The sequence below is a fragment of the Notamacropus eugenii genome, chromosome 1 (assembly GCF_028372415.1).
Source record: "Notamacropus eugenii isolate mMacEug1 chromosome 1, mMacEug1.pri_v2, whole genome shotgun sequence".
NCBI lineage: Eukaryota > Metazoa > Chordata > Mammalia > Diprotodontia > Macropodidae > Notamacropus > Notamacropus eugenii.
In genome coordinates this window covers 431,906,661-431,978,749 of record NC_092872.1, presented here as the reverse complement: position 1 = coordinate 431,978,749, position 72,089 = coordinate 431,906,661, and the positions used below count along the sequence as shown (strand labels likewise).

General features: G+C 41.0%; 1 protein-coding gene across 2 annotated transcripts; it reads left to right on the top strand.

The window, feature by feature from the left end:
- Positions 1-15,226: 15,226 nt before the first annotated feature.
- Positions 15,227-39,342, top strand: C1H20orf96 (chromosome 1 C20orf96 homolog). 2 transcript variants are annotated; one of them, XM_072631665.1, is made up of 11 exons: positions 15,227-15,593; positions 16,214-16,259; positions 17,605-17,713; positions 18,837-18,961; positions 20,322-20,480; positions 32,748-32,847; positions 34,703-34,860; positions 34,948-35,049; positions 35,250-35,336; positions 35,979-36,097; positions 36,879-39,342. In XM_072631665.1, the coding sequence occupies exons 1-11, from the start codon at positions 15,577-15,579 to the stop codon at positions 36,937-36,939; spliced, it is 1,083 nt and encodes a 360-aa protein (XP_072487766.1). In that variant the 5' UTR covers positions 15,227-15,576; the 3' UTR covers positions 36,940-39,342. The 2 variants fall into 2 exon arrangements, with proteins under 2 accessions (XP_072487766.1, XP_072487765.1); XM_072631664.1 differs by lacking the exon at positions 36,879-39,342 and having other exon boundaries at positions 35,979-36,869.
- The last annotated feature ends 32,747 nt before the right edge of the window (positions 39,343-72,089 follow it).

Genomic DNA, 72,089 nt, shown 5'->3' with positions numbered 1-72,089 from the left:
TAAAAAAAAAAAGGAAAAACAATAACAACAACAACAAAAAGAAAATGAAGGATGAACAACAACCTCTTTCATGTCATCTCCCAACAATTCTACTCATAGTCCCCCAAACCCTTTCTGGGAAGGAGTTGTCTGAACTAAACTGGGGATCAATGTAGTGATGGGCGTCAATGCTCTTAGGAAGGGAAGCCTTTTCCAGGTCCCTGCCTCCAGACTGTTGTAATATGTGGGAAAATTCAGGTAGTTCAGGGAAGGACAGTGAAAGTAGATTGGACTTATTTCCAGGTGAAATAAATCTGTTCCAGTGTAGTCTTAGCCAAAGGCATAGAGAAGAAAACATTGGCCAGGTTGATAACTTCACACTGCTCACTGTGGGCCTGGGCTACCAGATGTACCATATTGATGAAATCAGAAATGGACAGGCATGATGGCTTTGTTCGGCTCTCTATATTAAGTCACCAGGCACCATCTGTCTTTCTCATGGACCACAGTGGGGTCAATGTTGTAAGGGGAGTTGATTTAGGTTAAGTATTCTATCCTTCACCTTCATTTCTAGGAATGAAATATCTTTCCTGTCCACCCTGTCCTCCTCTCCTCTCCCTTTGCCCCCTCATGATATTGTTTGCTATTAACTTCACTAGATGGATTTGGGCAACTCTAAGGATGTCCATTTCATCCTGCCTACAACAATCATCCTAGAGGTTGCCAAAAGGGTCCTCAAGTAGGGACTGAGTGTTCTCTTGTCAGTTATCTTATAGTGGTGGTTCCTTTTATGAATGGGTTGAATTATGAATGGGCCTTTGAGGGTCTACAAAGAGCAAAAATGATCCTGACTTTCAGAAAGTGAAGACTTTAGAAGGAGGAGGGCAGCTAGGTGGCACAGTCAGTAGAGTGCTGGGCCTGGAGACAGGAAAACCTGAGTTCAAATCCAAACTCAGACACTTACTAGCTATGTGATTCTGGGCAAGTCATTTAACCCTGTTTGCCTCAGTTTCCAAAATGGTAAACCACTCCAGTATCTTTGCCAAGAAAACCCCAAATGGTGTCACAAAGAATTGGGCACAACTCTAAAATGACAATAACAATTACAGAGTAAAGAATCAAAGATGACTGAAATGTTTCTAGCCTAGGTGACTGAGTAACAGAAGAAGAGAACTGAGGCTGAGGGTCAGTTTGGGAGGAGAGTTGAACAGTTTAGCACTGGGCATTTTGAACTTGGGGTCTTTGGACTTCTAGATGTGGAAGAGAGCTTGAGCTAGTGGAAGAAATGTTGGAGCTGGAATTAGAGGACTTGGGTTTGAATCTTGGCTCTCCTACTTGCTGCCTGGGTGACTTTGGGCAAGTCATTTAACTTCTTAAGGCCTCAGTTTCCTCATCTGTAAAATGAGGGAGTCATACTAGGTGACTTTTAAGGTCTCCTCCACCTCTTGTCCTGTGAACAGGTAGAGTGATTCAGCTGGTATCCCAGGTTTAGGAGAAATATTTTGGATTGTAAGAAGGTTCAGTGACTCCCCACTGCCTCTAAGATAAAATGTAAATTCTTCTCTATTTCACGGAAAGCCCTTAGCAGTTTGGCTCTAGCCAAACTTTCTAAGTTGATTATACTGTACAGTACGTTACTTCCCCTCATATATTCTATGTTACAGATAAGCGCTATTTCCCTTACACCACGTTCTATCTCTTGCCTCCAGGCCTTTGAAAAGTTCGGTTCCCATACTTGGAATGCCCTCCCTCCTCACTTCTGCCTCTTGGAATCACACTAGCTTCTTCCAAGTCTCAGTGAAATTGTTGCCTCCTGTTAGAGGGTTCTTTGATTTCTCTGAGTTGTTAGTTTTCCCCAAATTACCTTAAATTTGTTTTGCATATACTTTGTACTTCTGTATCAATCAATATGTTGCAACCCTCACAATAAAATATAAGCTCTTGGAGGGCAAAAACTGTTTCATTTTGGCCTTTGTATCTTCAGCACCTAGCACAGTACCTGACATGTAGCTGTTGTTCCTCCTTTGTTTCAAAGAGCACCAATGACATCATGGTGTGATGACTTGACTTGTGAGTAAATTAAAGTCTGGCAGTGTTGCACAAAGTTATCAGCCTCATTCTCTCTTCTAGTCATTGAAGTCCAGTGGTGAGACAAAAGTCAGGATGACTTTTGATGGTCTGGGATGTAGCGGATGACCTTGGGGTCTTGTCCTCATCCACCCATTTCACCAAGAAAAATCTTCATGTGATTTGGGTAGATATCCCCTTAACTTGCCAATGGGTTTGAGGCCTATTAGTTACCTTCAATCTGGTTTGGTCCATCTGCTGAGATGGTTTACTGAGGAATGGCCACTGTATGTGCTTCAGCTTCTTGGAGCCACAGGTGAGAGCTTGGTGACAGGTAGACATCAAAGGTGGATGAGCAGGCCCTCACCTCAGAGGTTCTAGTCCTCTCTGGATATCTCAAATACCCCACATAGTAGGTGCTTAATGAATGTTTATTGAGTTATAGATCTGAGAGTTATTTGCATAAGAGGGAGTTGGAACCAAAGGAGTAGATGAGATGATCAAGGGAGAAGGGGTAGACCCCACCAAGAAAGGAACTGAAAACAGAGCCTGTAGAAATGCCTTTGTTTAGGGCGTTGGAAGAAAAAGTGAAACCATAGAAGGAAACGAGGAGCAATCAGAGAAACCAGAGGGATAAAAACAAGGGCCATGTCCAACCCGTGTCAGAAGCCAAGAGAGTGCCAAGTAGGAGGGGTTGGTCAGCAGCAGCAGCAGCAGGGTCTATCTTAAGAGAAGCCAAGGTGAATAAGGGCTGAGAAAAGACCACTGGATTTTGCAGTTAATGCTGTCCTTGGTGACCTTTGAGAGAGCAGTTTCAGCAGTGGGGTGGAGGTGGAAACCAGATGCTAGGGGTTGAGAAGTTAAGTGGGTGGTGAGAAAATGGAAACAGGGTGTGTAGACTATTTGAAGTTTGTCATAGAGGGAAGAAGCCTGAGGAGATAACTGTGGGGCGGAGAGAGTATGAGGTTGAAATATTATTTTTAGAAAAGGGTAGATATGAGCATATTCATAGCCTGAGGGGAAAGAGCCAGCTCAGAGGAAGAGATTGAACAGTGCAAAAGCTATTGGGATTAATGGAATGGAACAGGGTTTTGAGGAGGTTAAAGTAACCATCTACTCACGGAGGCAATAGTAGTGCAATTCTTTCAATTCCAGCAGGAAGTAATGGGTCAAAGGGTAGAATGAAAGCAATCGTTACTGTAGTGGAAGGAGCCTGGTTTTCGAACCAGGAGGACTTAGATTTGAATGTTGAATCTTCTACTAGCTGTTTGACCTTGGGCAAGTCTCTTTGCTGGGTCCTAGTTTCCTCATTTATAAAATGAGGGGATTTCTGCTCTAATAGCCTGTGGCTACCAAAGGCAGGCTGAAGGTCCTCTCTTCCCTTCTCCCTGTTGGAGCAAGAGCTTTATATATATATATATATATATATATATATATATATATATATATATATATAACAGTATAGCATGCAAATAATCTCTTAAGGAAGACAGATTGTTTTTTTTAGGTCTCTGAGTTCCCTGAACATATAGCAGATGATTGGATTCTTAGGTTGGCACATGTATGTATGTGTATGAGAAACAGAGACACAGGCACAAATAGTGTGGTAGGGGGTAAAGGACTGACCTTATAATTAAAAAGTCTGCTTTCAAATGTCATCTCTGCAGTTTACTATCTCTATGACCTTGGGTAAGTCACTCTCCTTTCTAGGTCTAGTTTTCTGATTTTCAAAGTGAAGGGGCTGGATTCAATGACTTCTGAGGGCCCTTCTAGCTATAATATTCTTAAGGTTTGGAGAAGGGGAGGTCATTTTACAGAACCCATTTACAAGGAATCCCCTTGAACTCTTCTTGAATCTTCCCACTTGATCTGGTATTCGCCTGAGGCCATAAGCTTTTCATTATTGCTTTGTCCAGTTGCCTCTGGCTGCTTCCCACCCTTGATCCCATCAAAATCCTACTCTCTTTGTTCTGACCTCTAGTCACTCCAGTCCCATCAAGATCTTCCTTAGACTCCTCCTCAAGTCCCTCTGTAGACCCTTCCTTCTAGACTAGTAGACCACCCCTAGATCCCTCCCACAATCTTTGTAGCAGAACAGAGGTCTGTACACAATGTTTGTATATATGACCAAGGCCTTTGACACTGTTAATAATGAGGGCTTATGGAAAATTATGTCAAAATTTGGTTGCTCAAGGAAGTTCATCAGTATTGTACATCAATTTCATGATGGCACATTTGCCCAGGTTCTGGATAATGGACAATGTTCTTATGCCTTCCCAGTCACCAGTGGAGTGAAATAGGGCTGTTGTGCTTGTTCCTATGCTTTTTAGCATGATGTTTTCAGCCATGTTGTCAAACGCTTTCAATGAGGATGAATGCAGCATCAAGGTCAACTACCGTACTAATGGTAAATTCTTCAATTTGAAAAGGCTACAAGCCAAGACCAAAGTGGATGGAGCGTTGGTGCATGATTTTCTGTTTGCAGATGACTGTGCACTCAATACAGCCTCTGAAGCTTAGATGCAACAAAGTATGGATCAATTCTCTGCTGCCTGTGCTAATTTTGGCCTAATAATTAAAACCAGGTGCTCCATCAGCCACCACTATACCATCCATACGTGGAACCATCAGTTACAACAAATGGAGAAGTTTTGAATGCTGTGGATAAGTTCACTTACCTTGGTAGTGTACTTTCCAGGGATGTACACATTGACCATGAGGTTGATGCACGCATTGCCAGAGCTAGCTCAGTGTTTGGGAGGCTTCAAAGAAAAGTTTGGGAGAGAAGAGGTATTAGACTGACTTTCAAACTGAAGGTCTACAGAGTCGTTGTGCTGACCTCATTGTTGCATGCCTGTGAAACATAGACAGTCTGCAAACACCATGCCAGGAAATGGAATTGCTTCCATTTGAACTGTCTTAGGAAGATTCTGAACATCACTTGACAGGATAAGGTACCAGACACTGAAGTCCTTCCTCGAGTTGAACTGCCAAGCATTCAAACTATGCTTCAAAGAGCGCAACTCTGATGGGCTGGCCACATTGTTCGAATGCAAAATATACACTTGTCAAAAAGACTATTTTATGTAGAAGCTATACAAGACACTCTTAAGGTCTCTCTCTCAAGAACTTTGGATTTGACTGTGCAACATGGGAGACACTGGCATAGGACTACTCAGCATAGCGTGCCCACATCAGAAAAGGTGCTGTGCTCTATGAGCAAAGCAGAATTGAGACAGCATGAAGTAAATGTAGGATGTGCAAATTTGGAGTATCCACCCCAAAAATTCATATGGACTATCTGTGCCCAACCTGTGGTACAGCATTCCAAGCTCATATTGGTCTGATCAGCCACAGTTGGACACACTGAAACTTCACTTTATCATAGTGATGTCATTTTAGTCCTCTTCCAAAATGAAGGACAACAACCAACCAACCAGATAAAACCCATCTCATCTCCTTGAAAGTATTTACATTCAGTCTGGCTGAGATTCAGTACAAGCATCACAAATTCTTAGGCTCCTTAAGAATCTACTGAATATGGGAAATCTTTAATAAACTTATTTTCTCTTTGGCTGGAAGAAGACTTGAGTTGAATTCATTTGGGCAGGATCTGGCGTGTTGGTATTTCGTAGTTCCGAGCACACCTAAACCTCAACTTTAGAGCCAGTTTGGGGAGTAGAAAGGAACCTCTTTCATATGGGGTGGGGAAGTGATGGAGGATAGGATGTCATCACTACCCAATTGCTGGAGACTGAAACTCCACATGGAGAGAAGGGTATGGCCTGTGGAAGGAGCTTTTCTTTCTTTTTTCCCTCTTGGTTTCTTCTTTTCCTTTTGATCAGTTAGGTAACAATGATTTATAGAGCTCCTGTGGTGTGCTTAGCTCTGGCTTGGTAATCTGAGGGACAGAGAAGCAGCATAGTGTAAATTCCTGCACTCTAGAAGCTGACATGCAACAGTTGTGACAAGTCTAAGATTAAAAGGTAAATTACAGATTATAGACTGTGGTAGAAGTTCAAAGGAGAGAGAAGTCTGGAGGGATCTGGGAGAAGGAGGGGCTTGAAGATGGGATTAGGATAGGCAGAGACCAGAGGACATTTTAAAGGGTTGTGTAGCAAACTTCTTTTCCTTCTTCCTCTTTCCTTAATTTTTTAGGTTCTCCCAATGTTCTCCTTTCATTGGTCAGTCCTAGCACTGTAGGGACAGGTTCAAGTGTCTGAAGGCTAGGTCAAATGGCAAAGAATTGAACTAGTTCTAGTTTCACTTAGAGGGTACCTCCAGTCCAGGGGATCTTTGATGGGTAAACTGAAGAGAGGTAATGTCAGCTCAATGAAAAGGAAATGGGATGTTTCATTTTTCTTTGTCTCTTCAGCACTCAGCACAAAACCTGACACATATTAGGCATTTTGTATATACTCATAGATCAATCACTGCGGAGGTAGTAAGCTCTAATAAAAATATCTCACAGATCTATAGTGTTTTAAAATGTACAATCCAATATGCCAAGTACCTACTGACTGGCAATGTGGCAGAGAGGAATGACCTTGGAGTCAGATAGGTCTAGGTTCAAGGTCTATTGCCTCTGGTAGGCTTATGAGAGACATCAGTGGTGCAGCTTCCACATTCCTGATATGTATGAAATCACTGCATCTGCCCTCTCCCTTTCTTTTTGCTATGTGCAAAGAGCTTTGATAACATTATGGGGTAGGCAGTATAAGTATTATTATCCCAATGTTATGGATGAGGAAATTTAGACTCATAGAGGTAAAGTAACTTGTCAAAGATCATCTAGCTAGTAAGAGCTGAGACTTGATCCTAGAGTTCCAATTCTTCTGTAGTGTTCTTACAACTCTCCCATACTGGCTCTCCCTCCCTGGAGGTCTTCAAGCTGAAGCAAGGAGATTCCTTCTCAGATTGGATTTTGATGCCTTCTAAAATATCTTCCAACTCTGAGATTTTGTGATTCTATGGTTTGGCTCATCACTATACCCCTAGCCAGTCACAATGATTTCTGAGGGCTTCTTTTGTGTCCCTAGGATCAATCATTCTTCAACACTGTGATGATGTCACAGAGTGATGGGCACTTCATCACTGCCAATATAAGTGGCACAGAAATGCAATGGGGAAGCATGAGAGAGAAGTTCTTGGGGTATCTCAGGAAGCTACTGAAGAGCAAAGCTAGTAACTATAACCTATTTACAAAAGAGAAGTATTGCCAACTCATCAAAGAAGTGACAGATATTGAGGCAAAGGCAAAGAAGGAGTCCCTTGATTATAGACACTTGGCTAGATTTGATGTGATTGTCATACAAGGTGATGAGAAACTGATTGAGTCACTAAAAGGAAAGTCCTCCGAAATCCAGTTCTACGTTTCTACGGAAGAGTTATTTGACATTTTGCATGAGACACATCTCAGTATAGGGCATGGTGGGTGTACTTGCATGGAAAGAGAGTTACAATGGAAATACAAGAACATTTCAAGAGAAATCACAAGATTTTTACCTGACTCTGCAGAGTCAGTGGAACACCATGATCAAAAAGGACTTAGGACCAAAAGTTTTTAAGGAACTTAATTTGAGGTGCCAAGCTAATCTCATTGACATGTAGTCATTTTTTCTTGATTTTACAAGACCACCTTACCAAGTTTGGGTTTTTTACATCTACTTACCTCAAAATAGATCCAGGGAGTGACACATGTCCTATTGGATATCTTTACAGTTTTGGGTCACTCAGTGTTTTACAGTCTAACAATAGCAGAGATGTTCCCATCTACATAATCAAAGAACTCATTTAGATGTAGTCAGAGTTGAAAATGATCCATGGCCAAAGGTAGGGCTCTGTGGAAAGAACTAACCGAAATGTCCAGAACATGCTGCCCTGGATGTAGACCAACACCCAGCACTGGACTGAAGGTTTGCATTTCATCTAGGTGATGAAAAATTGAGCCTATCATAAAGGCATCCAAAGAAGTCCCTATAAAGCTGTATTTGTCTGTGAAGACAAGGTTGGCCTGACTGTCTTTAAGTTACCCAAGGAAGTGGTTGTCACTCTAAGAACAGAGGAAGACTTAGAAAGGGCTGAAAGGCAATTGGAGAATAGTCAGCAGGGATCTTGGGGAGTAACTTGAGGCAAATCCTGAAGTGACTGGACAGATTATTCCCACAAAGGGGAACTGAGGTCTTCCAAACTGCACAGTGTGTGAGAAAAAGTGCCTGCATATCTGCTGTTACCTTGAGCGTGACCGACACGTCCATGAAAGCTGTGGTGTGTTGCCTAGTAATGAGAATCAGGACTACGGGGTGAGAGTTGCTTATACATTATGCCACAAGCCAACACAATAAGGAGACGCCTTAGAGAAGCTCACAGCAGCTATCTTGTCCAGGCTTCCAAAATGACCACGGGATCAGAGTCCAGTATACCAATTGTCCATTTGGGTTCAGTAGAGACAAGGTCATACAAACTTGGCCCAGACTGCAGTGTGGTGAAGCAGTGTTTTATGGGGATAAAGTTAATAATTTGCCCCCTAAATCTAATTGCTGTGGGCAGCACTCTCCAGAAAGAGGAAACACTGACCAGTGTGGCATTCAGACAACCTCCAGTGGGAGGGAGAAGAAGATATACAAAGTGCTCTTGCACTCAGAAGTGTGATTCCAAAAGATGCAAATGTAAATGAGAGGCAGTTTTGTGTAGTTCTGGATGCCACAATAATTTAGACTGCTATAACAAATGAGAAACAGATCAGTTTTTCTTTGGGATTGGATCCTAATTAAATATTCATTTAAAAAAACATGCTTTCTTATTTTATTTTGGGGGTTTTTTGGAGGGTAGGAGCAGGAATGGGTGGAGTTAGAGATGCCTACTGTAAACAGAGTTACTGAGAACCTGGGCTATTTCAATAGTTTATCTGTACTCAAGTATCATAGAAAGGGAGGAGAAAGAAGCCAGAAGGATGATCTGGGTCATGGAAGAGTTTATAGCTTTAGCAGGATTTAGAGAAATAGTGGAATATAAAGATAATCCAATCTAATTCCTCTGTGAGCTTCAGCAAGTCAATTATTTAAATCTCCCTGGCCTAAAGTTTCTAAACTTGTAAAATGAGGGCATTGGGTCTACTATGAGAAACTTTCCCACTCTAAATTAATGATATATTACAGAGGAAGCTGAGGCACGTCACCTAGTACAGGGTGGGAGACCCTTCAGCCTTGAGGCCACATGTAGCTTTCTAAATCCTTGGGATTTGTTCTGTGAAATTTGGATTCAATCAAAGGGCCACACTTGAGGACCTAGAGGGTAATATGTGGCTTCAAGATCACAGGTTCCCCTTTGACTTCGTAGGTAGCAGAGCCAGACTCTGTCTTCCAACCCAATGCTCTCTCCATGATATTTTAAATCTATCCCTTGACCTTGTGATGGAAAAAACCTCTATGAAAAAAAGAATTGAACAGTTAAACAAGAAAGTTTTTTTAACCTCAGCCTAAGACAATGCAAATCAATTCAAACAGGCATCAGACACAGATGCTTTTTAAAACCAATGAACAAAAAATAATGTTTTCCTAATAATACCAGCTCCCACTCTTTTGACATTTTAAACCTTACAGAATACTTTCTTCACAACAACCTGATGAAGCAGGTAGTGCATTTTTATTGTGGGATGGGTTGGGGAGGGTATTATGGGCCTGGGATTTCATCTTAGGGAACTCCCACTTTGAAAACTCCCTTTGCTGAGGTAGAGAAACATCCTTTGTAATTTATAGTCTACAATTCAGAGGTTCCCAAAGTGAGTGATACTGCTCCCTGGAGGCGGTGCTGGAATAATCCAGGGAGGAGCAGTAGTAGCCTCAGGTGCAACTGAGAGGCATTGAATAAAAATAAGGGGGCAATGGAAGCATAAGGAAGATAAGAAAATTTTGAAAAACCTTTGCTACATTTCATCTGTTGTATAACAGAGTTAAAGTCATAGTGATTACATTATTTTCCAAATAAACCACAAAATGCAAATTATAATGGATCAGTGGTCAAATCCACCAACAGGTCTTAACAAACAAGTGTTGGCAGGTGAGTGTGTTGCACATTGTCAGGAAGTCCAGCATGAATTGGCAGGAATATGTGCATCTAATTACTTGTTAACAATAGGATACAATATGGTCACGTGATACAATATTGTGTCATCAAAATTTCAAATCAGGAAAACCCCCCACAAATTTACAATAAATTATTAAATTTAAGATGTATCATTTAAAAAGTATCTTCTATTTTTTTGAAATGATGCAAATTTCAAAAAAAATGTTAAAGAAAGTAGATTTCCAGGGGGGCACTGGGTAATTTTGTTTGTGTGTGAGGCAATTGGGGTTACATGACTTGCCCAGGGTCACACAGTTCATGTCAAGTGTCTGGTCTGAGGTCAGATTGTGCCACCTACCTGCCTCTGAGCAATTTTTTTTAAAGGAGGTGGTAGGCCAAATACATTGGGAACCTCTGATCTAGGCTCCACAGAGTTGTTAAATGATCTGCCTAAGGTCATCTCAGAGACATATGTCAAAGGTGGGATTAAAGCCAGCCAGCTCTCTATCTATTATGCCACAAATGCTTCCTGCCATTTGTATTATCTCCATTTTATAGATAAGAAACAGGCAAAGAGAAGTAATAGGATATTGAAGCTGGAAGAGTCCTGAGAGATAATCTAGGTCAGCCCCTTCACTTTGTGGGTAGGAAATCAAAGTCCAGTGAAATGATTTACCCTGGGAACATAACTAGTAAGGGTTGTAGCAAATATAATCTAGGTCAGCGAATCCTTTCCACTGTACCAGGACACCTCCTAATAAAATGGGTATCTCATTCAGTTTAGGTCCCTATTTCCCAAAGAAAAGAATCTCAGTTAAAATCTCCCTCATTCACCCACCTGCACCGAAAGGTATCACCTGGCCTTTATGTCAAGGTCTAATGGTATTTGGTATAAGGCAGGGGAATTGTTTTAGGAACTTAGGTGGGTAAAAGCAGATTTTTTAGTGGGCAGTGGGAAAGAGTCAGAGATGTGCATACCCTGAACTGAGGGATGTATTTGGGGGGAGACACAGAGTTCAGAAATAAGGATACGTATTTGGAAGGTAAAGCTGAAGGAAGGACAGAAGGTGGGGAGTCTGAAAAGAAGAAGCATCTGGAGAGGATGAGAAGTGGAGGGTGTTTTTTTCAGCTGGTACATAAATACAAGCATAATAGCTGAGAGATGGGGCAGATCTATCACCAGGATGGGAAAAGCAGAACTTGGCTACAGGGCATTATTGAATTTAGAGGGCACTTAATTGATCACAATAACATGTGGGTGAGGTGGGAAGAGACATACATACTGAGGAGGATAAAAGTTGTGAAAACTGGACTTCCAGTATTCAGCTCCTCTGGCAAATGTTGTTTGCCACTGAAGGTACCACGGGGTCTTGAATGTTGGAGTTAGCCATTACCTCTTGGTATAGTTCTGATACCTGGGAGCCTCTTCCCCCAAGTCAGTGGGATCTTGAGTATGGGAGTTCATAGGCCTGCAATCTTAAACCTCTCATATGAAGGACAAGCTAGGTAACTGAGTACAGGGGTGGGGGGAGTGGGGTAGGGATGGATAGGGTAAACTTATCATTCTCCTGTCCCTTCAGAAGGGCCTGGGCAGTCAGTCACCCTACCCTGTCTGCCCCCAGCTGGCTTGTGTTAGTAATCCGGATTGGCCAAGGGGCCAGGACCTAACCTTGGCCTAACTTAATGGCGAGAAAGGAGGGGATATTCTATTGGTATTTGGGGACAAGTGCTTTAAGCTACTGCTCTTTGGACTAAAGAATCTTGTGCCCTTTCCTGCTCTGGGCCTTGATGAAGATTGGAGAGAGGAAATAGGTTCTCAGCCTTTTGCTACCACTTCATTTCCTTGATCCTTCCCCTCCCATCTTCCACCCCACCTTCCAACTATTTGCATATTTATCTGCTTGGTCTAAATTAGGTCAACAAGTAGGCTTCTGTTCCTGTTGCCTTTGAACCTCCTGGGAAGTTATAGTCCTTTTCCATCCCTTGTCTGGGACTAAGCTCACCTAGCATCACCATCACCACCACCATCATCATCATCATCAAGTGTTCTGGCTTGAGCCTGCCAGTGGTCAGGAATGGTGATGATGGCCTGGAGAGAGGACCAACTGTCTTCTCCTTCTCCTTCAGATATCTCAGAGTTTTTACTTGGCCTTGTATAGCCTAAGTAGCACCTCAACTCAATATGTCTTAACCAGATTTCCTAATCTTCTTCCTAAAAACACCTATCCTACAAACTTTTCTATCTCTATTGAGGAAACAGCTATCCTTTCAGTCATGTAGGTTCACCACCTCAGTCATCCTTGGCTTTTCACTTTCACTCACCCCCTACATCCAATCAGTCACCAAGTCTTATTAATTTTCTTCCTCAACATCTCCTGAATTCATTCTCTTATTTCCACTAATAGCCACCACTCTACTTCAAGTCCTTATCACTTCATTCTTGAACTATCATAATAGTTTTATTGGTCTTCTTGTTTTCAGTCTTTCCTTTCTCTAATACATTCTTCTCACAGCTGAAATACAGAAAAATAAATAATTTTTCTAAGGCACAGGTTTGGCTATCACCTCTCTCATTCAAAACCCAGAAATTTATTTCCCAGCTATTCCCCTCTGAGACTTTATCTTCTTTCAAAGTTCAGCTCAGTTACCTCCTTCCTGAAGCCTTTTCAGACTCCTTTCTCAAAGCACCTTGAATTTAATTTTTATGTCTATGTTCCAGTTGAATGTACTGTAAGCTCCCTGAAGGCAGGGACCATTTTCTTTCATCATTGTCAGATCTCAGCTAAAATACTTCTGAAACTCCTGTCCTAAAGCTTGTTGGTATGGGATTCTCTTCTTATTGGTAGAGATGAATGCCCTTTTCTGCTCTGAAAGAGGTGCAGGGTGGACCCATCAAGGAGTGAGAGAGCTCCAGGCTTTGCCAGTGCCCCTTTGGGGTCTCATCATTCTGGTTCACCCAGCCTCCAACTTTGAGAGAGAAGATGGAAAAGGCCAGCTCCACTTCAGTCTGCTAAAGGAAAAGACTCTGGGAAGACATGAAAGGAGCAGGTAGTCCCTATCATGTCCCTATTCCCAACCTGCTATTCCAAAGATTTTGGGCAGTTTCCCCTTGGGTGAGATCCAAGACCCTCTCTCTTGAGTGAGCTAGTTTACCTCATTCCCAGTGGGAGAGCTCCTTCAGTTTGTATTGTCTGGCATATATTCTCCTATGTATACACTTTCTGATTTGTTTTGTTACAATTTGTATAAGTAGGTTTCTTTGTTATTTTCTATGTGTGTTTATGGTGGAAATGGTATTAGGTGGCAAAGGCTTCAAGCCTTGGTTATAGAGCTTGGGGTCCCTCCTCCTACCAAAATGACAAGGTGATCAAAAGTTAGATGGAACTCAATCATACACCCTAAATGAACAATATTTAAGAAAGCAAAAAAATATGCTTCTAGCATGCTACTTCCTCTTTCTGAGGAGAATAGATTGGCCCCCAGCCTCAATTTCATGTTTTCCCTCCTGGTAGGAATGAAAGTGGAGAAGAGGCTGGAGAGGTCTTTTCTGCTTTCCTCTGAGCCATGTGAGGACAAGTTATTGCCATTGGTGGGTCCCTTGCTACAAATGGGGGTCTTCCATACACTACCTTCTGCAAAAAGCCTTTCTTCCTTAATTTTAGCATCTCCACTCTGAGATTATGTCTAATTTGTCCTGGATATATTTTGTTTGTACATAGTTGTCTGCATGTACATTAGACTGAGCTCCTTTAGGGCAGGGACATCTTTCTTTGTATCCCCAGTGTTTAGCATAGTAGTACATGCTATTAAATTATAATATGTAATAAAGTAACTAGCATAATACCTTGCACATAATAAGAATACTTTTTGAATTGAATGTTCACACTAAGAGTTGTACATACAGGCATGATGACAAATTCATATACCTGTCCCTTGATTCTGCTACTAACTATTTGTGGCAGTGGGTAAGTTATGTTTGCACATCTGAGGATACTTCTGGCCATATGTGCACAGAACAGGTTTTAGACTATCTATCTTCATCCAAGTCCCTTGATTTTGATCCCAGCAACACTGGGAGAGGCAATTAAAAAATAGCAGAAAAATGCTAGATTTGGAGTCAGCGGACCTAGATTTGAACCTGAGTTCTTCCATTTACTACCTTTGTAACTTTGGGGTAGACACCCAACCTCTTTGGGACCCAGTTTCCTCATCTGTAAAATGACGAGATGAACTTTTAAAATGCCTTTCAGATCTAAATCTGTGATGAAGAATGAATACAAGGGAGGCCTCAGTTTTCTGCCCCATCCCCACCTATACTAAAGTCTCCTAAATGGTCTCTTTTCATCCCAGACCTTTCCTCTCAAATATGTCCCCCACACATTTGCTAAAATAATCGTCCTAAAGCATGTCTGGTCCTGTTCTTCCCCTTGTTCAAGAATATTCAGTGGTTTCCTTCTGCTCCTAGATTAAACAAAACTCCTTGTTTTACTTTTTTAAAAAACAGTATTTTATTTTTTCCAATTACATGTAAAGACAATTTTAACATTCATTTAAAAAACTTTTTGAGTTCCAAATTTTTCTTCCTCCTTCCCCTTCCCTCTCCCTAAAACTAAGAAATTTGATATAGGTTATATATGTGCAATCATGTAAAACATTTACATATTAGTCATGTTATAAAAGAAGAAACAGATCAAAAGAAAAAAAAAACAACTGAAAACAGTATGCTCCAATATGCATTCTGACTCCATCAGTTCTTTTCCATCATGGGTTCTTCCGAATTATCTTGGATCACTGTATTACTGAGAAGAGCTAAGCCATTCATGGCACAACGTTGCCGTCACTGGGTACAGTGTTCTCCTGGTCTGCTCATTTCACCCCTTCACAATCTGTCCACCTTTCCAGGCTCATTTCACATTGCTCCCCTTCTTGCACTCTACATTCTAACCTAACTGGTTTATTTGCTGTTACCCCAACTTGGTATCCCATTTTCCAACTCCACGTCTCTGCATTTCTTACCATCCTCTAGTTTTCTTCAAAGCTTCACTTAACCTGTCATCTTTCCTGACCTCCCTCCCCCTTTACGTGTTGTATCCTCCTTGACGGCAGGGAATTTTTTTCATTTTCCTTTCCAACTCCAGCACTGAGGACATGGTCTTTCACCAAGCAGGTACTTGATAAATGCTTGGAAGCTACCAGATGATCCCTCTTATGAGTTGTCCCTCCTCTTCCCCCCTTCTTTTCTAGATACAAAAATTCCCAGCTATGGTTCTGGGGTAGGGGAAGGGGGGGCAGAACTCAGGGAGTGTCTGGAACCTAGGGAGCGGGGAGCCTCTCCCCCCATGATCGTTGCTCGGAGGCGGCTGCGCCCTGGGAGCAGCAAGTCCCTTCCCGCGGCCCTTAGCCCCGTCCTGTCGCCTTGGAAACGCCAGCGAACGTGGGCAACGCTTGGGGAAAAGAGCCTGCGCCATGCAGCCACAAGAAAAGTGAGCAAACTGGTGCTCGCTCTCGTCCACTTGCTTAGACCTCCCCGTGGGCTGCAAGCCGCTGCCTCAACCCCCACGGCCCCGCGGAGACGAGGCCGCCTCTACCTCCCTTCTCCCTCCCGGACCGCCGCTTCTTTCTAACCTGGGGAGAGAAAGGGGCGCTCGTGGGCGAGTGCGCGTGCGCAGGACTCTAGTCCCAGTCTCTCCAACCTCTGCTTCCAAATCCCTGGAGTACTACCCCTAAGTGCACTTCGGCAACCAGGGTTCCACCCGCGAGTACAGCGCATGCTCCCGGTTGAGCCCCAACCCCGGCCCCAACCCTGGCCCCAGCCCCAGCCCCATCCCCAGCCCTTGTTCACAATTATATTCCCAGACCGATCGCTTTCCAGAAAGGATGGAGAGAGAAGGGCGCGTTCGCACGGCCTCGCCCCCCCATCCCCCAGACACATGACGGCGTGCAGTCTCTTTTGTCTCCCTTTGCCAAGGGTTCGAATCCTGGGTACGCACCATGATCCTGAAATCACTCCAGTTTTTGCCTGGAAAGGAGCAGTCATGTTTTGAGACTTGTCTGCTGCATATGGCAGCTGATTGTCTCATATGGGTTCCCTTGCTCTTTTCAGAAAGGAAGCTTATGTCATCACTAAAATCCCCAGTTTCCAGCCCAAGGTGAGTTCGGGGTCTGGTCGCTGTGGAGTGGTCAGTGGTAATGACCAGGGAGGTTATATTGCCCCAAATTCAGACCCAAAAAGTCACATCTGGCTTTCCATCCTGGCACTCATTTCCTAAAATGCCTTCCTCCCTTACCTAAAGTCTACACCCACCTTCTCCCCGTTGCAAGCTCCATTAGATTCAGCTCCCATCTTGCCTCTTCCCAGAAGCTTTCCCTGAACTTCCTCTGAACCCTGATGTACATTTCAGACCAGGATTCAGCCTGGTGGTATACCATGAGTGGTATTGGTGGAATGCATTGGTGAAATGGGAAGAACATTGGAGTCTGGAGCCAGAAGGTTCCCAGTCTTGGCTCTGCCTTCCTAGTTGTAGACCTGGAACAGGTCTCAGCTTCAGGCTGATGGCATCTTTGTAAAAAGATGAGGATTGACTGGATGAGTTCCAGTTCAGAAGGGATGAAACTCTCTATGGCATTCTTTTATCTCTAGCTGGGCTGGATTTGAAGAAGGAATTGATTAGGTCCCCTGGTTTTTTGTATTCATCTATTCACCAAAGCCACTAACCTCTAGCTGGGTATGGGCATAATTCTTGATGGGTTACTTGACATCTTTCTTGAGATTCTTTTTTGGTGCAGTGGATAGAGCACCAGTGCAGGAGTCAGAAGGATCTGAGTTCAAATTTCACCTCAGACACTTGACACTCACTAGCTGTGTGACCTTGGGCAAGTTACTTAACCCCAATTGCCTCATCCTGGGCCATCGCCAGTCATCCTGATGAATATCTGGTCACTGGATTCAGATGGCTCTGGAGGAGAAGTGAGGCTGGGGGCCTGCACAGCCCTCCCTCACTCAAAACAAAGTCAAGTGCAAGTTACATCATTATTTCTCTGATGGCATGGTCTTCTCTGGCAATGAAGGATGAACACACACACACACACACACACAGTGAGATTCTTTTTTTAAATAGTATTTTATTTTTTCCAATTACATGTAAAGATAATTTTCAGCATTCATTTTTTGAAAGATTTTGAATTCCAAATTTTTCTCCCTCTCTCCCTTCCACTCTCCCCAAGATGGCAAGCAATCTGATATAGGTTATACATGTGCAATCATGTAAAACAGAGCAGTGTCTACCTAAAACCATCATCAAGCATTGTATGCAATGGAGATAAACGAAGCATTTCCAATAAGATCAGGGGTGAAGCAAGGATGTCTATTATCACCACTGTAATTCAATATGGTACTAGAAATGTTAGCTGTAGCAATAAGAGAATCTTGTAAAACAGGTTTCCACATTAGTTTGACACTTTTCTTGATTGCCTTCTTTTCTACCTGGAAATTAGGATTATAACCAGTGGCAGCAGTCAAAGAAGAAGCCCAGGTTAAACCTGCCTCAGATTAAAATTACCTCAGGAAAGCAGATATCAAGGAGGAAGGCCAGTCCTAAATCAGGTGGGCAGAAGTACAGGGTACCTGTGAGTGACCCTAAAGGCCTTTTTCCTTTCCTACAATGAATGAGGTTGGGTTGGGAATGGCGAGAGGACTCTTTTTCATGTCCTTTGAAGAGATAGTGTAACTAGAGCCCCATCCTTTGAGTGGCTTCAGAATACTAGAGAGACTACACTGCTAGATATCCATTGTGACATGGTGAAATCTGTGGGGAGAAGGTTGAGCAGGGAGAGCTAATCTAGAAGGGATGCATAAATTCCTTCACTAGGAAGGCAGCTTGAACACTCTAGAGTTGGCTGTGTGTTAGGTGTTTCACATATGCTGAAACTCATGTTCAGCTGTAGCATGCTACCCACAATGGTACTTGCAGTTTGTTAAACTTGTACTTTAGTACTTGTCCAGTTCTATGAAGTGACCTGGAGGTACAGTGGATGGAAGCAGAAACACTTGAGTTCTAATCTCAGACAGTTGTGACTCTGGGGAAGGCACTTGGTTTCCTCATCTAATGAGCATAATAATAGCACCAACCTTATAATGTGGTTGGGGCATCTAGGTGGCAGTGGATAGAGTGCCGGGCGTGGAATCAGGAAAATTCATCTTTGCGAGTTCAAATCTAGCCTCACTTATCCTGTTAGCCTCAGTTTCTTCAGTCTGTAAAATGGACTGGAGAAGGAAATGACAAACCACTCCAGTATCTTTGCCAAGAAAACCCTAAATGAGCCCACAAAGAGTTGGAGACAGCTGAAAAATTATTGAACAACAACATAGAGCTGTTGTGAGGGTCAAATGAGATAACAACATAAAGCACTTTGCAGACCTTAAAGCCCTATCTAAACTTTAGCTGTGATGATGAATTTTCTGCTTTTATCCTGTAGAATGCTCTGCAGGTAATTTAGGAATGGAAATATCTTCTGCCTCCCATGAGGCACAAAAGGAAGGATGTGAGTGGCCAGCCAGGAGCCCAAGTAGTGATTTGTCTTTTGCCTTACATGAAGATTATTTCATGTTATAATGAAATAAATAAAATTTAAAAAATGAAAAAATAATGAAAAAATGAAATAATAATGAAATAATCTTCATGCTTTCAAAGCATGAAGGTTATTTTTTGCTAATTCTTTTCTTTCAGAGTTTACCAGGACAAAATCCACAAGGTCTGTGTCTGTCTCTAGTGAGGTGAAGAACCCGCTGCAAAAGATAATTGGGAATGAGACAGATCCGGAGACAGTCCAAGCCAGCGTCCGAATACTAAAAGTGGGTTTGTGGACAGGAGGGGAGCAAAGGAAACTCTCTAGCACAGTGAGATGTCCAACTGGTCACTGAACAAGAGGGAATAAGGCTGCAGATCTCATGAGGGGAGTGGGGCCATAGAAGACTTTAGGGAGGGACTCTGTACCATGAGATCTTCTTCAGGTTGGGGGAGACTTGGAAGAGCAACAGAGGCCTGAGTTTCTAGATTCAGCTTGGGAAAATAGATCGGGGACAACTACAGGCAAAGGACATTGGAGATAAAGAAGGGATAATTACGAGTGGTTGTTTGTCTTTTTTCTTGAAGAGGACCATGACATCAGGGAAGTGATGCCATGAAATGCAAATGAATTAGATTTAAGTGAGGAAGTCTTATGCAAAGTCATCTGCTCCACTTTTTTCCTCTGGAGCCACCTGGGATCAGTGGTGAGATATAGATGAGGATGGCTAGAGACGGCTCTGGATGTAGTGGGAGACCTTGAAGGCCTTTTTAAGCTAAGGTCTTTAACAGGTATGACTGAGGCAACACCCATTCAGTGATTAAGGCTAAGTAAGAAATGAGGCAAACGCCTCTTTACGTAGTCAAAAAAAAAAAAAATCAATATGGGAGGGAAAGACCCTCAGGGTTTCTGCCTGTAACAGAAACAATTATTATTTACACTCACCCAGAGATAAGCAGGGCCCAAAAAATGACTGAGTGGGGCTTGGCCTGGGACCTGTTGTTGGCCAGTCCATGAGAGCCACAGTGAATTGGCTTTAAGGCTCAGTTCTTAAGAAAAAAAGTTTCAGGGATCAAAATTTATATTTCTTCGTTGGAGAGCAAGGCAGGAGTAAGGAGTTAAGAGACAAACCTGTCATAGATAAGAAGGAGGTGAAAAGCAGATGGGGAATTTCAGGCCAGCTCAATGGCCTGCTGTTCAATGGGACTTTGCTGACCAGTGGGTAGAGGTATATATTCTTTGCTGTTCTGTTGCACAGCTAGGAGAGATCTCTTTTTTTCTATCACAGTGCAATTTCCAGTCAAGGCCACAAGGGGGCAGGATAACCACCAGATAACAATCACTCCCTGCCACCCTCTGGACAAAAAACTAGCACCAAAGGATGGTTTTTAGTAGAGGTTCTTTAACATTTTTGGTATCACAAACCCCTGACCCCTTATCAAAATATTTTTAAATGCATAAAATAAAATGAAATACATAGGATGACAAAGGAAACGAGTTCTATCAATATAATTATCCAAATATTTAAAAGAATAAAAAAAAGTTCATGGATTCCAGCTTAAAAATCACTTGTCTAGTAGACAGTTAGCAAACCCAGGAACTCCAGTGAAACTTACTCTGTTTCCTCTCCTTTCTGACGCCCACAGGCAATGCTTAATTTCAGGAAAGCCTCACTAGAAGAACTTAAAAAACATGTTACCTCCCTCACTATCAGCAACCAGGAGCTGGCAAAAAAGATACAGTACATAGAAGCCATCACTGCTGAGAAAGTGCGGAGGCTTCTGCAGCAGCAAGACATGTTTGGGGTGAGAATGAGTGACAGTGAGAAACTTCTAGCCCTTTGGAGCTGTTTTCCAAGGTGTCTATCTGCCTTTCCTATCTATAATTTGCCGTGTGACCTGCCATATTTCTGGACCTTTTCCCATCTGCGAAATAGAGACTCTTCTTCCTGCTTTAGGGTTGTTCTAAGGGTAAAATAATCTAATCATAATGATCTGACTCTGAAGATTCTGTTGCTTTTCTTACAGATGAAGCAATGAGTGCTAGACTGGGGTCAGGAGAAACCTGGGTTTCAATCCTGTCTCCAGCCCTCACTATCTCTGTGACAACAGGCAAGTCACAACTTTTATGAACCAGTTTCTTCATGGTGAAATGCGGGTGATAGCTGTGTTTTGGTTTACTTGTAGTCATCAGGCAAGTTTGTTAAGTGATTACTATGTAGCCACTTAATTCTCACTCTAGGAATTTAAATTCTAGTGGAGACTACATTATACAACTATATTGATACAAGGTATATACAGAGTAGATGGGAGGTAATTTGAGAGGGGAAGCCATTAGGAGCCAGGAGGACTGGGAATGGTCTTCTCGAATGGGAGGGATTTGAACCACCTCTTAAAGAAGTTAGGAAAACTAAGTGGTGGTGGTGAAGGGGGCAGAGCATTCCGGGGAGAAGGGCACAGCCAATAAATGTGTGGGTAAAGGGATAAGAGATGAAGTGTTATGTTCCAGGAACTGCAATTAGACCAGGGTTGCTGAATCATAGAGGAAAGTAAGGTGTTCTAAGAAGGCTGGAAATGTAGGAAGGGGACAAATAAGGAAGAACTTTAAATTCCAGTTAAAGGAGATGATATTTGATTTTGAAAGTAATAGGGAGCCACTGGAGCTCATGAACAAGGGGGAAGGGGAGGGTGACAGGTCTATGATTTTAGAAAAATCCTCTTGGCAGCTAAACAGAAGATGGATTAGAGTAAGGAGAGATTTGAGGCTGGGAGTTCAGTTAGAAGGCTAGTGTAGTAGTTCAGGTAAGGGCCTGGACTAAGGTTGTGGTTGTGAGTAGATACAAGGGGATATACATAAGAGACATTGTGAAGATGGAAAGTATAACATTTGGCAATAGGTTGGACACTGAGGTGAATGAGAGTGAGGAGTTGAGGATGACACTGAGGTTGTGAGGCCGGGTGGCCAGCAGAATGGTGGTACCATCAAGAGTCATGGAGAGGAGAGAAGGGAAGAGGGTAGGGTTTGGAGGAAAAGAAAATCAGTTTTGTTTTGCATATGTTGAGTTTGAAATGCCTATGGGACATCCGATTCAGGATATCCAGAAGGGGATAAGCATTTGTTATGCCAACTATGCCAAACATTTGTTACAAATATTATCCCATTTGATTCTCACAACAGGGTTGCAAGGTCACTGCTATTATTATCCCCATTTTACAGTTGAAGGAACTGAGGCAGACACTTAAGATGGCCTTAAGTGTCTGAGGCCAGATGTGAACTTGGGTCTATCCTAACTCCAGGTCTAGTGTTCTTTCCAGTATGCTGCCAGTTGCCTCTTCAAAAGGCAGTTGGTGATGTGGGACTAGAGCTGTGAGAGACTAGGGCTGGACCTATAGATCCACATATATATATATATATGTATATAGTCATATTATATGAATGTATATATATACATATATGTATAGTCATCTGCATAGGGATGATAATTTATCATGGGACCTGATGAGATCACCAAGACAGATATTCTGTAGACAAGAAGAAGGCCCAGGTCACAGCCTTGGGAGATAACGATGGATAGCAGGTCTGGGTGCAGAACCTACAGAGGACACAGAGAAGTCAGGCAGGAAGGAGGAGAACCAGGAGAAAGTAATGAGGAGAATCAGGAAAGACTTATCAGAAAGGGAAAGTGATTACTAGTGAGGTTAAGAAGAATGAGGACTGATAAGTGGCTATAATGTTTGGCCATTAAGAAACTCTGGGACTTTGGAAATGGCAGTTTTAATTTAATGATAGATTTGAAAGTTGGCATGTGAGGAGGAGGGGAAAAGCTCTTGGCAAAGGTTTTTGTTTGTTTTGGTTTTTTTGGTGAAGTATGAGGCAAGGTTTTCAGCTGAAAGGCTCAGCGAAGGGAGCCCTCTGGGAGAGTTGAGGAAGGCCAGCAAGGCTTGGAACAGTCACTGTGGAGAGTAGGATGGTAAGTTGATTAGCAGGAGTAGAATGTTTCTCTTGCTGCAGTGAGGGCCTAATTGAGGTCAGATAACATAAATTGGTTGTGGGATGCCAATCAGTACAAGTTCTTGATTTTCTCCAGCTCATGTTAAGCAACACTTGAATAGTAGCCAAAGAGGTGAATGTTGGGAGTAATCCAGGGTTGGTCTTGGCAAAGCATGACCAATGATAAGTCAAGGGGGCAAGGGATTTAAAAGTAGAGGCTAATGTAGAATTGAGTTGGTTCACCAAGGAGGTCGAGATAGGAAAGAGAGGAGAATATAGCCAGTGCAAGGGTGATGGCACAGGAAAGGACTGGAGGGACGGAGAGAATGGACTTGAAGTTCAAGAGGAAGAACAGAATTAAAGATTATAAGACAGAGTAAAAGATGGAATGGGAGGAGGTTCTGATCAAATGGAGGAACATTGGAGCTTGTGGACCAGGAAGTGAAATACTGGAAGATGATGACAGTAAGATCTCCACATGGAACGGTGGTGGGGTAGAGGAGTAGATTATAGAAATGGAGAGCTCTGAGCAACTTGGAAGTTAGGGTTTTTGAGGGGGCATCAATATGCAAATACCTTATTATGAGAACAAGAATGTACAGAACCCATTGAGGACGGGAGGAGAATGTCTTGGGGCTTGGTAGAGAGCCACCAGGCAGAAAGTTCCATGAGGCTTACGTGAAATTAGACTCTATAGGTGCTCTCTTGAGGTTCAGCTCAGCAGCAGATGGCGATGCTTTGGTGAAGTCCCAGCCTTTCCTCAAAGCAGGCAAGAGTCGGTGGAACTAATGGGAGCCTGGATAGGAGGCGGTGGTGCTTTGTTTGCCTTGGAGTAGGCATTGAGGGACAGGAGGTAGAAGAGATGTTGTCGCTAAAGGATGTTGAGTGCTGGGGATGGTCCTGGGATAGTCTGATCGAAGTGAGAGCTAGATATCAAATCCCTGGGGGCCATGCTGGAGTCAGGGAAGCTGTTGGGCGCTTAGGCATAGAGTATATGTTTCCCCTAGAGTTCAGCCTGGCCCTGGAGAGAGGTTCCTGGCTGGAAGAGTTGTGAGGATCAAATGACTTGTTTGTAAGACACTTTGCAAATCTTAGAAGTACTGTGTAAATGTCATTATTAATTATTCTATATAAGAGCACTTTATATAGTATTTAGTGATTTTTCACATCCATTGCACCATTTGAGTCTCAGAACAGTCCTGGGTGATGGGCAGTTATTCTTGCTGAGTTGCGTCCTTGGGGTTTTCTTGGCAAAGGTACTGGAGCTGTTTGCCATTTCCTTTTATAGCTCATTTTACAGATGAGGAAACTGAGGCAAACAGGGTTAAGTGACTTGCCCAGGCTCACACAGCTAGTAAGTGTCTGAGAAGGAATGTCTGAGTGGACTGAGAATCTTCCTGATTCTAAGACTAACACTTTACCCGCTGTGCCACCTAGCTGCCCTGTGGTAGACAGGATAGGGATTATTGTACCCATTGACTAGTGAAGAAACTGAGGCCTATATTACTGAGTTGCTGGGATTCCTCTAAGGAGTGAGTGACAGAAATGGGATTGGAAGCAGCAGAGAGAGATCTCATTCCCCTTCATGCTGTTCTTCTTGGTGCCTATGCTGATACCCTTCCACTTGAGCAAGCCATACTAACAACAATTCACGTTTATGTGGTACTTAAAGGTTTACAAAGGCTTTCTTCACAAAAAATCAGGCTAGTGCAAGTGTTATCTCAGCTTTACAGTTGAAGAAACAGGCTCTAGGGAGATAAATGACATTAGGTGTGCACAGCTGGTAGTGCCAAAGCCAGGGTTTTGAATCCATCAGTCTTCACGCTTCCTGAGACCTGAGGGCCTGAGTGAGGCTAAGGAGAGAGTAGGAGCCACCACTGCCAGACTCACAGAGCTTAGCGAGGGCAGGCACTGTCTTTTTCCTTTCTTTGTAGACCTAGCACTCAGCACAGTGCCTGGCACAGAGTAGGGACTTAATAAATGTTGATTGCTTGACAAGTAAATTTTCCATCCATATCTATTTGTATTTCTATGTTTAGTGACTATAATAGGTAGCTCTTTGTGGATAAACCAGAAAGCCTCTTTGTCTCCTCTAGGAGAAATTTAGGTGACCCAATGTCCAAGAGAAGAGAGGAATTTGAACTAAAGAGAAAGAGAAAGTCAGAAAAAGCCAAACATTTCGATCAGTAAAGATTTGTCCTCTGATGAGGATAGACCTCATGGGAAGTTGTGGGAGTAAGCTTAGCTTGGAGAAAGAAGCAGAAATATGGACTTGTTAGGAAACTAGGATTAAGAACCTCAGAGCAGGTCAGGGTTAGGCTTAGACTGAGAGATTGGATTGAGTTGTTGAGACCAAGGGCACTAGGAATGACTAATTCCATGATCCTCTGAGCTAGACTAGCAAACCCTCTGTAGCATTTCTACCACTAATAGCCTTCTGAAGTTAGGTCACACATTGGGTCCATCGTAACCAAGCCTCCCCTGCTAAAATTCTCAGCCTCAGCCACAGGAACTTTTTGAAGGTCCGTCTGGTCTGCTTACTGTTCCACTTACAACATTGTTCCTGTGAAATGATTAGCAGCAGTGATAATTATAATAAAAGTTCATATTTGCATAAGCACTTTTCTTACAACATCCCTTTGAGTTGGGCAGTGCTAGTAGGAGCTTTGATTTTCAGAGGAGGAAACTGAGACATGGAGTGATAAAGTGACTTGCCCATGACCCCACAGGTGACCTGTAGTAAACTGCAGAACCATCGGAACCCAGACCCAGTCATCTGACTCCAAGTTTAGTGATCATTTCCCTCCTCCCTCATGGGCCTGAGTAACATTTCTCCCAACAGCATGTTTTTTGGTTTGATTTTTTTTATATGAAAACTTACTTAATATTTTACTTTTCCCCACTTAGATGTAAAACAATTTTTAACATTCAACTTTAAAACTTTGAATTCCAAATTTTCCCTTTCCCTCTCCTTCTTCCCCACTGAGAAGGCAAACAATTCAATATAAGTCATATATGTATAGTCATGTTGTGAAAGAAAATATGGACCAAAAAATAAAACCCTCAAGAAAATTACAGTAAAAAGAGTATGCTTCTGTATTCTGATACCACCAGTTCTTTCTCTGGGGATGGATAGCATTTTTATCATAGGTCCTTCAGAGTTGACTTGGTTCGTTGTATTACTGAGAATAGCTAAGTCATTCATAGCTGATCATCTTACAATATTGCTGTTATTTTGTACACAGTACATTTCACTTTGTGACAGCTCACATAAATCTTTCCAGGTTTTTCTGAGAGCATCTGGCTCATCATTTCTTATAGCATGGTAGCATTCCATCACAATCACATACTACAATTTGTTCAGCTATTCCCCAGTTGATGGGTATCCCCTCCATTTCCAATTCTTTGCCACCAGAGAAGAGCTTCTATAAATATTTTTGGACACATAAGTCCCTTTCCTTTTTGTTTTTTATCTCTTTTGGGATACAGAACTAGTAGTGATATTGCTTGGTCAAAGGGTATGCAAGGTTTTATTTTTTTTTTTAATTTTTTAATTTTTTTAAATTAAATTTATTTATTTACCTTTTAACATTCATTTTCTTTTTTTTTTATTTATTTTCACACAATTTTGGGTTACAAATTTTCTCCCCTTCTATCCCCTCCCCCCCCAAACCCGAGCTCTCTAATTGCCCCTGTGACCTATCTGCTCTCTCCTCTATCCTCCCTCCCTGCCCTTGTCTCCGTCTTCTCTTTTGTCCTGTAGGACCAGATAGCTTTCTTGACCTCTTAAACCTGTATTTTTTGTTACCCAGTGGTAAGAACATTACATTTGGTCCTAACACTTTGAGTTCCAACCTCTTTAGCTTCCTCCCTCTCCACCCCTTCCCCTTGAAAGACAGGCAATTCAATATAGGCCATATCTGTTTAGTTTTGCAAATGATTTCCATACTAGTTGTGTTGTATAGGACTAACTATATTTCCCTCCATCCTATCCTGTCCCCCTTTACTTCTATTTTCTTATGGTCCTTTCCCTCCCCATGAGTGTCGACCTCGTATTGCATTCTCCTCCCCATGCCCTCCCCTCCATCCTCCCCCCCACCCTGCTTGTGCCCCTGTCCCCCACTCTCCTCTATTATGAGATAGGTTTTCCTATCAAAATGAGTGTGCATTATATTCTTTCCTTTAGTGGAATGTGATGAGAGTAGACCTCATGTTTTTCTCTTGCTTCCCCTCTTTATCCCACCACTAATAAGTCTTTTGCTTGCCTCTTTTATGAGAGATAATTTGCCCCATATAACTTCTCCCTTTCTCCTCCCAATATTTCTCTCTCACTGCTTGATTTCATTTTTTTTTTAATATATGATCCCATCCTCTTCGATTCACTCTGTGCACTTTGTCTCTATGTATGTGTGCGTGTGTGCATGTGTGTGTGTGTGTACTCCCACCCAGTGCCCAGATATTGAAATGTTTCAAGAGTTATAAATATTGTCTTTCCATGTAGGAATGTAAACAGTTCAACTTTAGTAAGTCCCTTATGATTTCTCTTTGCTGTTTGCCTTTTCATGGTTCTCTTCATTCTTGTGTTAGAAAGTCAAATTTTCTTTCCAGCTCTGGTCTTTTCATCAGGAAAATTTGAAAGTCTTCTATTTCATTGAAAGACCATTTTTTCTCCTGAAGTATTATACTCAGTTTTGCTGGGTAGGTGATTCTTGGCTTCAGTCCTAGTTCCTTTGACTTCTGGAATATCCTATTCCATTCCCTTCTATCCCTCAATGTAGAGGGTGCCAGATCTTGTGCTATCCTGATTGTATTTCCACAATACTTGAATTGTTTCTTTCTAGCTGCTTGCAATATTTTCTCTTTCACCTGGGAATTCTGGAATTTGGCCACAATGTTCCTAGGAGTTTCTCTTTTTGGATCTCTTTCATGCGGTGTTCTGTGGATTCCTTGAATATTTATTTTGCCTTCTGGTTCTAGAATCTCAGGGCAGTTTTCCTTGATAATTTCATGGAAGATGATGTCTAGGCTCTTCTTTTGATCATGGTTTTCAGGTAGTCCCAGAATTTTTACATTGTCTCTCCTGATTCTATTTTCCAGGTCAGTTGTTTTTCCAATAAGATATTTCACATTATCTTCCATTTTTCTAATCTGCGCGGTATGTTCTGAGATATCTGTCTTTCTCGAAAAGTCCTTAGCGTCCATCCGTACCATTCCAGTTTTGAAAGATCTATTTTCTTCAGTGAGCTTTTGAATCTCCTTTTCCATTTGGTTAATTCTGCTTTTGAAAGCATTCTTCTCCTCATTGGCCCCTTGCACCTCCCTTGCCAGCTGAGTTAGGCTAGTTCTCAAGGTGCCAATTTCTTCAAGATTTTTTTGGTTCTCCTTTAGCAGGGAGCTGATCTGCTTTTCATGCTTCTCCCTCATCCCTCTCATTTCCCTTCCCAGTCTTTCCTCCACCTCTCTAACTTGATTTTCAAAATTCCTCTTGCGCTCTTCCATGGCCCGAGCCCATTGGGTGGGCTGGGACACAGAATCCTCAATTTCTGTGTCTTTGCCTGATGGCAAGCATTGTTCCTCCCCATCAGAAAGGAAGGGAGGAAGTTTTTTTTCTCCGATAAAGTACCCTTCAGTAGTTTTATTTCTTTTCCCTTTTCTTGGCATTTCCTCCAACCAGTGGGCTGACCTCCGAATGTTCTCCTCACACCCACCTCACCTCCTGGTCCTCCCAGCCAGCATTTGGGGACTGAGATTCAAGTGCTGCTTCCCGCCTTAGGATTTTTGGCGGGGGCAGGGCTGCTATTCAGTGTGAGAATTAAGTTCAGGTGGTCAGGTCGGGGCAGGGCCGCCTCTCAGGCCCAGTTCCCTCAGGGGGTTTATGCACAGACCTTCCACAATGGATCCAGGCTCCTGCCCGTTTGGGGAGCCCCCGTCCGCAGCCGCCTCTCAGCCCCCACCTCCCGGGGGGGCCCGAGCCATGGGGGCACCCCACTCCCCTCTCAACCCGCCAAAGAGACTCTCTCACCCACCCCCGTCAGTCACCTGTTGGTGGGGGGGCCCGTGCTGCTGCTGAAGATCCCTCCTCCGGAGCCCTCTCAGATCTGTGCCTCTCGGAGCTGCGGCCACCGCCGCTGCCGCAGGTCCGTGCTGGGTTCCGCGTCTGCAGCGCGACGGACCTTTTGCGAGAGGTTTGCAGGTCCCTCTGTGGGTGGGGGGACCTGCGTGGCCGCTGGAGATCCCGTCCCTGTAGCCCTCTCGGATCTCCTCCCCTCAGTGTCGCGGCGGCGGCAGGGCCGCACTCCGCTCCCCGTCCAGGCGCCTAGTCCGCGGCGCGAAGGACCTCCCGCGAGAGGTCCACAGGTCTCTCCGGAGCAGAAATCTCCCTCGCTCCAATACTCCGTGCTCTCTGGGTGCAGAATTCGCCCTGGCTTGGTCCCCTCTAGCTGTTCTGTGATTTGTGGGTTCGGAGCTATGTGTATGTGCGTCTTTCTACTTCGCCATCTTGGCTCCGCCCCCTTAACATTCATTTTCACAAAATTTTGGGTTCCAAATTTTCTCCCCATTTCTCCCCTCCCCCTTCCCCAAAACACTGAGCATTCTAATTGCCCCTATCACCAATCTGCCCTCTCTTCTAACATCCCTCCCTTCCCTTGTCCCCATCTTCTCTTTTGTCCTGTAGGGCCAGATATCTTTCTATACCTCTTTACCTGTATTTCTTATTTCCTAATAGTAAGAACAATACTCGACAGTTGTTCCTAAAACTTTGATATCCAACTTCTCTTCATCCGTCCCTCCCTACCCATTCCTTTTGGGAAGCAAGCAATTCAATATAGGCCATATCTCTGTAGTTTTGCAAATGACTTCCATGATAGTCATGTTGTGTAAGACTAACTATATTTCCCTCCATCCCATCCTGCCCCCCGTTTCTTCTATTCTCTCTTTGGATCCTATCCCTCCCCAAGAGTGTTGACCTCAAATTGCTCCCTCCTCCCATTGCCCTCCCCTCCACCATCCCCCCCACCCCTCCTATCCGCTTCTCCCCCACTTTCTTGTATTGTAAGATAGGTTTTCATACCAAAATGATTGTGCATTTTATTCCTTCCTTTAGTCAAATGTGATGAGAGTAAGCTTCATGTTTTTCTCTCACCTCCCCTCTTTTTCCCTCCACTGAAAAGTCTTTTGCTTGCCTCTTTTATGAGAGATAATTTGCCCCATTCCATTTCTCCCTTTCTCCTCCCAATATATTTCTCTCTCACTGCTTGATTTCATTTTTTTAAGATATGATCCCATCCTCTTCAATTCACTCTGTGCACTCTGTCTCTATGTGTGTGTGCGTGTGTGCATGTGTGTGTGTGTAATCCCACCCAGTACCCAGATACTGAAAAGTTTCAGGAGTTACAAATATTGTCTTTCCATGTAGGAATGTAAACAGTTCAGCTTTAGTAAGTCCCTTATGACTTCTCTTTGCTGTTCACCTTTTCATGCTTCTCTTCATTCTTGTGTTTGAAAGTCAAATTTTCTTTTCAGCTCTGGTCTTTTCATCAAGAATGCTTGAAAGTCCTCAATTTCATTGAAAGACCAATTTTTCCCCTGAAGTATTATACTCAGTTTTGCTGGGTAGGTGATTCTTGGTTTTAGTCCTAGTTCCTTTGACTTCTGGAATATCCTATTCCATGCCCTTCGATCCATGTAGAAGCTGCTAGATCTTGTGTTATCCTGATTGTATTTCCACAATACTTGAATTGTTTCTTTCTAGCTGCTTGCAATATTTTCTCCTTGACCAGGGAACTCTGGAATTTGGCCACAATGTTCCTAGGAGTTTCCCTTTTTGGATCTCTTTCAGGCGGTGTTCTGTGGATTCCTTGAATATTTGTTTTGCCCTCTGGTTCTAGAATCTCTGGGCAGTTTTCCTTGATAATTTCATGAAAGATGATGTCTAGGCTCTTTTTTTGATCATGGCTTTCAGGTAGTCCCATAATTTTTAAATTGTCTCTCCTGGATCTATTTTCCAGGTCAGTTGTTTTTCCAATGAGATATTTCACATGATCTTCCATTTTTTCATTCTTTTGGTTTTGTTTTGTCATTTCTTGGTTTCTCATAAAGTCATTAGCCTCCATCTCTTCCATTCTAATTTTGAAAGAACTATTTTCTTCAGTGAGCTTCTGAACCTCCTTTTCCATTTGGCTAATTCTGCTTTTGAAAGCATTCTTCTTCTCATTGGCTTTTTGAACCTCTTTTGCCAATTGAGTTAGCCTATTTTTCAAGATGTTATTTTCTTCAGCATTTTTTTAGGTCTCCTTTAGCAAGGTATTGACCTGCTTTTCATACATCTCTCTCATTTCTCTTCCCAGTTTTTCCTCCACCTCTCTAACTTGATTTTCAAAATTCTTTTTGAGCTCTTCCATGGCCTGAGCCCCCTGAATATTTATTTTATGTGTTTGGGATACAGAAGCCTTGACTTTTATGTCTTTCCCTCACGGTAAGCATTGTTCTTCCTCATCTGAAAGAATGGGAGAAGATATCTGTTCACCAAGAAAGTAGCCTCCTATGGTCTTACTTTTTTTTTCCTTTTTTGGGCATTTTCCCAACCAGTTACTTGACTTTTGGGTCCTTTGTCAAGAGTAGGGCATACTCTGGGAATCTGTGAGATCTCAGTTCCTCCAAGGTGGCATAATCAAGTATGTATTGGTCTGGATGCAGAGAGGGATTTTTGTGCCCAGAATCTTAGCAGATACCTCTCCACAGCCACTTGGTCTCCAGTTCTGCTAAGTCAGCACTGGGGGCTGGTTTTCAGATAAGCTGGATGGTCAGGGCTGCCATTCAGTGTGAGACAAAGACCAGCTCTCCCAGGGCCTCCACACAGGGCGGAGGCAAGACTCAGCTCTTCAATGCCCCCAGGGGTTTTTACGGGCTGCTGTGCAGGCTCTGTGGCAGGTGCCTGCTGCTGGAGCTATGGGAAGCCCTTCTCCCTTCTTGGCCTGCTGATTAAACCCCGTCTCTGACCTTTGGTGCCTGTGGGCGGAAGGATCTGAGGACCAGCTACTGCGACTGGAGATTCCGCCCCGAGGTGATCTTCTCCCAGAGTCTCGTGGCGCCATGCTGCTCGGCCAAGGCTGGGCTGGGCTGGGCTCCGTGCTTGGCTCCACGTCTGGTGCAACCGACGTTTTCGTGGGCCTTTCAGGTCACCGTAGGCTGCAAATCTCCTTCACTCTTTTGTTCTCCACTTCTGCTGCTCCAGAATTTGTTGAGAGTCCCTCTCTATAGGTATTTTATGGGCTGTCTGCAACGTTTTATAGTCTTTTGGACATCATTCCAAATTGCTCTACAGAATGGTTGAATCAATTCACAACAGGGCATTGATGTCTTATTTCCCCATATCCCCTCTACTGTTTCTCATTTTCCTTTTCTGTCCTCTTAGCCAGTCTAATAGATATGAGGTAGTACCTGAGAATTTTTTTAATTTGCATTTCTTCAATCAGTAGTGAGTTAGAGCATTTTTTCATATGGCTATAGATAGCTTTCATTACTTCTTCTGAAAACTGCTCATATCTTTTGATCATTTACCAATTGGGGAATAGTTCTGATTTTTATATATTTTACTCTGTTCTCTACATGTATGACAAATGAGGCCTTTATCAGAGAAACTTGCTTTAAAATTATTTTCCCCACTAACAGGATGTTTTTGTAGAACCAACTGGTGATGTGAGGTGAGGGTATATCTGTTTCCATACCTGGTTACAGCCAGGTCCTGGAGCATTCATAGAATCAGCATAGCCTCTCAGTTGGACAGCACTGCAGATATCTGCCAAGTGGGCATCTAATCTCTTTTGGGAACTGTCCAGCAAATTGTCTTACCTATAAATTATCTACACCCATGTTGTTGCTATTGCCTATAGTAAATTGACTAATTTTTGCTTCACTTAAGAGTGCTGACCCAAGAATATATTGTGTTCTGGACAACTCACGGTGAGGAGGGGTATAGGGACTGGGGAGAGGAAAGGTGTTAGCAGAGCCATGGTGATATGTGTGGAGTGGGTCACAGGCAGCCTCCTCACCCACACCTGCCTCTGTATCTGTGCACACAGACTGTCATTGGCACTCTGGAGTATGCCAACCAGAAGCAAATGCAAGACATGAAGAGCAAACTCGCGACATGGGAAGCACAGGCAAAAGTCAGAGTTAATGGTGAGTGCTCCTGTGGCAGGGGCATACTCAGCCTTATGGATCTGGGTTGTCTCCTGTGGTTACAGACTCGTGGTTATAGGCTAGAAGGGAAATTTGAACTTGGACTGTAAGAACTGGAAAGAACCTTAGAGCGTAGAATTCAATTAGGCAACAAGATATTACATGCCTACTATGTGCAAAGCAATGTGCTAAGTCCTATAAACCCAGAATGAATAAGAAAACAGAATTGTGGAGCCAGAAAGCCCTTAGAATCCAATGTCAACTGGAAAGGATGGTTATCTAACTCTCCCACTTTACATGAGGAAACAGGCTGTAAGAGGGAAGTGATTTGCCCAAGATCACACAGCCTGTTGATGGCAGAGCTGGGACTTATTCAGGTCTCCTGATTGCTAGTCTAATTTTATTTCTTTTGCCTCATATTATCTTATATGTTTCATCTTCTGCAATTAAAAAGAATTCCTGAAAGGAAAGTCCTGAAAGAAAATTTCCATTTTTATGGAATCCCAAGTGTGAACCCTTTTCTTTCTCTCACTAACATGCCCCAGAACTTGACTTGTTGATGTCACTTTCTTCTGGTTCCTTCCTTCCCAACATGTGCTGTCTAGATGCACCCAGCATACCAGCTTGGCCTACAGAAGGGACAAGCTTTTTTCTTTCTCCATGAAAGCTGTGTGGTCTCTGAGATCATTAATCTTGTTCACTCTCCCTGTGCCTGAGCTCCAGGTCCCCCATACTGTCTCTGCTCTCTAGATTGATGTTATTTCTACCCAGTGCTACCTTTTGCCAAATTTCAAAGAGCAAGTTCTTAGCTCATCCATGGGACTGCATTAACTAGCAGATACTGGAGCCATGAAATGGTGAATTCTTTTTCCTTGACCTTTGTATTCATGTGCCTTCTTCCTTGTGTTTAAGTTCACCCATCTTCCTTTGCTTGAGTTGTTGGCATGGCTTCCTCCCCAGGGGAGTTGCGTAGTACAACCCATGTTTCATAGCTGAAAAGAAAATAATCCAAAACTACTTGAACCATATGGTGAATAAAATGGAAAACTCTCCCTCCTAACAAGAGCAGAGTATGGTACTGTGTGGGGATATAACTCTGTGTACAGTAGATGCTTGATAGATTTATGTTAACTGGATACAGTATTGCCTCTACCTCCCTATGAGGAGAAGCAATAGGAAAGACAGGCAGGTTGATTTAGGTGGCCCTGGCCTTCTCATGACTAGAAGTTCCATAAGGATGCTCTCAACAGAGTAAAGACAGGATTTTGTTTTTTTGCTTAGATTAATTCAGACCTGACTATTGTAAGGGAAGAGAGGAGGGAGAGAGGGAAAGATCTCCTGTATTGAATGTCCCCTCTCTACCATAACCCAATTTCCCACTGCAGGGGGACCAAGGAAGCAAAAGTTATATTCTGTTAGAATGTGAGCTCCTTTGAGGGCAAGGGCTAGTTCATTTTTGTTTTTGCGTGCCTAGTGCCTAACATAATGCCTGGTACACAGTAGGAGATTAATAAATGTCAGTTGAAATAAGCAATAGGACTATTCTGGATCAGGAAAGTGGAGTTGGTCTGTAAGTTATGTCAAGTCCTGCAGACTACCCTTCCATGACAAGGAGGGCTGGTGAGACCCTGGCCCACAGAGCCTGTCCATCTCTGCAACGGAGTCAGCATGATATAGAGGGAAAAGCCCTAGAGGAGAAATCAGATTCTACTCCATTTGGATACCAATTTGTTGTGAGATCTTGGATAAGACATACAATTGCTTTAGGGAAGTGGGCTTATAGCTGAGGGGTGTGACCTTTGGTGCAGGAAGCTTTCCTTTTCCTTCTCTCCCTCCTTCCCCTAACCTTCACTAGAATTGCAGCAACAGCTGACAAAGGTGAAGAAAAAGATTCGTAAGGCCCAAGACGAACTGAATTTCCTGACCACCTACATGGACCATGAGTACCCAGTTAAATCCGTGCAGATCGCCAACCTCATGCGCCAGATCCAGGATGTGAAAGATAACCATGAGGTAAGGGTTCTTCTGCCTCTCTGTTCTAGGTGCCTCCCCAAAGGAGGCCCCAGAGCCAAGATGTGACATCCTTCTCTTGGCCACCAGGATGAACTAGAGGAGTTGGAGGAGATACGAAAGGATGTGCTTCAGACATTGTCAAAGAAGCTGATGGAGAAGACAGAGAAGATCTTGTATGTCATGGCCAAGGTGAGCAATAGGACCATGGCCGAGGTGGGCAGTAGGGTCCAGTGGACCATCTGCAGACCCCACCTGTTGCTGGGAGTGTCACTGTGAGGCAGTCTTTTTTCCTTCCCCATCTCCTTACATCAGAGGCTCCTTCTGCTTGTGGGAGGGACATTTAGTTGCCACCTGCTTTTGCATCTGGCTGATCTCTCCCACCTCCACAGAGAACCATCCTTCCCTATCAAGATGCTCTTATGAAGAGGACCCTAGGTAACCAGCGACTATTGAAGCAGATGGTCCAGTTCAGAGTGGTGAGTGACACTCCAGAGAAAACAAGGATTGGCAGGGGGCAGGGTCAGATACCAAATGACCCAGGCTCTGATTTGCCCAAGACTGAGGGCTATAGAGAGAGTGAGTAAACCTAGAAGGTATCCTGGAAATATCATAGAAATGAAAGAATTCTCTTACCTGGGAGTCCTCTTTTGATTAGGATGTTTGAGGGATTTGGGGCAATACTTAGGACTTCAGGAAACAATCCTGCCCTCGTCCAGTGATGATGGGAACTGACTAGCTTGGGGCATTTCTCATCACTCTGACCCCAGTAAATTATAAGAAATGCTTGTTTGGGGAGTATATTTGGAGATCCATCATCAAAGCTTACCATCCATCATTAGTTACCACTGCCCAGCACCTCCCCTCCCCAATCACCTGTCATGACCATCACCATCTATGACCACCTGGGAATTCTACCTTCCTAACCTGAGGCAGCTCACACTGTAAGGAATACAGACTGATAGTGATAGCCCATTTTAAAAAAAAAATTTATTTGTTTCTACTTTTTTTTTTTTAAACTTCCTTCTCCAGGGGACCTGAATCTCTCCTCTGAAAAGGAGATAATTAACTTTCTACTCCTTCTCTGCCATCCCTTTCCTCCCACTTCTCTGCCCCTTCAGCACATTGACCATATGAAGAAGGAACTTCCCAAGCTAACAGCCCAGGTGGAGGATCTCCAGGTGCAGAGAAAGGACCCACGGGAAGTGGTCTTTGCTAATGTTCTGCTTCGGAAACCCAAGTATGTGGTCTACAACAGGTGGCCTGGAGCAAGACCACTAGAATGGAAATCAAGAGTCTTGGGATTTATTCTTAGCTTTTCACTAACTGGTCAGGTGATCTTGAGGTAAAAGAAAGTGACAGAAGAGAGAGTGGGTGGATTAATTTTTCTTAGAAGAAGGGTTACTTCCTCTGGGACTTGGAGAATGGAAGAGGTTTCAGCAGGTGGAGTTGGGAAGAGAAGTTCATACCAAGCACAGGAGAGAGCACAGTAAAAGGTTTAAGGTCAGGAAAGGGCTAAGATTAGATTGGAGGAGATCCCGAAGCCATTCCATGAGGACTCAGGAATTTGATAGTATTCTAGTTATCCTGCTGAAAGCATCATGCTGCTTGTGGCTTCATGGGCCATGATAATTATTGTCTATATCTAAATATTGTTCCTGTCCTAGGACAGCAAACCTAGCAAGTCGCTTTTCCTAAGATTTTAGATTTAGATTTTTTTTAAAAGCCATTGCATAATTTATAGAGTAATTTGGTGTGGTTTTTTTGGTTTTCGTTTTGTTTTTGGATAGCTCTTAGAGTAGATGTAGCCTTTGAGGATAAGGCTTCTTTTCTGTTGCCTACTCCATCCTTGTTACCAGTCTCCTTTGAAGGAAGGGCTGAGAAGGTCCCTCACCCAAGTGGCCCCACCTTTTCATCTTCCTGAGGTCTCTGTCTGCAGGAGCTTTGTTCTAGAGATAACCACTGAACTTACAAGTTCCCCTCACTGTAATGTGCTCAGTCTCTCTCCTTCCTTCCACCAGGTGTCCTCCAGACATGGATATCATCCTCAACATCCCCCGGGAAGAAATACTTCCCTTCTAGCCTTGGCGTAGGTCAGGACTCTACCCTGGCTGGTTATGTCCAAGATTGCTTGTCTTTCTCCCAGTCATCTTTGTTTTCCACCCTGGGAGCTATGTTCCCAGCTTCATGTAGGATATCTTAGTCCATCTAGAGAAGTTTTCAGCAACTTCTTTACCTTCTCATTTTTGCCTGTTTTTCACTTGATGCCACACTCTCATTTTAACTAATAAAATTAGATTTTCATTTGGTCACCATGTGATTTACAACTGTGTTCTGAGGTGGCCACAATAGTTGTTTCTATTTCCCTGCCTTTGTTGATTGTGGGCTCTGAGATTCTAAGCTCGTTTTCTAGAAGGTCTTTGAGGGTAGGGATTGGTGTCCAGGAATGAAGGTCCACCAACAGGTTAAAGGGTCCTATATGTCAGAAGGACTCACAACTCTCTTTTGTAGGGTGCACTGCTACATTTCTACTTAAACAACTTGGTATAACAGAAAGTAGATTTGAAATTAAGAGATAATGGGTTCAAATAGCAGCTTTGCACTTTACAGCTACATCTCCAAGGCAGTATTCACAGCACTGGTGGTGACTATGAATATGCCAGCATAGTTCTCAATTGCAAAGTATAACAGACTCTCCATATAGAAGGCAGAAGAAAAACATTTATTCAGACACCAGAAAACCAAATCCCAAAATCAAAAAGCGAAATCCATCATAGTAGCCAAGAAGTCAATATACATTATCACTGTAGGGGACAAAACCATTCCCAAGCCTCGCCCCTTGCAGGGACCTTCCCACAAACAAACAAACACTCATGAGCCTAGCTGTCTGTTTGCCTGCGTGTTCCCTCTCCCCCGGCCCTAACTGCTCTCAATAACTTCCTCTCAGTTCTACTCCACCCCTCCATGTTCCACCCATTCAGCAAGCTCTTCCTACCACATGTGACTTAGGGTTCCATATGATTTAATCAGGTCACATGGGCCTATTAATGAATGAGAAAGATATTTCCATTTAAATGATCATTACAACAGCCTGTGTGACTTTGGGTAAGTAACTTCACCTTAGTTTCTTCCTCATTTGTGTATCTCCCTAATGCTGGAATTTCAGCCTCTCTCTGGCATAACCATGTGCAAAACCAGTCCCTGTGGTGCCCATTGTCAGATGGACAAGGAAGTGGCTGACTTCAGTGATCAGTTTAAGATTGTAATCTAAAGCTAGTGTTTCTCAGCTCTTCAAGTTGTGATCCATGTGGGATCATTTTATGACATCTTCTAAGGTCCAGACAGCCATCTATCTATCCATAGCCCTTGTCTCAATTCCACCTGTATGGCCATCTACACATAACTATGTACACAGACACAAACAATACCAGGAAACCGCTCAGAGACACTCAAAGTTTGGAATCTTCATTACAGAGCATATATTTCAGTGACTTTTTTTTTTTGCTAAGCAATTGCTGTCAAGTGACTTACCCAGGATCACACAGCTAGTAAGTGTGAAATGTCTAAGTTCAGATTTCAACTAAGATCCTCCTGACTCTAGGGCCAGTGCTCTCTCCATGGAGCCACCTAGCTTCCCCCTCAGTGGCACACTTTGTTAGAAACTTCATCACCAGTGGTAGATGTAACTCTGGGAGGGACCTTCCTAGACACAGATTCTCCCTGTGTACCCTCCGATGAAGATAATAACTTTTAAAGTAATTCAGAGACCTGAGATTGGTTCAGCTATCCGTTCAGTACCTTAGTCTTGATGAGTTAGTGTGGCCACACACACACACAAAAGTTCATCTCTTGGTGGACAACCTTTTGATGATGAGCTTCAGACACAGGCCATTTTGGGACCTGTATTCTAAGTCCTACCAGCCCTACTGAAATCTTTTAATCCTTCTTTAGGACAGAGCACAGGGTCTGTCAGGTCCATCTGGGATAGTAAAGAGCATTATTGTTAACATCTAGAGAGTGCTTTAAGGTTTAGAAAATGCTTTCCTGAGACTCCTTGGTCTGCAAGAGGTAGAGATGAGCTACTCCTGATCCCTGTGAGACTAAACATAGCAGCAGCCTTGGCTGTGTGACTTGTGCACACCTGGCTGACCAATTCTTTTGAGTCATGAGATTGCCTTCTTCTCGGCTTTGGGATACAGTTTCTACTGCTATTGACCTAGTGTTGACACTGAAACTTTCCTTGATCTCCTTTATCCCCTGGCTTCCTTGTTTATATTTGGGATTTGTTAACCGAAGTAGAATGATACATACACAAAAATGCATGCATACGTATACACTTGAATTATCTAGCCTCTCCAACAAAAAGAGGATGGATACCTCTGTTACCTCTTCTTTTTTTTTTAATTTTTTAATTTTTTAATGTTTAACAATCACTGCCATACAACATACAATTGAGATTTTATCCCCCCCACACCTGCCCCCCACTACCCCCCTCCCTCCCCACGACTGCATACAATTCTGTATAGGTTCTACATATACTTTCCTATTGAGTACATTTTCACTATAGTCATGCTATGTAGTCGGACTAAAATAAATGGAAGAAATCATATATCTGTTACCTCTTCTGTGTTTTATTTTCCTAGTTGCAAATTGGCAAAGGTGAGTGAGAAAATCCTTCCCACCTTAGAGATCTTTCCAGTGCTCTAAATGTGCTATTTGAGTAATGGGTTCTGCCTTAGTTGATTTTTAGCTCTTATTTAGGTTTTGGATATTGCAAGTAATGAGTGAATTTAAAATTGGATTTTTTAAAAAATTTATTTATTTAAAATTCATTTTAACAAAATTTTGGGTTCCAAATTTTCTCCCCTTTTATCCCCTCCCCTCCCCAAACACCAAGCATTCTAATTGCCCCTATCACCAATCTGCCCTCTCTTCTATCATCCCTCTCTGCCCTTGTCTCCATCTTCTCTTTTGTCCTGTAGGGCCAGATAACTTTCTGTACCCCTTTACCTGTATTTCTTATTTCCTAGTGGCAAGAACATTACTCGACAGTTGTTCCTAACACTTTGAGTTCCAACTTCTTTACCTCCCTCCCTCCCCACCCCTTCCCTTTGGAAGGCAAGCAATTCAATATAGGCCAAATCTGTGTAGTTTTGCAAATGACTTCCATAATAGTTGTGTTGTATAGGACTAACTATATTTCCCTCCATCCTATCCTGTCCCCCATTACTTCTATTCTCTTTTGATCCTGTCCCTCCCCATGAATGTCGACCTCAAATTGCTCTCTCCTCCCCATGCCCTCCCTTCCATCATCCCCCCCCACCCTGCTTATCCCCTTATCCCCCACTTTCCTGTATTGTAAGATAGGTTTTCATACCAAAATGAGTGTGCATTTTATTTCTTCCTTTAGTTGAATGTGATGAGAGTAAACTTCATGTTTTTCTCTCACCTCCCCTCTTTATCCCTCCACTAATAAGTCTTTTGCTTGCCTCTTTTGTGAGAGATAATTTTCCCCATTCCATTTCTCCCTTTCTCCTCCCAATATATTTCCCTCTCACTGCTTGATTTCATTTTTTTAAGATATGATCCCATCCTCTTCAATTCACTCTGTGCACTCTGTCTCTATGTGTGTGTGCGTGTGTGCATGTGTGTGTGTGTAATCCCACCCAGTACCCAGATACTGAAAAGTTTCAGGAGTTACAAATATTGTCTTTCCATGTAGGAATGTAAACAGTTCAGCTTTAGTAAGTCCCTTATGACTTCTCTTTGCTGTTCACCTTTTCATGCTTCTCTTCATTCTTGTGTTTGAAAGTCAAATTTTCTTTTCAGCTCTGGTCTTTTCATCAAGAATGCTTGAAAGTCCTCAACTTCATTGAAAGACCAATTTTTCCCCTGAAGTATTATACTCAGTTTTGCTGGGTAGGTGATTCTTGGTTTTAGTCCTTGTTCCTTTGACTTCTGGAATATCCTATTCCATACCCTTCGATCCCTTAATGTAGAAGCTGCTAGATCTTGTGTTATCCTGATTGTATTCCCACAATACTTGAATTGTTTCTTTCTAGCTGCTTGCAATATTTTCTCCTTGACCAGGGAACTCTGGAATTTGGCCACAATGTTCCTAGGAGTTTCCCTTTTTGGATCTCTTTCAGGCGGTGTTCTGTGGATTCCTTGAATATTTGTTTTGCCCTCTGGTTCTAGAATCTCTGGGCAGTTTTCCTTAATAATTTCATGAAAGATGATGTCTAGGCTCTTTTTTTGATAATGGCTTTCAGGGAGTCCCATAATTTTTAAGTTGTCTCTCCTGGATCTATTTTCCAGGTCAGTTGTTTTTCCAATGAGATATTTCACATGATCTTCCATTTTTTTATTCTTTTGGTTTTGTTTTGTGATTTCTTGGTTTCTCATAAAGTCATTAGCTTCCACCTGTTCCATTCTAATTTTGAAAGAGCTATTTTCTTCAGTGAGCTTTTGAACCTCCTTTTCCATTTGGCTAATTCTGCTTTTGAAAGCATTCTTCTCCTCATTGGCTTTTTGAACCTCTTTTGCCAATTGAGTTAGGCTAGTTTTCAAGGTGTTATTTTCTTCAGCATTTTTTTGGGTCTCCTTTAGCAGGGTGCTGACCTGCTGTTCATGCTTTGACTGCATGTCTCTCATTTCTCTTCCCAGCTTTTCCTCCACCTCTCTAACTTGATTTTCAAAATTCTTTTTGAGCTCTTCCATGGCCTGAGCCCACTGGGTGGGCTGGGATACAGAAGCCTTGACTTCTATGTCTTTGCCTGATGGTAAGCATTGTTCTTCCTCATCAGAAAGGAAGGGAGGAAATGCCTGTTCACCAAGAAAGTAACCTTCTATAGTCTTATTTCTTTTCCCTTTTCTGGGCATTTTCCCAGCCAGTGACTTGACCTCTGAATATTCTCCTCACACCCACCTCGCCTCCTGATCCTCCCAGCCAGTGCTTGGGGTCTGAGATTCAAATGCTGCTTCCCAGCCTCAAGACTTTGGGCGGGGGCAGGGCTGCTATTCAGTGTGAGATTAAGTTCAAGTGCTCAGGTGGGGGTAGGGCTGCCTCACGGACTCAGTTCCCTCAGGGGCTTTATGCAGATACCTTCAATAATGGATCCAGGCTCCTGCCTGCTTGGGGAGCCCTGGTCTGCTGCTGCCTCAGCTGCTGCCTCCCGAGGGGGCCTGAGTTATGGGGACACCCCACTCCCCTCTCGACCTGCCAAAGAGACCCTCTCACCAGCCCCCGTCACCTGTGGGTGGAGGGACCTGTGCGGCCGCTGGAGATTCCATCCCTGAAGCCCGCTCGGATCTGCTCCTCTCGGTGCTGCGGGCGTGGCAGGGCTGTACTCGGCTCCCAGTCCTGGCGCCCAGTCCATGGCGCAAAGGACCTTTTGCGAGAAGTTTTCAGGTCCCTCTGGAATAGAAATCTCCTTCACTCCACTGTTCTATGGCCTCTGTTGCTCCAGAATTCGTCCTGAGTTCCTTTTTATAGATATTCTATGGGTTGTGGGTTCAGAGCTATGTGTATGTGCGTCTTTCTACTCTGCCATCTTGGCTTCGCCCCCCCTAAAATTGGATTCTTTAAACATTTTTTAGGAACTTAAAAAGATAAGTATATTGCTTATGTGTGAATATTACTCACATGATATTAGCAAACTATTGGTACAGTGATTATACTATTTGCTGCGGTTTAAGTATGCAAGTAGATGTAGATAGTTTCCTCCAGACCAATGGTTTCTTGGCATAGACTTCTTGGCCTCCAGTCTGCTTGTCTCTCAAGGCATAGTCAGTTCGAAACATTTGAGTTCCAAGTTCCATAACCTCTGGGCAAATGACTTTACTTGACCATCATGGAGATGAGTTGTTATAGTCCTTCTGGGGGCCAACAACTATTTGGTCTTTTCAAATGTTGCACTTTATCTATTCTATTTGTTAACTGTTCATACCATATCTCTGGAATATCCTTATTAGATAACACTCTGTAAGCCAGTTGAATCAACTCCTGGTGATGGGAGTTGATTCAACTGATAGGAGTGCTAGCTAGTCAAGCAATAGGGCGTGGTGAGTGCCTCTGTGGGATTCCCCTGTTAGTCAAATTAAATATTTAAGTTAGAAGGACAGCAGCAGTAAAAAAATGTTAGAAATTGAGTGTATTATCAAACAGTTTACTCTATCCACTAGTTAAGGGATTTCAGGTAGTAAATGAGGGGATGCCCTCTTAGCATCATTTCCTGCATTTGCCCCATGGATGAATGAAAAAGAAACTCAATACAATACAACAAGCATTTGTGTTTTTTAAAAAGTTTATTTATTTTTCGTTTTCAACATTCACTTCCATAAGTTTTTAATTTTCTCTCCCTCCTGCTCGTCCCCCCTCCCCAAGACAGTACAAAATCTGATATAGGCTTTATATATACATTCCTATTAAACATATTTTCACATTAGTCATATTGTATAGAAGAATTAGAACAAATGGGAGGAACCATAAGAATGAAAAAACAAAACAAAAAAAGAAAATATCTGTTTTGCTCTGTATTCAAACTCCATAGTTCTTTCTCTGGATGTGGATGGCATTTTCCATCATGAGTCCTTTGGAATTGTTTTAGGTCCTTGCGTGGCTGAGAAGGGCTAAGTCTATCAAAGTCAATCCTTGCACACCGTTACTGTGAACAGTGTTCTGGTTCTGCTCACTTCACTCAGCATCAGTCCATATAAGTCTTTCCAGGTTTTTCTGAGGTCTGCCTGTTCATTATTTATAGCAAAATAATATTCCCTTCCATTCATATACCACAACTCAGCAAGCATTTGTTAAACACCTACTATATGCCTGACCTTGTGCTAGGGACATGGGGATACAAAGGCAAAATTAAGAATAGTCCTGGTCCTTATTTTTGGGATGCAACATGTAATCAGATAACAAACATGATAATATGAAGTGGAGACAGTGCTGACAAGAGGTATCAGGAAAGGTTTCCTGTAGGGGGTGTTCATGAACGGGGTCTTAAATGAAGTCAAGAATTCCAAGAAGCGATGGAGAGGAGGGAGAGCATTCTGGTCATGGGCACTGGTAACAGGAGATGGGATGTCACATTTTGGGGGAATAATAAGTAGTCCAATTTAGTAGAAATGTAAAGTTTCTGGAGAGGACTACAATTGAATAAATTTTTCAAGGTAGACTGGAATTAGATTGTGAAGGGCATTAAGTGTAAAATAGGAGAGTGTGTGTTTTATCCTAGAGGTAATAGGGATCCTCTGGAGATTCTTGAGCAGAGAAGTGATACAATCAGATTGGCAGGGGTGGGAAGTGGAGGAGGGATTGGAGAGGGGAGAGAAGCCTGAAGTTTAATTCGGAGTTGATTGCAACAGTCTAGGCAAAAAAGTGACAAGGGTTGAACTAGAGTGCTAGCTGTGTAAGTAGAGATTAGGAGAGGGCTATGGACAAGACTTGGCACCTGATTGGATTGGGGAGAGACAGAAAAGTCAAGAATGACTCAGAAACTGTAAACGTGGGTGAACAGAAGGATAATTGTGTCCTCAATAGAAATAAGAAAGTTTGGAGGAAGGGAGGATTTAGTAAGGAAGATAATGAATTCTGTATTAGACACATGGCTTCTAATCTCCTATAGTACATGATGATTCACCTGGCAATTGGTGATATGTACTGGAGTTCAGGAGAGACATTAAGGCTTGGTATATACATCTGGGAGTCATCAGCAAGAGAAAATGATTGAACCCAGGAGAGCTGTTCAGATCACTGGGCATAAAAGAGAGAAGAAAGCCTGTATTAGTGCCTTGGAGCAGTACCTCTTAAACTGTGGGTCATAACCCCATATGGGGTTGCATAACTGAATGTGGAGGGGGCTGTGAAAAATTTGGCAACAGTAAAAGGTCTCTGAGCACAGTGACCAAAAATTAATTCAAAATCAAACGTGGAATAAATCTGAGGTGTTTCTGGTAGCACTTGCATCACACAACTTCACTGCCACCTTGGTTCTGAGCACACAACATGCACACTGCACTGCACATACCATCATGCCGTGCAATGCCAACAAATGCTGCCAGAAATACTTTGGCTCAGATTGGAGACTTGCACATTATGAATTGCAGTGTTTTTATTGTATATACAAAATCATTAAATGAATTTTGGTTTGGGATTAGGACAGAATTTCCAACAATTTCTGAAATGGCCCTAAACGTACTTCTGCCATTTTACACTATGTATTTATGCAAAGCAGTGCTCTCAGCATTGACGATTATAAAATCAAAATATCGATCCACTCTGAACGTCCTGCGGCATCAAATATCTTGCCAAGATTTAATTGTGTGAAAATAAACAAGCACATTCATTTCATTAGTACACATATTTACGCTTGTCTTTAATACATGGTCAAATGATATGTACACTAAAGAACTGTTTTAAAAGAAATTTTTTATTATTATCAGTAAATGTTTGATTTGTATACCTATTTTATATACCTATATACTTGGAGTCACATAAAAATTTCTCGGGTGAAAAGGGGTAGTGAGTGGAAAAAGTTTAAGAAGTCCTGTTTTAGAGAACACCCATAGTTAATACGACATGTCTCTAGGAAAGGAGATTGAGAAAGAGCAATCACACTGGACCATAGAAGAACCAGGAGGAAAGGGTCTCATGAAAACCAGGGAAAGTGAGATTACCCATCACTTGAACGAGATCCAGAGTCAGATGCTGCAGAGCAGGTCAAGATGGATAATGACTGAAGAAAAGGCATCAGATTTAATAATTGAAAGGTGATTAGCAACCTTGCAGGAAATAGTTTTAGTTGATCAGTGACCTTAGAAACCATATTATAAATCATTGAGAAAGGGAATGAGAAGAGAGGACTGCAATGAGCATAGATGATTTTTCTTGCAATTTAATATCAGAAAGGAAGAAGAGCATAGAACAATACTTTGAAGGGACGATATATTAGGAAGAAGAGACCTGAAGCTGTTTTAGGCATGAGGGAAGGAACCAGTAGATAGAAGCAGCAAGCTTTGGAGGTTACAGGAGGGAATGGGATCAAGGGCATAAAGAACAGTTTGCCTTGGCAATGAGAAGCACCATTTCTTCCTCAGATGCTGGAGCAAAGTAGGAAAGAATGAAGGATAATTTCTAAGGGTTTTGAGGTAAAATAGGGGAGAAGAGTAAGCTCACAAATGTTCTATATTTTCTTAAGAGGGCAGCCAGGTGGCATAGTAGAGAGAATTCCAGGCCTGGAGTCAAGTAGACTCATCTTCCTGAGTTCAAATCTGACCGCAGACACTTACTAGCTGTGTGACCCTGAGCAAGCCACTTAACCCTGTTTGCCTCAGTTTCCTCATCTATAAAATGAACTGGAGAAAGAAATGGCAAACCACTCTAGTATCTTTGCCAAGATGGGATTATGAAAAGTTGGATATGACTGAAACAACTGAATAACAACATTTTGGGGGGAAATTATGAGGCAAGATCACCAGCTTAGAGAGATGAAGGAAAGGATAGTGTAGGAGGAATGAGAGGAGATTCATTTTGTGACAGCTCCAGTGGAAAAGTCAATTAGGGAATGTTGAAATGATTGCTATTTAGCACTTAGAGTGGCCATTTCAGATTAGACAATAAGTATGTATTGGACCAAGATCCAAGATAATATGCAATGGAAAAATGGTAAAAGTACTCCTCCTAACAACAGGCATGAAGCAAGGACGCCTACCTTGACCGCTGTTACTTGACACACTATTAGAAATTCTAGCAATTGCAAAGAGGAGAAAAGGATTAACTTTGAACATAGAGAAGTCAAATGATAACCATTTGTAAATAATGTGATACTGAATCTAGAAAATTCAACTATTTCAATCAAACATTAACGCAGACAATAAATGAGTATAATAATATTACAGGATTGAAAATTATTCCAGAACAATAATTTATATTATTTACTTGAAAAGATTATCAAGAAAACCTAATAAAAACCCTTTTTACAATGACAAAAACTATTCAGTATCTGGGTATTGACTTATCTAAAAACACAGAGGACTGCATAAGAATAATTATAAAGCTATAATGAACAAAACAAAGGTGGGTTTAAATAATTATTGTGACAGCATTTGTGGGCAGGCTACATGGCAGTTCATTCAGCTTTCTTGGGTGGTTATAGTAAAAATGACAATGGTTCCCAAAATTAATTTGTACAAAAATGCAATGCTAATCAAAATACCAAGGAGTATCTTTGATAGAACTGAGTAAAATTATAATGAAATTAACATGGAAAAACAAGAAGACAAGAATATCAAGGGTCATGATGAAGCAGAGGAAAGTTGCTTAAGGGGGTCATGTATTCTCAGACTTTAAAACATTATTTTAAGTGCTTATCATTGAAGCTAGAGAGTACCAAAAAACCAAAATCTGAGAAAAAAACAGAGAAAGAGATCAATGCAATAAAATCAACCAACTGTATACTCAAGATTAGTGATTGCTCAAACTTCTTTGAAAGGTAGAAAATTAAGCCAGAGCAGGATTGATGCATTGGGAGAGGGTTGTGCTGGGCATGGGGTAGAATGACTGGAGGTCATGGTAAAGATGAGAAGTGGGTTTAGGAATAGTGAGACAGAGGATAAAATGAAAGGATGGGAAGTTGTGATCAGAAAAGGGAATATCCTTGTACTGGATCATGAAGATAACAGAAGAGTTGAATGATGGTGAGAGCAAGGTTATATGATACTCATCCCCATAAGGAGAGCAAAGGTGAAGGACATGGGGACTGAGGAAGGTGAATTTTGAAGCTAGGGGTTTGAGGGAGCTAATTGATATATGTGGAAGTCCCCAAATATAAGGGCAGGAGTTGGGGTGGAAAGAAAACCTGTCAGATTGGTTCTTTAATGGTGGTTACTGAAACCAAATTACCAAAATCTGTATGGAGCAATGTAGATGGATGGAGTTAACTTCAAATGAGGAGAAGTTGCTAAATGATCGCAGAGGGAGGGTCTGGAAATGGCAAGTAAAAGCTACATCACCTAGACCTGTGGGGCAGGGAGCATGAGATGCGTACTAGAGAAACAAAGCAGGCTGGTTAGGGATACTGTGTCTTCTGGGGAGAGCCAACCAAATTTCTGTGAGTGTAATAAGAAAGAAAGAGTGGAAAAGGAAGAGGTCAAAGATGAAGAAAAGTTTGTACAAGACAGAAAGGGGTGGTGAATGGGGGAGTTCTGGAAGGCATAATGGAAGGGAAGGGCAGAGTAGGGGAGGGCAGAGCAGGGGAAGGACTTGGAAGGGGAATTTTCATTTAGGTACATAGAGTCGGGCAACATGTGATAATCTCTCTGAACCAGTTTCATTATCTGTAAAATGAAGGACTTAGACTAGATAATCTCAGAGGTTCCTGCCAAACCTAAATTCTGTAATCTCATGATCTGAAGAACACTAAAAGACTTCTCACCCCCAATTGAAAGTATCTCTTCTGGCTGCTTGAATTTGGGTTAAGAGTCACCCTTTGTGTTAAAGCAGTATCTCTAGGACCAAAAAAAATGTCTAGGATTATGTGAAAAGGCATGGTTTTCCATGTCCTCTAGGAAGTCTAACCCACTAGTTTCCATTGATATTTGTGACTGGGTTCTTAGGTTACTTACCAGTCTCTCAATGTGGAACTCTGAGGAAATAAGAATCAGAGAAAGTAAGTTTTTATAAAATTTATTTCAATCACATGTCAAAACAATGTTTTTTGCATTTATATGTTTTGATTTTTTTAAATTTTGAATTCCAAATTCTCTCTCCCTCCCTCTCTTCACCCCTCATTGAGAAAGTAAGCAATTTGTTATAGGTTATACATGTTGCAATCATGCAAAATATTTCCGTATTAGTCATGTTGTGAAAAAAAAAAAGAAAATTAAAGATATTACAAACATGCATCACTCTACATTCAAATTCCATCAGTTCTTTTTCAGGAGATGGATCACACTTTTTGTCATGAGTTATTTGGAATTGTCTTGTATCATTGCATTGCTGAGAATAGCTAAGTCATTCTCAGCTGATCATCTTACAATGTTGTTACTTTAAACACTATTCTCCAGATTTTGCTCATTTCATTTTGCATCAGTTCATGTAAGTCTTTCTAGGTTTTTCTGAAAGCATCCTGCTAATCATTTTCTTGTAACACAAAATAGCACAACTATTACAATTGAAAGGTGATCAGTGAATTTTTTCAATTTCTATTTTACCGTGTGGTTCTAGGATATTAGGCAGTTGTCCTTGATAATTTCTTAAAATATGATTCCAAAGGCTCAAATTTTATTTTTGCAGGCCAGGACAGAACATTGAGTCTTATACAAGCGGGCTTTGTGCCTTGGTTTACAATAATGATAGGAGAGAGGCTCTCCCAGGTACCTTCCAGGTATAACACTAAATTTGCCAACCTAGGTCCTCAACCTCTTCCCTGACACATTCCTAGACTCCCTTCATCCTGCCAGGTGCAGGTACTTTGTCTTCCTATTTCATATGCCACTGGAATGAAGGACCTGCCTTGGACTCAGGGTCTGCACCTGACTTTCAATGTGGCTTATTGAGCATTTTGCTCCACTTGCTTAGTGATGAATGTCCCACCCAGGCTTCCACCACTAGATGGCTGCAAACACCAGTTCTACTATTGAGCAAAACAGACCAAGTCTCATTCCTCTTCCACACCATCTTTCAAATACTTGAAGACTGTATCATGCACCATCCTTCTCCTTCCCCTCCCCTTCTCTTTTCTAGGTGAAATCCCTGTATCAAAGTCATTTGGCATGGAACATGAAACTTATTGGTGGAGACGGATGATCTGCCCCATATGAGGGGTGGGACAGGATTAGCCAAGAGTTGAGAGAACTTCAGTTCTCAGCTAGTCCTCTTTGAGGCTCTTCAAGCATCCTACACTCTTCAGTGTCCTTAAGTACTCTTCAGGCTTCAAGTATTCATTGGGATTTTTCCACTGTCAAGTCACTTTGGGTACTTCTGGCTTGCAGTTTTGAGAGGGAAGATGGAAGCGGTCAATCCCATTTCAAGTTGCTGAAGAAAAAGAGTCTGGTAAGACATGAGAAGAGCCAGCAATCTTCATCATGTCCCTATGTCCAGCCTGCTGTGCTAGAAACTGCTGGCTAATCATTCTTCCAAATGGCAACCCTTCAAATTTTTGAAGACAGCTAGTACATCTCTTTCTAGGCTAAGAAGCCTCAGTTCCTTCAACCAATCTTTGTATGGTACATTTCCCATTCCCTTTCCCATCCTCTTTGCTCTTCTCTGGGCATATTCCAATTTATCTGTGTTTTTCTTGAAAATGTGATGCACACAAAACTCCAGATATGTTCTGATCAACAGTCCCTTTCCCCTCCTCCTCATTCTGCATAGTATATCTCTTTATATAGCCCAAGAGAGCACTTTGACTTTCTTTGAAGGTCATGTATGAGAAGAATTTTGCTTGCTCTATTTGGTCCCAAATGGTAAAACCAGGTTCAGCCAGTAAAAGTTGCAAACAAGAAATTTTAGGATTGTTATTAGGAAAACCTTCCTGAAAATTAGCACTGTGCAAAAGTGAAAGCAATTACCTGAAGAGGTGGCTATTTCCTGTACTTTGAAAGTTCTCAGATAGTGCATGGATAACCATTTGTCAAGTCTGCAACAGTGAGAATTCCTTTCTAGTATAGATTGGACTATCAGGCTATTGAGGTCCCTTCTAGATCTCAGACTCTTATGATTTTGTGAGTATGATATCTGCTAAAATCCCCAGCTCTTTTTCACAATGATTACTTCCTAACTGATTTTTAGGACTCAAGTGTAGCCTTCTACATTTATCCTCTATTAAACTTTGCCTTCTACAGTCTACATGTGGGAGTGACTTTCCTGTCTTCCTTCATCCCACTTCTTCCCCCTTCCCCCCCAGACATGGACTGAGGGTCTCACACAGACCAGGTTTGATGCTAGGTACCTCACCCAAAAGGACAAATTTCTTTCTGATTTTTCCCCCTGCTCTGAAAATTCTAGGACCATTTGCTGAACAAAGCTCAGTTGTGGCTTGTGTTCAGGTTTCCCTAAAAGTTAGTAACAGGGCCTCCAACTTCAACACAGGAACTCAGTGTCTACAATATAGTTATTAGTTGTAGTATCGGGTACGCTTCTATTTCACCATCCTTACAAATGCCTAAGATACAAAGGACTCTCAGGGACCCATGAACAACAGCCAAAAAGCCTAGAAGACTCAAATAATCCATTAGATTCACTAGATTTCCCTTGGAATGTAGATACTTTGGGGGCACTACTGAGTAAATATATTCCATTCACTTTGGAAGTGGCCTGTGTGAGCAACTCATAACAAAAGCCAGCTTGGTCAGATCTAGGTTCCTTGTTCCCCCGCAGCATAGTTTTAGTCCCTTAGTTTCAGGGTGGTCCCTCGTTGAGGACTCTCTCCTCCCCCTAGGAGGCCAGTGCTGAAATATCAAACTCAGGAATCTTGATCTTTTGGGACCTCTCCAACCTGCATGGAAAGAGAGCATTCTCAAGGAGCATTAGCCTCTGACCTCTGTCCAGAAAAAGAAACAGAAAGACAGAAGGCAGCCAGGAACTCAAAAGCCATGAACTCCCCTCTTGGGTCATTTGAGCAAGCACTGGATGTTTGCCAATTGATGCTCTTGCCAGTCACCATCTTCTGCATCTGGGGGAGGAAGGAGAAATCCTATCTCCCTCAAACACTTCTCACCCACTTGCACTTACAGCACTTTAATCTGGAAATTCAAGGGAGCAAGATATCAAAAAAGCCAAGCCAATTGCTCAGTTTACCTTTATAAACCACAAATAAAAGGTTTCAGGAGCCTTCTGACTCTCAAGCACCAATCATCTAAGAGAAACACTCAGTCGATGGTAAAGAATCACTAAGACATGCCTGATCAACTCCTGTCATACAAACTTGATTCAACCCATCTTTCGAACCTGTTGAGACTTTGTTGGATTCAAACTCCATCATCCTACCTGTTGGCTAGCTCTTCTAAGCTTTGTGTTGCTTACAAATAGACTAAGCCATCTATGCCTTCACACAAGTCTTTGACAAATAGGTTGAACAACATAAAAGGTCTGGGAGTAAGTATTAGGGCATAAAAACCTCACAAACAAATGCAGAAAAGTAGAAATATTAAACACCCCTTCCAGGTTATAATGCAATAGAAATTATATTGAGCATAAATAAAAAATGGAAACTAAATAATCTAATCTTTAAAAATTAGTGGGTGAAAGTGCAAATCATAGAAACAATTAATGATTTCATTAAAGATCATGCCAACAATAAGAAAACATACCAAAATTTGTGACATGTAGCCAAAGCAGTACTTAGAAGAAAATTTCTGTCTCTAAATTCTTATATCACTTAAAGCAAGAAAGAGTGGAATAATGAATTATGCATACAGCTAAAAAAAACCTAGAAAAACAACGAATTAAAATCCTCAATTAGATACCAAAATTGAAATCCTGAAAATAAAAGGAGTCCTTAATAAAATAAAAACCTGTTGAACTAACAAATAAAACTAAAGTCTTGTTTTATGAAAAATCCAATAAAATGGATAAACTTTGGTTAATTTGACTAAAATAAAGAAAGAAGAAAACCAAATTATCAGTATTGAAAAGGACAAGGAAAAATACCACCAAATGAAGATGAGATTAAAGTAATTATTAGAAATTATTTTGCCCAATTATATGTCAATAAAATTGACAATCCAAGTGAAATGGGTGAATATTTATAAAAATATAAATTGGTCAGATTAACAGAAGAGGAAATAGAATACTGAAATAGTTCCATCTTAGAAAAAAAGAAATTGAACAAGTCATAAATGAGCTCCCTAAGAAAAAATTCTTATTACCAGACAGAATTATAAGTGAATTCTGCCAAACATTTAAAGAACAAGTATTTGGGGGAAAAACAGGTTTAAAAAAGTCATGTTGAATCTCTTCTATGACACAAATACAGTTTTGATACCTAAACCAAGGAGAGCAAAAATAGAGATAAAAAACTATAAACCAATTTCCTTAGTGAATATTGGTGCAAAAATTTTAAATAAAATACTAGCAAGGAAACTACAGTAACATATCATAAGGATCATTCACTATAACCAGGTGGGATTTATGCCATGAATGCAGGATTGGTTCAATATTAAGAAAATTATAGGCATAATTGATCATAACAATGAAAACAACACAAATCTTACAATAATAGCAATAGATACAAAAATGCTTTTGGACAAAATACAGAACTAAAAAGCATAAGAATAAGCTTTGCATGATTTATAATAGTGACAAAATAGAAGCCTTCTTAGTAGTTTCAAATGTGAAGTAAAAATGTCCGTTGTCACTATTATTATTAAATATTGGATGAGAAATGCCAGCTATAGAAATAAGGCAATAAAAAATTTGAAGAAATAAGAATAGGCAACAAGAAAACAAAACAATCACTTTTTGCAGATGATACGATGGTACACTTAGAAAACCCTAGAGGATCAACTAAAACTAGTTGGAATAATTAACAATTTTAGCAGAATTGCAGGATAGAAAATAAAGTAACACAAATCACCAGCATTTCTATGTATTACCAATAAAACCTAATGGGAAGAGACAGAACAAGAAATTCCATTTAAAATAACTACAAACAGTATAAAATACTCGAGTCTACCTCCCAGTACATAGACAGGCACTATTTGGATACAGTCAAAAAACACTTTTCACATAAGTAAAGACATATCTAAACAAATGGAGAAATATTAATTGTTCATGGGTATGCCAAGTCAACATAACAAATGACAATTTTACCCAATTTAATATATTTAGTATAATGCCAATCAAACTACCAAAGAATTATTTTATAGAGCTAAAAATATAATAATAAACTTCACCTGGAAGAACAAAAAGTCAAGAATATCAAGGGAATCAATGGAAAAGAAGTGAAGGAAGGCAGCCTAGCAGTACCAGATTTCAACTATATTGCAAAGTGGTTATCATCAAAACAATCTAGCTCGAAGAAATACTCTAAGAAATAACACTCTAAGAAATAGAGTAGTTCATCAGTGGAATAATTTAGTTACATAATATACTTTAAGTAAATGACCATAGTAATCTGGTATTTGATAAATCCAAAGATTCCAACTTTTGGGACAAGAACTCACTATACAATAAAAGCTGCTGAGGAAATTGGAAAGCAGTCTGGAAGCAACTAGGCACAGACTAACATCTCATGCTCTATAGCAAGATAAGGTCAAAATGAATACATGATTCGGACATAAAAGGTGATACCATAAGTAAATTAGGAGAGCAGAGGAAAAAAAACTTTCAGATATACAAATAAGAGAAGAATTTTTTTTTATTATTTTGTAATGTTTAACAATCACTGCCATACAATTGCGATTTTATCCCTCCCCACCTACTCCCCACTACCCCCCTCCCTCCCCACGACTGCATACAATTCTGTATAGATTCTACATATACTTTCCTATTGAGTATATTTTCACTATAGTCATGCTATGTAGTCAGACTAAGATAAATGAAAGAAATCGTATAACAAATCAGAACATGATACACAAACACATACACATACACAAACATGATCTGCTACAATATGTGAGTGACTTCCATATTTCTCTCTCTGAGTGTGGCAGGCATTTTGCCTTGAGATCCTCCATTGGGATTTTTTTTTTTTTTTTTTGGTAAGAAGTTCTTGTGTTATTACAAAAATCTAAGTCTACCAGAAAAAACTCTCACACACTGTGATTGTTGCTGTGCATAAAGTTCTCCTGGTTCTGCTCCTTTCACTCAGCATCAGGTCATATAAGTCCTTCCAGGCCTCTCTGAAGTCTTCTTGTTCATCATTTCTTATAGCACAATAGTACTCCATTACATTCATATACCATAATTTATTCAGCCATTCCCCAATTGATGGACATCCCCTTGACTTCCAGTTTTTGGCAACTACATAGAGTGCTGCTATAAATATTTTTGTACATGTGGGACCCCTTCCCATTTTTATGATCTTTTGGGGATATAGTCCCAGTAGCGATATTGCTGGGTCAAAGGGTATGCACATCTTTGTAGCCCTTTGGGCATAGTTCCAAATTGCTCTCCAGAATGGTTGGATGCGCTTGCAGCTCCACCAACAATGAATTAGTGTTCCAACTTTCCCACATCCTCTCCAGCATTTATCATTTTCTTGTTCTGTCATGTTTGCCAATCTTATAGGTGTGATGTGGTACCTCAGAGTTGTTTTGATTTGCATCTCTCTAACCAATAGTGATTTAGAGCATTTTTTCATATGATTATAGATAGCTTTAATTTCTTCCTCTGAAAATTGCCTGTTCATATCCTTTGACCATTTATCAATTGGGGAATGACTTGTATGATTATACATTTGGATCAGTTCTCTATAAATTCTAGAAATGAGGCCTTTATCCCCGAGCTTAGCTGTAAAAATTCTTTCCCAATTTACTACATCCCTCCGGATTTTGGTTGCATTGGGTTTGGTTGTGCAAAAACTTCTCAGTTTAATGTAATCAAAGTTATCCATTTTGCATTTCATAATGCATTCTATCTCTCCTTTAGTAAAGAATTCTTCCCTTCTCCATAGATCTGATAAATACGCTATTCCTTGCTTCTCCAGTTTATTCATGGTATCAATCTTTATACCTAAATCATGTACCCATTTGGACTTTATTCTTGTGTATGGTGTCAGGTATGGGTCTATGCCTAATTTCCGCCACACTGTTATCCAGTTTTCCCAGCAATTTTTGTCAAACAATGAGTTCTTATCCCAGAAGCTGGGGTCCTTGGGTTTATCAAACAGAAGGTTGCTATATTCCTTGCCTACTGCATCTTGAGTGCCAAGTCTATTCCACTTGTCTACCTCTCTGTTTCTTAGCCAATACCAAGTGGTTTTGATAATTGCTGCTTTATAGTACAGTTTGAGGTCTGGTAGCGCTAGGCCACCTTCCCAAGCATTTCTTTTCATTAGTCCCTTTGATATTCTGGACCTTTTGTTTTTCCAAATGAATTTTGATATTATTTTGTCCAGCTCTAGAAAGTAATTGTCTGATAGTTTAATTGGTATGGCACTAAATAAGTATATTAATTTGGGTAGAATTGTCATTTTTATTATATTAGCACGGCCTACCCATGAGCAACTAATGTTTTTCCACTTACTTAAATCTGACTTTATTTGTGCAAAAAGTGTCTTGTAATTGTGTTCATTTAATCCCTGGGTTTGTTTTGGCAGGTAGACTCCTAAGTATTTTATACTGTCTACCCTAACTTTAAATGGGATTTCTCTTTCTATCTCTTGCTGTTGGACTTTGTTGCTAATATATAGGAATGCAGAAGATTTGTGTGGGTTTATTTTGTACCCTGCAACTTTGCCAAAGTTGTTTATTAATTCTAGTAATTTTTTACTTGAATCTCTGGGATTCTCTAGGTAAATCATCATATCATCTGCAAAGAGTGATAACTTAGTTTCTTCTTTGGCTATTTTAATTCCTTGGATATCTTTATCTTGTCTAATTGCTACAGCTAACATTTCTAGTACCATATTAAATAATAGTGGTGATAATGGACAACCTTGTTTCACCCCTGATCTTATTGGGAATGCATCTAGCTTATCCCCATTGCATATAATGCTTGCTGAAGGTTTTAGATAGATACTGCTTATTATTTTATGGAAAGTTCCCTTTATTCCTACATTCTCCAATGTTTTTAGTAGGAATGGATGTTGTATTTTGTCAAAAGCTTTTTCTGCATCTATTGAGATAATCATGTGGTTTTTGTTAGCTTTGTTGTTGATGTGATCGATAATGCTAATAGTTTTCCTAATATTGAACCAGCCCTGTAGTCCTGGTATGAATCCTACCTGATCATAATGTATTAATCTCGTGATAAGATGCTGTATTCGTTTTGCTAGAATCTTATTTAAAATTTTTGCATCTATATTCATTAGGGAAATTGGTCTATAATTTTCTTTCTCTGTTTTGTCTCTTCCTGGTTTGGGTATCAAAACCATATTTGTATCATAGAAAGAATTTGGGAGGACTCCTTCTTCCCTAATTTTCAAGAATAGTGTATGTAGTATTGGAATTAACTGTTCTTTAAATGTTTGATAGAATTCACTTGTGAATCCATCTGGCCCTGGAGATTTTTTCCTAGGGAGTTCATTGATGGCTTGTTCAATTTCTTTTTCTGAGATGGGGTTGTTTAAGTATTCAACTTCCTCTTCTGTTAATCTGGGCAATTTGTATTTTTTAAAATATTCATCCATCTCGTTTAGATTATCGAATTTGTGGGCATAAAGTTGGGCAAAGTAGTTTCTAATTATTGTTTTAATTTCCTCCTCATTGGAGGTGAGTTCACCCCTTTCATTTTTAATATTAGTAATTTGGTTTTCTTCTTTCCTTTTTTTAATCAGATTGACCAAAGGTTTATCAATTTTATTAGTTTTTTCATAAAACCAACTATTGGTTTTATTTATTAATTCAATAGTTTTCTTAATTTCAATTTTATTAATCTCTCCTTTGGTTTTCAGTATTTCTAATTTGGTATTTACTTGGGGATTTTCAATTTGTTCTTTTTCTAGCTTTTTCAACTGCAAGCCTAAGTCATTGATCTCCTCTTTCTCTATTTTATTTATGTAAGCATTCAGAGATATAAAACTTCCCCTAATAACTGCTTTTGCAGTATCCCATAAGTTTTGGTATGTTGTCTCACTATTGTCATTCTCTCGAATGAAATTGTTGATTGTTTCTATGATTTCTTCTTTAACCCAACCCTTCTTTAGAATTAGATTATTTAGTTTCCAATTGATTTTTGGTTTCTCTTTCCATGGCCTTTTATTACATGTAATTTTTAATGCATTATGATCTGAAAAGGATGCATTGATTATCTCTACCTTTCTGCACTGGATTGTGAGATTTTTATGTCCTAGTACATGGTCAATTTTTGTAAATGTTCCATGTACTGCTGAGAAAAAAGTATATTCCTTTCTATTCCCATTTAATTTTCTCCAAAGATCTATCATATCTACCTTATCCAGAGTTTTATTTACCTCCTTTACCTCTTTCTTGTTTATTTTGAGGTTGGATTTATCGAGTTCAGAGAGGGGGAGGTTGAGGTCCCCCACTAGTATAGTTTTGCTATCAATTTCTTCCTTCAACTCCCCCAACCTCTCTTCTAAGAATCTGGATGCTATACCACTTGGAGCATACATGTTTAGTAATGATATTGCTTCATTGTCTATGGTGCCTTTTAACAGGATATAGTTTCCATCCTTATCCCTTTTGATTAGATCTATTTCTGCTTTTGCTTTGTCTGAGATTCGGATTGCTACTCCTGCCTTTCTTACATGAGCTGAAGCACAATATATTCTGCTCCATCCTTTGACCTTTATCCTATGTGTATCCCCCCGTTTCAAATGTGTTTCTTGTAAGCAGCATATTGTTGGATTATGGCTTTTAATCCATTCTGCTATCCGTCTCCGTTTTATGGGAGAGTTCATTCCATTCACATTCACAGTTATGATTACAATCTGTGTATTTCCCTCCAACCTCTTTCCCACCATTTGTGCTTTTAGCTCTCCCGTCTCCCTTCCCCTCCTCAATAGTATTCACTTTTCTCCCCCTCCTCCTGCAGCCTTCCCCTCCTTCTTTTAGCCCCCCTCCCTTTTAGTCCCCTTTACTCTTATTGCTTCTTTCCTCCCTTTTAGCCACCCTCCCCTTTCTTCCCCCTTCCCCTCCTACTACCTATAGAGCTAGTTAGGCTTATCTACTTAAGATTATTGTTCCCTCCTTTGAACAAATCAGATGAGACTACCTCTCAAACAATGCTCATCTCCCTCCCCTCCTTCCCTCTACTATAGTTTTGTACTTCTTCCTGTGATATAATTTGCCATTTTCTGCTTCCCCCTTTCCACACCTCTTATTACATTCCCTTCTCATGCTTAAATCATATTTTTGACATGACATCATTTACTTTATGCCCGTTCCCTCTACATATATCCCTTTTATCATAATAGCTGCACAGTTCTCAAGATTAACAGGTATCATCTTCCCTTATAGGGAGGTAAACAGTTTGCCCTAATTGAGTAGCAAGTTTTTGTTTTTGTTTTTTCCCCTCTGTTTACCTTTTTATGATTCTCTGGAGACCTGCATTTGAAGATCAAATTGTCTATTGAGTTCTGGTGTTTTGGTCAGGAAGCTCTGGAAATCCCTTATTTCGTTGAATGACTTTCTCCTTGCCTGAAATGTTATGCTGAACTTTGCTGGGTAGTTGATCCTTGGTTGAAGTCCCAACTCCTTTGCCTTACGGAATATTGGGTTCCAATTCTTTCGATCTTTTAATGTAGAAGCTGCAAGGTCCTGTGTGATCCTGACTGTGTGTCCTTGATATTTGAATTGTTTCTTTCTGGCTGCTTGTAGTATTTTCTCCTTCACTTGATAGCTCTGGAATTTGGCAACTATATTTCTTGGGGTTTTGAGTTTGGGATCCCTTTCGGGAGGGGAACGGTGGATTCTTTCGATGACTATTTTGCCCTCTGAGTCTAGTACTTCTGGACAGTTTTCCTTGATGATTTCCTGGAAGATATTGTCCAGACTCTTTTCTTCATCATGGGTTTCTGGCAGGCCAATAATTCTTAGATTTTCTCTCCTGGATCTATTTTCCAGGTCAGTTGTTTTTCCAATTAAATATTTTACATTTTCTTCTATCTTTTCATTCTTTAGATTTTGTTTGACTGATTCTTGTTGCCTCACTGAGTCATTAGTTTCTACTTGCCCAATTCTAATCTTCATCGTAGTGTTTTCTTCCATTAGCTTTTCCATCTCCTTTTCCATCTGACCAATTTTTCCCTTTAAGGAGCTATTTTCTCCATTTAATTTTTGTACTTCTTTTTCCATTCGACCAATTTTCCCAGTTAGGTTTTGGGTTTCCTTTTCCATCTGATCAATTTTCCCAATTAGGTTTTGGGTTTCCTTTTCCATTTGATTAGCTCTTCCTTTTAGGGAATTATTCTCTCCAGTTAATTTTTGAACTTCCTTTTCCATTTCTTCAATTTTCTTTTTCAGGGTGATGTTCTCATCAGTGAATTCTTTTTTTATAGTTTTAAAATCATTGGCCAGTTTTTCTTTTATATCCTTCTTCAGATGTTCCAGGTAATCTAGTTGTGCTTGTGAGAAATTCATAGTCCCATCTGAGGTTTCAGATGGAAGTACAGTCTCAGCCCTAACCTCTTTGGTGTTTGTGTTTTGGTCCTTATCCCCATAGAAAGATTCTATGGTTTTCTCACTTTTCGTCTGCTTTTTCCGATTCATGATGTTGGCTGAGTGTTGTAGCTTTTGGTTCTTTCAGTCAGAAGGTACAGATCTTTAAGTTGAGCTGATGTGTGTCTAGGCTAAAAGCAGGCTTTTGTTTTTTGTTTCCCCGATCAACCCTGGGGTTAGCTTGTTAGGTGTGTGGGAGGGGTGGTCTGGTCTCAGGATATCTCCTCAGCTGACTTGAGGCAAAGGTAAGGTCAGGGGGTGATCCCAGCTTCCCTATTGTCTTCCCTTTTCCCCTGGAGGGCTGGGGCACGCCTAGAAGCTAACGCGTGTTCCCGCCCCTCCTGGGGCTCGTCTCCTGGCTCTGAGGCTTGCCTGGGTCTCAGTGCGAATTTTCTCTGCCCTGGGTCGTCTGTCCCTCTAGATCGCCTCCATCACAGTAGGAAGAATCTTCCCTTGCCACTTTTCCAGCCTCTGGTGTTATGAGACCACCCGCCCCCTTCTGCTGTTCCCGCTGATCCAGGATTAATCTGGGGAAGAATTTTATGGTTCCTTCACGGTCATCAGGGGGGAGGAGAGAGCACTTACTGATCACTCTGCCATCCCAGTTCCTGGAAGTTCAAGTAGTGACCCACCGAAGTCCGTCTTCAGGCTGAAGATCTCAAGGGCTGCTGCGCTGATGTCTGGCACTCAGCGGCTCTCACAGGCTCGGCCTGGCTTATCTCCTGCTCCGCTGGTCTCGCCCGCCGCTCTCGGGCTCCTCTGGTCCCCTCCGCCCTGCCGCGCTGACCGCGCTGCGCTGGGGTCTTACCTCCGCGGAACAGATCCCTCCCGTGGACCCTCCGGTCCAGCCTGGGCTCCGAATCCGTCAAAGTCCGTCACCCACTGGATTCTACACCTCCAAAGTCTGGTCAGACTCTCCCCCCAGAGATATCCAGAGGAGTTTTTCCAGGAGCTTAGGTGAGTCGTTGCTTTCACTCCGCCATCTTGGCTCCGCCCCAAGAGAAGAATTTAAAAACAAAACAAACAAAAAAATAGAAAGGATCACAGGAGATAAAATGGATAATTCTGATTACATGAAATTTAAAAGTTTTTGCACAAACAAAACCAATGCAGCCCAAATTAGAAGGAAAGCAGGAAACTGGGGAAGTTTTTTTTACAGTAAGTTTCTCTGATAAAGGTCTCATTTCTCATGTAGGTAGGAATGGAGCCAAATTTTTAAAAATAAGAGCCCTTCCCCAATCGATAAATGGTCAGAGGATATGAACATATAGTTCTCAGAAGAAGAAATCAAAGTTATCAATAGTCATATGGAAGAATGCTCTAAAACACTATTGATTTCAAACAACTCTAAGGTACCACCTCATACCCACATGATTGACTAACACAACAGAAAAACAAAATGACAAGTGCTGTAGGGAATGTGGAAAAACAAGTACACTAATGTATTGTTGATGGAGTTATAAATTGGTCTAACCATTCTAGAGAGCAATTTGAAACTATGCCCAAAGGGCTATACAAGCCTTTGACACAGCAATATAATTTCTAGGTTTGTATCTCAAAGAGATCAAAGAAAAGGGAAAAGGGATCTTATCTACAAAACTATTTATAGCAGCTCTTTTTGTGGCAGCAAAGAATTGGAAATTGAGGGAATCCCTATCAGTTGAGGAATGGCTGGATAAGTTATGGTATATGGTGGTGATGGAATACTATTGTAATGGAAGAATGATGAAGGGGATGATTTCAGAAAAACCTGGGGAGACTTATGATGCAAAGTGAGTTGAGCAGAACTAGGACAACACTGACATGGTAACAGCAATATTGTAATGAAGACAGCTACTCTGATCACTACAATGATCCACAACAATTATGAAGGATTTATGATGAAAAATGGTATCCATTTCCAGAGAGGGAATTGTTGAACTCTGAGTGCAGATTGAAGCATATATTTTTTAGTTTCTTTATTTTTCTTGATTTTCTTGCAGCATGGCTAACATGGAAATATGTTTTGCATGACTTCACATGTATGAATGGGTTTCATATTGCTTGGCTTCTTAAAGGGAGGGAATTTGAAACTCAAAATGAATGTTAAAAATATCTTTAATTAATCTCTTCATTGATCAGTGTGTTGAAATCTTTCAATGTCATTTTTCCTTTATACTATTGGAGTTACAATGTACCCATAGAGATTTCCAGGATATCTGGGGAAAATGATGGCCAGAAAGACTAGAACAGTCACACTCAGGAGGAGGATCTTCATATTAGAAGGGGTCCTAGGAAGAAGGGACAGATGGACTGATAGGGAATAAAGAGGGTACACCCTATGGGGTAAACCTGGCTGCCTTTCCTATTATATCATTAGCAGCTCTGATGTAAAAGTCTAAGGGGGAACACTCTGGGAGATGTTCTGGGGCAGTGATCAAAGCCCTTAAGGCACAGGGTAGATAGTACATTGAGTTCCATAGGATCTTTTATGCCTCCTTGTGACCTGGGAGGAAAGGAAGAGCCACAGAATACATTGTGCGCTTATTCCCTCTTCCCACAGCCCTCACAGCCTTCATAGGGGTTCTATCCAGATTAGCCAGGACTACTCATGACTTGAATACCAGGCCAGAACTCTCTCCTCCACTTGATTTGCTTCTCAGGATTATCATATCTCCCTATAGATCCTGTTGAAAGGGTCTTTTTGGCGGCAACTCCCTGAGTCTCCTTTTCTTGTTAATCTAATTCCCTTACAGTGATTGGGTCAATGACCTGCTGTTAGTTAGATGTGAATCTTGAGTTCTGCATTCCATTATTTGGGATAGTTCCCCCAGAACCTTTGTAACTCTCTGGCTCCACTGATCTTAATGCTAATGTATAGTTGGAGAGGTATGAAAATGGGCTTGATCGTATCTCCTGAGCAGGGCCTGAATTATGTGTGACATCTTCCTTGATGTGGTCTCATAAAATTATGGCCACCTGAGGGATAACACCACTGGAGAATGAAATGATTCTGAGGAGTGATTATGGGACAGTGATCAAAGGTAAACTTCAGGAGGGCATAGATTAGAAAGTACATTGCATGCTACCGTATCCTTTCTAACTCTGTATGTATGCTCAGAGGAGATACAGAATACTTCGGGCCTTTCCATGCTCAGTCTGATTCAGCACAGCCTGTATTTTCCTTGCTGTTGCCCACTCTCCACCTCCCCAAATGCACTATAGAATTTTGGAGGCTCTAAAGTCTCCTCCAATCCCCCAGAGACTCTCCTTTTATTTTTATGGGGTGGCTGCAAAATTGAATTCCCTTCACATTCCTTTACCTTGTAGCTAAAGTGCAGATGATTCATGGTAGTCAGCCTTTTGCTTTGTTTTGTGTTTTCCATTTGTTGGTGTGGTTCCCATCGAGCCACCTTCACCTCCTGGCTTTATTCACTTGGTTTGTACTGTTTGGTGGGTTGGACAGTGGAGAGATATGGATAATAATGGAGAACAGGTGCAGGGTACTGTCATTTTAAGCAAGAATTGAATTCTGGGGGGTGAATGGTAGAGCAGATAGTCCCTTTTATGCCCCTATGGAAGACATGGGAAAACCTGATCCTCCCTTCCTCTGTCCCCCAATAAAATCTCTTGTCTTCTTACTCACTGTGGTCTAAAATTCCTTTTATAGAAGAAGAAGAAGTTGAAGGAGGCTAGTTCCAGTCAGAGAGGGAGCCAGGTACTCACATATGCACTGAGTCAGGATGACTCTGGTATCTGATGTTAGATTTTCCCCTAATCACAGCAGGGTTGGAGACTAGAAAAGGGGAGGGATACAGAATGTACCCCAAATGGGGGAGATGACTGCTCATCACCAAAGGGAAATTTTGACATGGGCCAACCACCATCCTGGGATAAATGGTTTGAAAATAAATCTATCTTGGTGGAGACAAGATGATGAAATAGAAGGAGCTAGACAAACTCTGCCAACATTCCCCTCCAAAGAACTTTAAAGTTACATATCTAAGTGAATTCTGGAGTGGCATAACCCAAGGTTTTTCTAGCCTGAGACAACTTAGGTGGTGGGAAGGAGAGGTCTGTGACACTGGGGTGGGGATTGACTTGGAGAACTGAAAGATTTGAAAGACTGAAAGAACTGAAAGATTGACTTTGCATGGGAAGCAAAAAAAAATGATTTTAAAAATCAAATCAGAGTGGTAGAGGAAAAATAGGGAAAAATGAGAGAAATGCAAGAAAATTATGACAAAATTAAGATTGGTAAAAGAAATACAAAAAGTACTCAAGAAAATAACTCCTTGAAAAAATATTTGACCAAATGGACAAAGAGGTACAAAACCTCATTGAAGACAATAATTCCTTAAAAATTAGAATTGGTCAAGTGGAAGTTAATGACATCATGAGGCAGTAAGAAACAATCAAACAAAGGCAGAAGAATTTTAAAAAAAGAAGAAAATGTGAAATGTGTCATCAGAAAAACAATTGATCAGAAAAGTAGATTGAAGAGAATTTAAGAATTATTAGACTACCTGAAAGGATAATCAAAAAAGGAGCTTAGAACTTATTTCAAGAAATTATAAAGGAAAACCATTCAGATGCTTTAGAGCCAGAGGGCAAAATAGAAAAGAAAGAATCTACTAGTCACTTCCTGAAAGAGATCCCAAAATGAAAACTTCCAGTAATATCATAATCAAATTCCAGATCTCCCAAGTCAAGGAGAAAATATTGCAAGTAGCCAGAAGAAAACAATTCAAATATCTTGGAGCCAGGATAATACAATATTAAGCAGCTACCATGATAAATGATTAGAGGTCTTGGACTATGGTATTCTGGAAGGCAAAGGAGCTAGGGTTACAACCAAGAATCACCTGCCCAGCAAAACTGAGTATAGTCTTTTGGGGGAAAAGGATATTTAATAAAATAGAGGACTTTTAACCATTCCTGATGAAAAGACTAGAGCTGAATAAAAAAAGTGAAAGTCAAATACAAAATTCAAGAGAAGCATAAAAAGGCAAACAAGAAAGTGTAACATAAAACACTCAATAAAGTTAGACTGTTTATATTCTTATGTGGAAAGATGGTACATGTAACACCTAAGAACTTTAATTTAATTTAATTAATTTAAATTTAATTAATAGGGCATTTAGGAGGAATCTACATGGGGGGATGAGTATGAGTTGATTATGTTGAGATGATCTCCAAAAAAATTAAATTAAATTAAAGGGTGAGAAAGATGGATGCACTGGGAGAATGGGAAAGAGAGGTAAAGTGGGAGAAAATTTCTCCTATAAAATAGGTATGGAAGGAAGAGCTTTTACAGAGGAGGGGAAAATGGTGGGAGGGTTCTGGGCATTGCTTGAAACTCACTCTCATCAAAATTGGTTCAAAGAGGGAAGAATATGTGTGTGTGTGTGTGTGTGTGTGTGTGTGTATGTATACATACATACATATATATATACACACATTCAACTGGATATAGAAATCTCTCAATAGAGAAGTAGGAGAGGAAGGAGATAAGAGATAAGGGGGTGATAAAAGGTAGGACAGATTAAGGGAAGCAGTGGTCAGAAACAAAACAGACTTTTGAGGCTGTATAGAATAAAAGGAGAGATAAGGATAAACAGAAGAAAATAGAATTGAGAGAAATACACAGTTAGTAATCGTAACTACGAATGCAAATAGGATGGACTCACCCATAAAACAGAAGTCAATGGCAAATGGATTAGAAACTAGAATCCAACAGGATGTTATTTATAAGAGACACTTAAAACAGAAAGACTCACACAGAATTAAAATAAAGGGCTAGAGCAGCATCTATTGTGCTTCAGCAGAAGTGAAAAAAGCAATCATGATCTCAGACAAAGTAAAAGCAAAAATAGATCAAATTAAAAGAGATAATCAGGAAAATTGTATTTTGCTACAAAGGCACCATAGACAATGAAGCAATATTTAAAAATTTATAGCAAGCTTCTTTTATAAAAATCTCATTTCTCAAATAAGGAACTGAGTTAAATTTATTTTAAAAAAAAAAGAAGCCATTTGTCAATTGATAAATATTCAATGGATATGAATAGGCAATTTTCAGAAGAATAAATCAAAACTATATATAGCCACATGAAAATGCTCTAAATCATTATTATTGATTAGAGAAATGTAATTTTTTTAAAAAAATTGAAGTACCACATCACATGCATCAGAAATGACACATGCTGGATGGGATGAGGAAAAATTGGGCCACTAATAAACTGTTGGTGGAGCTGTGAACTAGTCCAACCATTCTGGAGAACATTTGGAACTATTCCTAAAGGGTTATAATACAATGCATACTCTTTGACTCAACAATATCACTACTAAGTCTGTACCCTAAAGAGACTAAATTGAAAGGAAAAGGATCTATAGGTACCAAACTATAGCAATTCTTTTGGTGATGCCAAAGAATTGGATATTGAGGGTATGCTCAACAGTTGGAGATTGGCTGAACAAGTTGTGACATATGATAGAGATGAAGTACTATTGTTATGTAAGAAATGACAAGGGAATGGTTTCAGGAAAAACAAAAAAAACATGGCAAGACCTATATAAACTGATGCAAAGTGAAGTGAGAAGAACCAGGAGATCATTGTGTAGAGTAATAGCATTGTGCACAATAAGAGCAATGCTGGGGTAGGCATCAAGAAGACTCATCTTCTTGAGTTCGAATCTGGCCTCAGACACTTTCTAGCTATGTAACTCTGGGCAAGTCAATTAACTTTAATTGCCTCAGTTCCTTCTCTGTAAAATGAGTTGGAGAAGGAAATGGCAAACCACTTCAGCATCTTTGCCAAGAAAATCTCAAATGGGCTCATGATCACCACATGCTTAATTATTTAATTAATTTTCAGTGGGAGGGGCAGGAGTGAGAGAGAGGGAAAAAATTTGCAACTCAAAATTTTAAAAGAAAAGAATGTTAAAATAAATAAATATATAAAAATAATTATTGCACAACCTGAAAATCGTAGTTTAAAAAAAGCCTAGACATAATATTTCAAGAACTTAGAAAACTGCCTAGATACTCTAGAATCAGAGGGTAAAATAGAAATTGAAAGAATTCACCAATCACCTCCTGAAAGAAATCTTGAAATGAAAACTCCTAGGAATATTACAGAAAAATTCCAGGCCCCCAGGTCAAAGAGAAAATATTGAAAGCAGCCAGAAAGAAACTATTCAAATACCATAGAACTACAGCCACAATAACACAAGATTTAGCAGATACCACTATAAAGAAGAAGAGGGCTTGGAATATGATATTCTAGAAGGTAAAGAGGCTAATATTTCAACCAAGAATATTCTACCAAGCAAAACTAAATTTTCCTTTCCCTATATGATTTAGATATAAAGGGTGATATCCTAAATAGAGGAGCATGGAAAATATTATCTGTCAGATCTATGGATAAGAGAAGACTTTATGATCAAACAAGAGATAGAAAGGATCACAAGAGATAAGATGGATACTTTTAATTACATGAAATCAATTTTTCTGCATAAACAAAGTCAATGCAGCCCAAATTAGAAGGAAAGCAGGAAATGGGGGGAGGGGAGAGGATTTACAGCAAGTTTCTCTGATAAAGACCTCATTTCTCACATCAATGGGGAATTGAGCCAAATTTATTTCCCAATTGGTAAATGGTCAAAAGATATGAATAGGCCATTTTCAGAAGAAGAAATCAAAGCTATCAATAGTCATAAAAAATACTCTAAATCAATATTGATTAGAGAAATACAAATTAAAACAACTCCAAGGTGTCACCTCAAACCCATAGATTGACTAACATGACAGAAAAGGAGAGTAAATGCTGGAGGGGATGTGGAAAAATAGATACATTAATACATTATTGATTTAGTTATGAACTAGTCTAACATTTGGGAGAACAATTTGGTACTGTGCCCAAAGAGTTATAAGGCTGCACATGCCCTTTGACCCAGCAATACCCTTTACTAAGTCTGTATCCGAAAAAGATCAAAGAATAAAGGGAAAGGACCTATACGTAAAAATCATTTATAGCAACTCTTTTTGTAGCAACAAAGAATTGGAAATTGAAGGGATGTCCATCACTTGGAGAATGGTTTTGCTATGTGTTATGATGGAAGATTATTGTGGTATAAGAAATTATGAAAGGGGTGGTTTCAGAAAAGTCTGGGAAGACCTATGATACAAAGTGAGGTGAGCAGAACCAGGAGAACATTATACATAGTAACGGCAATATTGGAATGATCAACTCTGAAGACTTAGCCACTCTGATCACTACAATGATCCACAACGATTCTGAAGGTATCATGATGAAAAACGTTCTCCATTTTTCTGCTGAATTCTGGTTGAACTGGTAAACTCTTGAGTCCAGATTGAAGTGTATGTATGTGTATGTATGCACATATGCATTGTACAGGTGTATATGTGCATATGTGTATATACACATGTATACATGTATATACAGTTAATTTTTCTTGCTTTTTTGGCAACATGGCTAATGTGGAAATGTTTTGCATACCTTCACATGTTACAATGGCTTTCATATTTCTTGACTTTTTAGTGGGTAGGGGAAGGATAGGAGGGAGAGAGAGAATTTGAAACTCAAAATAAAAAATAAATGCTAAATTCATAAATAAAAATAAATTAATTAAATTTAGCTCAATGATGAATGAATCTGGTCCAAGATGATTCTGCATCTTGATTCAATTGACAGTTAGCTTAGTTTTCTCCTGACCTTAGCCTGATTGTATTGAAGAAGCAATATGATGCAGTGTCTCTGAAGTCAATAGACCTGGATTCAAATGTCTCCTGTAATGGTTGCTGCCTGTGGGACCTTGGGTCTCTATTTCATCATCAGGAAAATGAAACAGTTGAACTAGATTACATCTGAGGTTTCTTTCGGCACTAAATCTATTACCCAAAGAATCTCTTCCAGACACCAAAATACAACATGAGGACCATTCTGACTTCCCCTTGCTATCCCTTTGTTTTCTTTCTCCTTTTTAAAAATTTTTTAATGTTTATTTATTTATTTTTGGTTTTTGACATTCATTTCCACAAAATTTTGAGCTCCAAATTTTCTCCCCATCTCTCCCCTCCCCTCACCCCATAACACCTAGCATTCTGATTACCCCTTCCCTCAATATGCCCTCCCTTCTATCACTCCCCATCCTTCCCTTATCCCCATCTTCTCTCTTTTCTTGTAGGGCAAGATAGATTTCTATACCCCATTACTTGTATTTCTTATTTCCCAGTTGTATGCAAAACCAATTCTCAACACTTGTTTCTAATATTTTGAATTCCAACTTCTCTCCCTTCCTCCCTCCCCACCTATCCTCACTGAGAAGGCAAGCAATTCAATATAGGCTATACATGTTTTGTTTTGCAAAAGACTTCCATAATAGTCATGTTGTATAAGACTAACTATATTTCCCTCCATCCTGTTCTGCCCCCCATTTATTCTATTCTCTCGTTTGACCTTGTCCCTCTCCAAAAGTGTTTGCTTCTAATTATTCCCTTCTCCCTTTTGCCCTCTCTTCTATCATCCCCCTCACCCTACTTGTCCCCTTCTCCTCTGCTTTCCTGCAGTGTAAGACAGATTTTCATACCAAATTGAGTGAGCATGTTATTCCCTCCTTAATCTAAATGTGAAGAGAGTAAGCTTCACTTTTTCTCTCTCACTTGCTCCCTTTTCTCTTCCATTGAAAAAACTTTTTCTTGGCTCTTTTATGAGTGACAATTTGCCCCATTCCATTTCTCCCCTTCTCCTCCCAATATAGTCCTCTTTCATCCCAGTTACTTATTTGACTTTTGAGTCCTTTGTCAAGACGAGGGGAACTGGGGACCTGAAAGTGTGTGGCACACTCAAGGGAGAGGAGTTTACTCCTCTCCTGACCTGTGCACTGGTCTGGGAGCAACCAAAAACTTTTCTGCCCAGAATCTGCAAGTAGTAGAATTCCTTCTCCACAACCGCCTCCAGCTCCATCATGCCCCAGGACCGTGCTCAGGGATGAGGCTCAGATCAGCTGCTCCGTTTCCCCAGGAGCTTTAAGCGGAGTGCTCCACAAACAGATACTGCTGCTGCTGCTACTGCCTTCCCCACCACTGCCACCTGGGGCCAGGGCTAGGAAAGGACTCTGCTCCCCTGTCACCGAGGTGAAAAAGCTTTCACTGACTTTTGAAGCTGCCTTTGGCCTTTGTGCATTGAGGGATCTGAGAACCTCCACTGCTGTGGGGGATTCCACCCCCGAGGCCTGTTCTGGACCTGTTCCTTGTGGTGCCACATGGCCAAGGCTGGACTACGCTACACTCCATGCTACATGTGATAGGCCTTTCCTGTCAGCCTTCCAGGCTACCTTGGGCTGGAAATCTCTTTCACTCTGTCGTTCTGTGGCTTCTGCTGCTCTAGAATTTGATGAGAGTCATTTTTTACAGGTATTTTGTGGGCTGTAGGGGAAGAGTTAGTGTATGTTGTCTTTCTACTCCACCATCTTTTCTTTCTCCTTTTAAGACTTTTAAGATACAGAGAAATGCAAAGTCCATTCTTGCCTACCAATCACATAAATGAGAGAACAATGAACATGCTGTCTCTTTGGGCCTAACCAGGCTTGTGCCATTGTACCTGTGTATCTGAAAGTCAGTAGTTATCAAACCCAGTGGTCCATTCTGGCCCATCATTTACTCTATAGTATTGCTTTTTACATCCCTGTTAAGTCCTGTACTCCATCCCTGTAGATTATAAAAGTCCACAAGGGAAGAGACTACATTTTACTTGTTTCTATATCTCCCACAGCACCTACTATAGGAATTTTTAATAAATGTTCGTTCAATGAATGAATGGACCATAAAAACTTCCTTCCCTTCTTCCATCTTCCTTTGTATGATTTTTTGGATTCTGCCCTTAGGATTGTCAGTGTTGTGCACTTCCTGGGGCATAGAGAATACTTATTGAATGAAAAGTGCTTAAAATGAGTCCATTGGTTGTTTCTGGAGCCTAAAGCTATCATGATAGTTTATATGTGTATAGCGTTTTAAAGTTTGCAAAACATTTTGCTAACATTTGATTTGATAGTTGAAAGAGAGGCAGTGTGGCCGAATGTAAAGATTATAGACGCTGGAGTCAGGGCCCAACTCCTGGCTGTGCTACTTACTATTTCTGTGACATTAGGAAAATCAGTTAAACTCTGGGCCTCAGTGTTCTCCTCTGTAAAATGGGAAGCAAAGTACCTTTCTAGTTCTAATATGCATCATCTCCCCTCTCCCTGACAAACAAATAGAACTTTAATAGAATCTTTCATCAGTTGGTACCAACACCTCTGGAGGCAAGAGGGTTGTCCCTTCCTCCCTCACCCCATCTGAGGTGAGGCTCAAAGATCCATGATGTGGTCAGTATATGGGGAAAGAAAGAGTTCTAGAAGGAGAAGAGCAACTCCTTTATTAAAGTGTACTAAGTGGGTAGCTCTTCCTCAAAAATACTCAATAATCTGATGTAGCCCTAACATTTATGGTACCATCCATGGTCCCTTGGAAGGAGTCAAGGCACCATCCAAGGATGATAAAATCATAGATTTAGAGCCAGAAGAGAATATAAAGGCCATTGAATACAGCCTCATTTTCCAGATTAAGAAACTGAGGCACACAGAGGTTAAGAGACTTACTTAGAATATGAGAAGAGTCTTATAGATGTAGGATCATATATTTAAAGCTAGAAGTTACCTTAGGGGTCATCTAGTCTAACTCTGATGTTTTATAGATGAGGAATGAAAACCAGGAAAAATAAAAGTGACTTATCCAGAATCATTCAGCTCATAAGTCTCTGAGGTAGAATTTGAACTCAAGCTTTCCTGACTTGAAGTTCAGCACTCTATCTGTTTTACCATGCTACCAGAAAAGGCTCCTTGCAATTTACCAAAGTTCTAAGCTCTTGAAAACTAAACAAGCATTTCCTCCAAAGTACTCAGAT

Coding starts and splice junctions, on each gene's coding strand:
- C1H20orf96 (XM_072631664.1), top strand. Junction 18,962..20,321: donor CCAGCGTCCGAATACTAAAA/GTGGGTTTGTGG, acceptor TGACGCCCACAG/GCAATGCTTAATTTCAGGAA. Junction 35,050..35,249: donor TCTTGTATGTCATGGCCAAG/GTGAGCAATAGG, acceptor CCACCTCCACAG/AGAACCATCCTTCCCTATCA.